General features: G+C 47.5%; 7 protein-coding genes and 1 long non-coding RNA gene across 15 annotated transcripts in view; 5 read left to right on the forward strand and 3 right to left on the reverse strand.

Moving 5' to 3' along the window:
• Positions 1-9937: 9937 nt before the first annotated feature.
• Positions 9938-15909, forward strand: LOC120109360 (auxin transporter-like protein 2). Of its 4 annotated transcripts, none has more exons than XM_039123116.2 (8): positions 9938-10156; positions 11095-11406; positions 11641-11826; positions 11980-12092; positions 12238-12421; positions 12646-12743; positions 13872-14337; positions 15373-15909. In XM_039123116.2, exons 2-8 carry the CDS (start codon positions 11221-11223, stop codon positions 15601-15603), a joined length of 1464 nt encoding a protein of 487 aa, XP_038979044.1. In that variant the 5' UTR covers positions 9938-10156; positions 11095-11220; the 3' UTR covers positions 15604-15909. The 4 variants fall into 4 exon arrangements, with proteins under 4 accessions (XP_038979044.1, XP_038979045.1, XP_088566893.1 ...); XM_039123117.2 differs by having other exon boundaries at positions 10085-10834; XM_088710767.2 differs by lacking the exon at positions 9938-10156 and adding an exon at positions 10205-10911.
• Positions 15910-16884: 975 nt separating this feature from the next.
• LOC103711173 (uncharacterized) lies at positions 16885-23173 on the reverse strand. 3 transcript variants are annotated; one of them, XR_016398350.1, is made up of 4 exons: positions 22968-23173; positions 18735-20549; positions 18274-18362; positions 16885-17294 (listed from the first exon to the last, which is right to left on the reverse strand). It is a non-coding gene; the product is annotated as an uncharacterized LOC103711173 (long non-coding RNA). The 3 variants fall into 3 exon arrangements; XR_604730.6 differs by having other exon boundaries at positions 18105-18362; positions 20422-20549; positions 22968-23156; XR_003386490.4 differs by having other exon boundaries at positions 20422-20549; positions 22968-23149.
• A 139-nt stretch (positions 23174-23312) lies between these two features.
• LOC120108836 (pleckstrin homology domain-containing protein 1-like) lies at positions 23313-24267 on the forward strand. The gene has a single exon (XM_039122565.2). It carries the CDS (start codon positions 23441-23443, stop codon positions 23915-23917), a length of 477 nt encoding a protein of 158 aa, XP_038978493.1. The 5' UTR covers positions 23313-23440; the 3' UTR covers positions 23918-24267.
• Positions 24268-28824: 4557 nt separating this feature from the next.
• LOC120108834 (LRR receptor-like serine/threonine-protein kinase EFR) lies at positions 28825-32813 on the reverse strand. Its single transcript, XM_088710766.2, has 2 exons — positions 29756-32813; positions 28825-29370 (listed from the first exon to the last, which is right to left on the reverse strand). Exons 1-2 carry the CDS (start codon positions 32457-32459, stop codon positions 28988-28990), a joined length of 3087 nt encoding a protein of 1028 aa, XP_088566892.1. The 5' UTR covers positions 32460-32813; the 3' UTR covers positions 28825-28987.
• A 28-nt stretch (positions 32814-32841) lies between these two features.
• On the forward strand, positions 32842-36628 carry OTP81 (Tetratricopeptide repeat (TPR)-like superfamily protein). The gene has a single exon (XM_008797293.6). The coding sequence runs from the start codon at positions 33563-33565 to the stop codon at positions 35795-35797; it is 2235 nt and encodes a 744-aa protein (XP_008795515.3). The 5' UTR covers positions 32842-33562; the 3' UTR covers positions 35798-36628.
• Positions 36629-51504: 14876 nt separating this feature from the next.
• On the forward strand, positions 51505-54784 carry LOC103711172 (Carbohydrate-binding-like fold). Of its 3 annotated transcripts, none has more exons than XM_008797222.6 (5): positions 51505-51966; positions 52824-52869; positions 52963-53123; positions 53236-53739; positions 54243-54784. In XM_008797222.6, exons 1-5 carry the CDS (start codon positions 51715-51717, stop codon positions 54507-54509), a joined length of 1230 nt encoding a protein of 409 aa, XP_008795444.3. In that variant the 5' UTR covers positions 51505-51714; the 3' UTR covers positions 54510-54784. The 3 variants fall into 3 exon arrangements, with proteins under 3 accessions (XP_008795444.3, XP_038978494.2, XP_088566895.1); XM_088710769.1 differs by having other exon boundaries at positions 51511-52714; XM_039122566.3 differs by lacking the exons at positions 52824-52869; positions 52963-53123 and having other exon boundaries at positions 51509-51966.
• A 2236-nt stretch (positions 54785-57020) lies between these two features.
• On the reverse strand, positions 57021-62577 carry LOC148700158 (uncharacterized). Its single transcript, XM_088710614.1, has 6 exons — positions 61979-62577; positions 61602-61809; positions 61379-61490; positions 60296-60410; positions 57840-58772; positions 57021-57687 (listed from the first exon to the last, which is right to left on the reverse strand). Exons 2-6 carry the CDS (start codon positions 61792-61794, stop codon positions 57451-57453), a joined length of 1590 nt encoding a protein of 529 aa, XP_088566740.1. The 5' UTR covers positions 61795-61809; positions 61979-62577; the 3' UTR covers positions 57021-57450.
• Positions 62578-65748: 3171 nt separating this feature from the next.
• LOH2 (LAG1 homolog 2) overlaps positions 65749-68534 on the forward strand; it is an 8631-nt gene continuing 5845 nt past the window's right edge. The window contains exons 1-2 of the mRNA XM_008797220.5: positions 65749-66435; positions 67780-67979. Of these exons, the coding sequence (XP_008795442.1) occupies positions 66325-66435; positions 67780-67979 (311 nt within the window). The 5' untranslated portion in view covers positions 65749-66324. The remainder of the gene's footprint in view (positions 66436-67779; positions 67980-68534) is intronic.

A 68534-nucleotide genomic window follows, 5' to 3' on the forward strand; every position in this document is an offset into this window, starting at 1 on the left:
CCCTGCACGGCGGCGGCCAGGGCCTGGACTTGCTGTACCAGGGCATTGAACTGTTCCAGCTGGACCTGAGGACCTGGGTCAGCTGGAGTTGGGAAATTCTGGACGGAGTGTCCAGGACTTTGCGGGGGACGCCGGGAGACGTTAGAGGCTCCCTTACTTCTCAACTTCATGACTGCTACTCGGGCCCTTCCTCTAGCGCCAACTGTTGCTGGAAATTGGACCCGGGGGCAATCTTCGGTCGAGGAGAGGGAGCGGGAGGTGGTTACTCACGGTGGGGCGGTGGTTCGTCGACGGGCGGCGTCCTCCGTCTGGGGCGATCGGCGAGAAGGAGCGGCTGATTCCCGCGGCTGGGCGACGATCCGACAGTGGGCGACGTCCTCCGTCTGGGTGCCTGCACACGAGCCGGTGGCCGGGTCTCCCGGCGCCGGCCCTCCGACGCTCAAGTCAGGGAGGGGGCAAATCGTGTAGAGTAGAGGTAAACGGTGCGTGTCCTCAGTATCGATTTTCCAACCCCCTTTTATAGACCGGGGGTCGGTTTACCTGCGATGTAACGGGGCGAAGCCGTAGTACGGCTCGGCATGTCGTTCAGGTCGGCGCTTGGTCAGGCGAATAATTGCACTGATGTCGGCGATGAGGGCGTTGTACAACCCGAACTAGCACGCTACCAGGCGAATTTATTGCATCAGTATCGGAGGTATGGCCGAGATCAGAGACTTATCACAGTTGACTAGACTCTGCTGGGCTTATTTGCCGTGGAGAGCTGGGAGTCCGTAGATGACAGAAGTCACGTGCATTAATTGTTGAGTGAGCCGGAGATCCACATTTATTGTGGAGTAAGCCGGAGATCCGCATTTATTGTGGAGTAAGCCGGAGATCCGCATTCATGCGCAATAAATGCCGGAGGGGCGTCATAGTACGGTCTCTGGCCGGACCTCGGAGACGTATAGCCGTAGTAGGTGGCTGACAAAAGTAGGCCTCGGGCATTGGGGTTTCTCTTAGGTCGGAGGTTCCGAGTTCGGGTGCCGACTTCGGCCTTCCAGGGTCGACGATTGTGCGGCTTCTTTGGGGCATTCGTGTCATTTGGGGGAAAAACCTTATTCCCCCAACAATAATTTTTTTTTTTTTTTTTCTCGAGACGAAAGGAAGATGACTCATTTACGGTTGTCGGGGTCGAGCTTCGTCGGTTTGGTCAGAAGCCACGGAGGTGATGTTGCTATTATGCTTGGATGCTGTTGTAGAAATGGTACGACGACCCTTGCACCTTCCATGCGACTACCTGCCATCAGATCTTCCATGACAGTTTCTCTTAAATTTCCGCCGGTCACGACCTACCGCATGGTCTTGGCTATTTGTGCGACTGTCGCTACATGCCCGTTCTTGCTTGCTTAGGTGCGTCATTCAGTTGGTCCTTGTTGCCGCGGTTTGAACTCAATGTCGACTTCAGCCATCTCCCATTTTAATTTAGAAACAAATTTCCGCAGGAAGGGTGACAACTCAGGTGGGATAGTGTTCTTCGCACAATAAAAACTCGTTGATTACGTACGTGCTCCTATCATGTGGGATGCCGGAATCGTATCCCTTCAATTTTTACTTCATCTCTCTACGTTTCTTCTGCTTTAGTCGATGAAATGAAGCTCCAACTCGGCTTCTCTTTCGAGCGCTGTTTGCCTTGAGAGCGTGGAGCTGACGTCGTTCTTCGCTCACACGGCCTCGGCCTGCTCTGCTTGTGGCTCCACCGTGTTTCTGGGTCGATGGCCCGAGTTGGTCCGTTCTGTTCGTTGGTTATGGTTGATGCACCACTGCTGCTCGATTCCAAGAGTGTACGATTAGCGATGTACGGTGTTACTTGATTAGGATCGATCGAACATAAGCAAATGGTGCATGCCGAGCCCGCGACCGTGACAGGTCGGTCAGGAGCCCCACATTCGTTCCCTTTTGGTTGTTAATTAGCTCCCCCCGCATCGCCATTGATCTGAACAAGCCGTGGGGGAACGCATCGCTGTTGGCAGCAGTACGGACCCCGAGGTCCACCTAATACATCCGTCCATCTACTAAACATATATATATATATATATATATATATCCTGGAAGATTTGACGATTCCAAGGACCGCCGGCCGGATCCCATGGCTCGACGGATGCAAATTTATATGCACGCTGCACCCATCAAACATCCATCGATTCAGGGACCCAACGTTGGGATGTTTTCAGCTTATAACAATACCAGATCAGCGCACTGCTGGTACGGTGCGGTTAAAGATCCGTTGGGGCACCTAATCTTGCAGGAGATTTGTACATACCGACATGTGAGATCTAGATACCGATATGTGAGGTCCAATACAGCAGGGGTGCCCGCCGTTGTCGTTGATGCCGTAGTCCACCAGTCTGACTAAAGCCATTGAGAAGGACACGTGAGCGGAGGCATCGAGTATTATTGAGTGCGCCTTCTCCTCCGTCGTCCGCCACCTCGATCCAAAAGGTATTTTCCCGTCCAGTTAGTGAGATGCCGGGCCCCCCACCATCTCCTGCCATTTGACGAGATTCTGACGGCGTCCATTGTAATTAATTGAGGCATAATCATGATAATCGCAAAACATAAAGACCATTGCACGCATTGCCCGGGTATAATATATTTTTTGCCACCATTCATCAATTAATACTTTAACACTCGGCGACGTATATCATGAAAGCACCATCCTCGGAAGAGGGGATGCCTATTTCCACCCCCTTGCGGGACGGAAAATTAAGCAACGTGGAGCTTGCATAGCAAGCACAATTCCCCCTGCCAAAGCCACATCAAAGGAATAGAGAAACTCGCCGAGTTCTCCAAAGCGGCGGTGTGAAACTATCGGCCTCTAATGTACGAGGGTTAAGTATGAGTCTGGTTGTTTAGGACACGGATCTAAGACTCGGAAGGAGGCCCATATCTCTCATACACGACAGGCATGGGGGCCACGTGTTCGTGATGGACGAGGGGAGCGTGGGCCGAACTGTTCCACATGGCATTGCGTCCAAAATCCGGCTATCAATCATTGCAGCCTCACGGTAAACCAAAATCAAAAAACCATTGCAGCTGCACCGAGCGAAGCGGGGGAAGATTCGGTAAACCAAACCGGTATTACAGCGGAGGGGCTTGGCTCCCATTCTGTCCAGAACATCCTTCATTTTGTAGGAGCCCCGGTCTTGGTTTTTTCCGGATGAACTTGGACAGCAATGTTACTGCAAGAGAGTATAGCCAAAGTGCAGAATTTATTATCAAAGATTAGAACACTAGATTAATTGCAGCAAAGAGATCGGCAGATTTTTGACACCACTGTTATTGGCGCCGAGCTTAAAACTACATAGAAAGGCATCACCTATGAGAGACTCATTGCGGATGTCAACCGTATTCTTCTTGAAAGAGACTTGGTTACGGTGATCGAGTGAATATCTGGCTAGCAACGCGGTATTGGCGGGCGGCTGCTGCTCTACGACGTCTGCTGACTCTCGAGAGAGTGTGGTTTTTTACGGGCCATTTATGTTTATTGGAAGGCAAACAGTATTGCAGACTGGGTTGCCTCTTTTGCAGTTCATCAGAGAATTCATATGGAAGAACCATCTATTTATTTGTTTTGCTTTGCACCAATTTTTCTCTAATTTTGTTGACCGCATCCATGTCTAATGTATGTGAGGCGCCGTTGCATAAAAGAAATAGAAGGTTAAATAGTTTTTTTAGAGCAGATTAAATAGTTAATGGGACGATGCAACCGCAACAAATGATGGAGAGAGATCAGGCAGCAACGGGCGAACGTGGGGCACCGTGGAGAGGTTAACGTGGCAAGCCTTCCTGGAACATGGCGTTTGAGCCTCCTCGTTGGCTGACCCCGAACGGACCTCTGCCCGTTCCTTCTAGTTTCCGGAGGTCCGCTAATCGTTCATGCTAAAATTCTATCTCATTGGGTGCGCCCATCAATCAACTATACAAAAAGAAATAAAAAATCTTGCCGCAATAGCTTCGGCCGGATCCTCCTACATTTAGAAAAAAAATTTAATATCCAAATCCAAAAAATAGCACATTTTGAAAAAAAAAAAAAAAATCGTTCCACACTGTTGCCGATCTATCTAGCCAGCAAACTTTCTTGCAGATTATCTTCGAAGGAGCCTACCACTTGACACCCTAACTAGTCTGTCCAACTCATCTCCGGCCGATCTCAGGATCGACCAACCTGCGCTCTAATCTCGGATCGGATTCAGCGGCAACATAAATCATAAAACCACAAACCAGATACTTTGTGGTAATGGAATTAGCATCTCACTTAGCACAAATGCTTGGGGTGATTGTTCGATTTCTTTTGGAGAGAATGTGATTATCCGATTTTAGCATACATTCGACTCCCGAGCTAACTCGCCATATTCTAGTAATTTCAGAAGCTCCATAATTAGGTAAGCAAGTTCATCTACTGATTTTTTTTTCTTGATTTGCCCCTCACGTCAAAACGCTGACGAAACAAGGAGAGCATGAATAAGAATGCAAAGGTTCTTTTACGAATTCTCCTGGTAATAAGGAACTCTATTTCACTAAGGTATTGCACGTGGGCCGAGACAAGAGCTGAAACTCGAAGCCAACAATTGATAATCGTCGACCTAAAAGTATTCAGTTGTTGTTGTATATTTACACGACAATCTCAGTGGGTTTTACATGATTCATCCGGACATGTCTCACATTACTTTTGAGGACCCAAGCTGGAGTCCAATTATTAGATGGGCCAGGTCCAGTGGACCAGTCCAATAGCCATTCGCCACATTATTCTCTTGTATTTTAAACAATTCAAGTTATGGGGTGCCTGTTATCCACCGCACGCATGATTCGGGATTTGGATTGGTCCACCGGATCTGGTCTGCGTAATAATTTCTCCAAACTAGATCGGTTTTTCCAAGTGAAATGATTGCTTTAAATTTCTTAGGTGCCGAGTCATCGAGGCAGCAACTTACGAAGAGATGCGAGAGACTTTTTGTTGTAAGGAAATTTGAACGATACGAATGTCGAAGCAACAATTCTGCGCCTAAAAGGAGTGGGGCAACCTTATGTATTCTACAAAAATTGTAATCAAGAGGTCCAGAATCTAGTATGAGACTATTAGAAAATGTGAGATCTGACTACAAGTTAAGCCATCTCCATAACAAACAGGAAGGCCGATGCATGCATTTTCTAAATCATCATTTTATATAATAGTTAGGTGTGATTGTTTTCATTCATTACTTTATGACAAGCGATTCCTACTTTTATGAATCGCAAACCATGCTTTCCAGCATAAGAAAAATATTGTTTATATGACGAAAAATAATACTGTTGTTACTATGCTGATTTGGAAACCCCAATTCATCCATGGATTTCATCACCTTGCAAACAAAAATAAGAGAATGCGTGCTCAATGTAGAAGTCATAAAGTATGCTTTGTAACATTGGTTACTGCTGCTTCAAGACAAGTTCAGTCAGCTTACCCTCGGATACGGTACTGAGCTTTGACCATTGACTCCAAATGGGAATAAAATGCTTTTCCGCTAAGAAATGTGATAGCCTTACTACTGGTTGGCATCAAGTTAGCTCATATCCACTCTCCCAACCATGCAATTAATAATTCCACCAATTATATGGCACAACTATCTTAATTTTTTTATTTCGTTATAGGTATCTAGCCATTGCTTAAGAGACCCCTACAAAAACAGATATCGATACCTACATCTACAAACACTAAATCAATTATGCGACTCATGTTCTTGTAATGATTATTTGTAAAAAACATTAACTAATCATCAACGGGACATCTAGCGTCACCTCATGCTTTCACGTATTGGAGTGATGCATGCTGGATCTGAGGCCCTGCTGCCAGCCCTAAAATCCATGTACTATGCATCGAGATGGGTGCTCTAATCTCTGTATCGCTTACAATGCTCCAATGCCTTTTGATTTGTGCTCGAATTGGAGAGATCCTACGCATTGTCAGTCAAAAAATTATAAAATATATAAATAAATTTATTTATTTTTATTAATTTAAGTTTTGGGGACAAGTCATAATTTTAATTTCTAATGCTGTCTTCGCACTTTTTAATTTCATTATTAAAAACTTCACATGTTGGGCTCGAAAGACAAACTAAATCAAATTAGAACTTATTGTTTGTCTATTGGGTAGATTAGATGAAGCAGGACCAAACTAGAGGGCTATGCAGGCATCTTGATTTATATTGATCATTTGCATCAGAACGAGCAGGAACTTCTAATATGTTCACCAATGATCGGTAGAGCGGTTCCTTTTGAAAGCTAAGATTTTTTTTTTTTTTTACTTGGATGAGTTGCAATGGTTTCCTTTTTATTTTCATAAGAACCCTATTAATCGAAGATTGTTTAACACTAACAAAGAGAAGTGGCGGGATGGAGGAAACACGAGCGATAGAACGTTAAAAAATAATAACTGATGTGGGGTCGGAACCCCGACACCAGCCCGCACACCGGGCGAGCAGGGAAAGCATCCGCATCCTCCCCGAGGTATTGTCCGCTCTGGGATTGCCGCTTCGGGTCTGCGGGAGGTCGCCCAGGGCCGTGGCCCAATGACAGTCCCGAGCCCTGACGGCGCAGGGGTCCGCGGAGGTTGCCCCCTACCCTCACGGTTTTGTCCCGCAAAAGGGCCCTCGGTGAAAAGAGGTGTTTGCACCTCCCATTTAAGGCACAGACCTTTCCGCTGATTACCCGATGTGGGACTAAACTGGGAACCCCATCCCACAACACAGCCCCCCGAGCGGGAAGGTCTGTGCGTGGCCGGGTTTCTTCCTCTAGCGCCATCTGATGTGGGGTCGGAACCCCGACACCAGCCCGCACACCGGGCGAGTAGGGAAAGCATCCACGTCCTCCCCGAGGTATTGTCCGCTCTGGGATTGCCGCTTCGGGTCTGCGGGAGGTCGCCCAGGGCCGTGGCCCAATGACAGTCCCGAGCCCTGACGGCGCGGGGGTCCGCGGAGGTTGCCCTCTAGCCTCACGGTTTTGTCCCGCAAAAGGGCCCTCGGTGAGAAGAGGTGTTTGCACCTCCCATTTAAGGCACAGACCTTTCCGCTGATTACCCGATGTGGGACTAAACTGGGAACCCCATCCCACAACACAGCCCCCCGAGCGGGAAGGTCTGTGCGTGGCCGGGTTCCTTCCTCTAGCGCCATCTGATGTGGGGTCGGAACCCCGACACCAGCCCGCACACCGGGCGAGCAGGGAAAGCATCCGCGTCCTCCCCGAGGTATTGTCCGCTCTGGGATTGCCGCTTCGGGTCTGCGGGAGGTCGCCCAGGGCCGTGGCCCAATGACAGTCCCGAGCCCTGACGGCGCGGGGGTCCGCGGAGGTTGCCCCCTACCCTCACGGTTTTGTCCCGCAAAAGGGCCCTCGGTGAGAAGAGGTGTTTGCACCTCCCATTTAAGGCACAGACCTTTCCGCTGATTACCCGATGTGGGACTAAACTGGGAACCCCATCCCACAACACAGCCCCCCGAGCGGGAAGGTCTGTGCGTGGCCGGGTTCCTTCCTCTAGCGCCATCTGATGTGGGGTCGGAACCCCGACACCAGCCCGCACACCGGGCGAGTAGGGAAAGCATCCGCGTCCTCCCCGAGGTATTGTCCGCTCTGGGATTGCCGCTTCGGGTCTGCGGGAGGTCGCCCAGGGCCGTGGCCCAATGACAGTCCCGAGCCCTGACGGCGCGGGGGTCCGCGGAGGTTGCCCTCTACCCTCACGGTTTTGTCCCGCAAAAGGGCCCTCGGTGAGAAGAGGTGTTTGCACCTCCCATTTAAGGCACAGACCTTTCCGCTGATTACCCGATGTGGGACTAAACTGGGAACCCCATCCCACAACACAGCCCCCCGAGCGGGAAGGTCTGTGCGTGGCCGGGTTCCTTCCTCTAGCGCCATCTGATGTGGGGTCGGAACCCCGACACCAGCCCGCACACCGGGCGAGCAGGGAAAGCATCCGCGTCCTCCCCGAGGTATTGTCCGCTCTGGGATTGCCGCTTCGGGTCTGCGGGAGGTCGCCCAGGGCCGTGGCCCAATGACAGTCCCGAGCCCTGACGGCGCGGGGGTCCGCGGAGGTTGCCCCCTACCCTCACGGTTTTGTCCCGCAAAAGGGCCCTCGGTGAGAAGAGGTGTTTGCACCTCCCATTTAAGGCACAGACCTTTCCGCTGATTACCCGATGTGGGACTAAACTGGGAACCCCATCCCACAACAATAATAATAATATTGTAGATAAAATAGCGAGAGCTGTACACTATTTATATCCAAAAGCCTCATAAAGCAAGGAATTACTAACTTCTTTAATGTGGAAGAATGATTCATTATACAAAGAATCCTGGAAAAGTAAAGGCTGAATTGTTTGGATGGGCGGGCCTTGAATATGCGCATTCTAAATGGTAAACGAGGGGAAGAGCAATGAGAGAGCGAATCTGAGGCATCTTGTTTTTTAATTTTTGGCGAAATCAGATTTATTAAATCAATTTAGAGTACATGTATTCGAGAAAATCAAGAAATAACATATGTAACGCATCAGAAAGAATGTCCCACACCACACACCAATCCATAAAGCGGCAGTAATCGCTCGGCAAACTTGGCCGCCAAGGCGGTAGCTCAGTTGGAACGGAGCTCGGCTTCTAACCAAGTGGTTCCAGGTTCGAAACGCGCGGGCGTCGATTAAATGTGGGGACCGGATGCCCCTAGCCTGGACACGGGGTCTAGAAGTGCTACTGGTCGGCTGGTAGCCTTGGTGGTGCCAGGTGTGACGTACTCACACGTGGTTCTCGAGCCGGAGCCCAGAGGGGTAACCGAGCCGGGGTTACGGGTGGGGAGGGTATGAGTAATATATGGCTGGGGTCTGGTGAGCTGGGCCTATACCAAACGGCCATTCTGCCCGAATCGAACATAGTCCTGGCGGGGGTGGGGCCCGGTTGGGGTTGCTACGCGGGGTGGGCTTGTCCCCTCCCCCCCTACCTCCTTTTTTTTTTTTTTTAAGCAAAAAAAAAAAAAAAAAAAAAGAAGGCAACTTGGTTAAACATTATAAAAAGGCCAGTTCTAGGTGCGGTTAAGCCTCTCCCCCGTAATGGAATGGCCGCGGAAAGCCATCAGGCGCTGGCTCATTTCCTGATAACTCGGCTGCCAGGGCCTGATTCCTAGCTTCTTTTCTTCCTTCGTTTTTAGTTGGGCTACTAACAAAAATCCTTTAAGAAAATCACATAGGATGCCACATCTTAAGTAGCATGCGCCTTAACATAGACATCCAAATTTTTTGCAGAAACGCAACTTCTCTGACTAATAAAATCCATCTATCTTGTAAGTTTAAATTGTTTGCATCCTCTCTTCTTCTTTGTCAAATCTCTCTTCATCCATCCATAAGACGTTCTTTCTCAACATATTTGTAGGATTTTTAAATCAAATGTAAATGGCGGGATTAACTTGAGATTGCAAAAGTTATATAAATGTAGAACTTGAAATCATATAATAGAGAATTTGATGCCAATACACACTCAGATACTAATCTAATACACACTTATAGGTAAATTGATACATATTAATCATTTAATGATTCAATAGATGCCTTCAAACATATCGATACAAAGAAGTTTAATAATAATAATAATAATAAGTGTATATGGGTGGATGGCCTCAACTTTTGACACGTGTATCTCAATTTTTTTTACAAAAAATTAAAATGGACGGCCTCGGTTGGTAAACGGGAGGTCCATCCCAACATAATTCTTGGATTTCTGTGTTAAGAGGCATGCTATAGGAGATGTGGCATTAACAAAAAAAAAAAAAAAAAGAAGTTATTTCGTACATTCCTTCCGGCGCATTAAACTCTATTATCAATAATTTCTGGGGGCAAGCTCGTTGCTGCCCCCACCCACATTGGTAAGTAGCAGTGATTGCTCGCCATAAAGTGGCAGAGAACGAGTGGGAGAAGAACCCTGGTTCCCACTCGCACGCCTTAGCAAAAAAAAAAGGAAAAAAGAAAAAAGAAAAAAAAGAAAAAGAACCACGGTTCCTCCCCTATAAAAGACCGCCTACGGGCTTTCCTCTGTTCACATCCCCGCCCGGCTAGCTACGTTTCCTTTTCTCCAAGATCCACATTTCTACGAAGGAATCCAATCCCCGGATTAGGTGCGCCTCTTCCTTCTTTCTCTGCTCCTCCTCTTAAAGTTTCAAATGAACCGACCCCTGTTTTACTTACTGAGGAAAAGCAGGGGGCTAAGATTAAGAGAGAGTGAGAGAGAGGAGGCAGCGGAAAAAAGGCAGGCAGTTAGGAGGCCAGAGAGGGGGGAAGGAAGAGGTTTCTCTCTGAATCTCTCCCCTTTACTCTCATCCCTCCGCCTGCCTGCCTGCCTGCCTGCCTGCCACATTTCAGCACGAAGGCTCTCAGTTCTTTTCGCTTCTCGTCTGGGTCTGGGGGCGCGCATTTAGGTCGAATCGGCTGGGCCCTGGAGAGAGAGAGAGAGAGAGAGAGAGAGAGAGAGAGAGAGAGAGAGAGAGAGAGTGGTTTGCTGGCCGAGGAGTTCAAACGGACCGTCCGTCGTACTCTTTTATGTCTCACCAACTTTCTATTCTGTTCACGCTTCTTTCATTTTGCATTCCGCTACTCTATTTCCCATCGCCACTTGTCGCTTGCTTCCTCTTTCCTGAAAACGGGTGAATCGAAAAACGAAGAGCGCTCTCTGGGATCCCCACTGCCCCTTCCCGTTCTCCTATCTATCGGTTCCAGAGCGAGCCACGAACGCGCCCTCGATCCCTTGCTTGCTTCCCTTTCCCCCGTGCGACATTAAACCGGTGGTGGCGGTACTAGTAATACCACCATCTGCTACTTTATTTTCTTTGATTTTTCTTTCTATTTTTTATTTTCACTCCATCACTCCTTAGAGGTAGTTTTTTATTTCCCCTCTTCTTCCTGGGTAGCTCTGGCCTGAAAGAGATCCGCAGCGTTGCGAACGGGAATTCCAGTTTTTTTTTTTAAATAAAAAATATAAAGGAAAAAAAATTCTGTTAACAACGCTTAGATATCGTTTTCGCGGCTCTGATTTGCCGTGTTGCTCTCTGGATCGTAGATCGGTGCGGATCTCGGCCTTCGCTCCGCCGGTCTCGCTCCTGCTGCTGGTGTTGTCGGAGAGGAGACGAGAAGGGGGGAAGGGATCTCAGCGTCGGCCAGGCGATAAAGCAAGGACCACGAAAAGATGCTGCCGCAGAAGCAAGCGGAGGAGGCCATCGTTGCCAGCTTCAACGAGACGGAGCAGGACGGTAACGGCAAGGAGGAGGGAGAGGAGAGGGCGGAGGAGCCGCAGCCTATGTTCAGCATGAAGAGCCTCCTCTGGCACGGCGGTTCCGTCTGGGACGCCTGGTTCAGCTGCGCCTCCAATCAAGTATATGCGTCTTCCACCATTTCTCTTTTTGTTTCCTTCACTCTCTCTCTGTTTTTTTTTCCCCTGCTTGACCTTTTGGCTTTCCCCTCTCGTAGTCAGATTGAATCGTTTTTAATTCTAATAATTTTGCGATCGAATCCCTTTCCCTATTTTTTGAGAAACAGAGTAGGGGCTAAAGTTCGTATTTGTATGAAATCTGATGGTTTCGTCCGGGTTTCCCGCATGCGCGCGCAGGTGGCCCAAGTTCTGCTGACGCTGCCATACTCGTTCTCGCAGCTGGGGATGCTGTCCGGCCTGCTGCTGCAGCTGTTCTACGGTTTCATGGGCAGCTGGACGGCCTACCTTATCAGTGTCCTCTACGTCGAGTACCGAACCCGCAAGGAGAAGGAGAACGTCAGCTTCAAGAATCACGTCATCCAGGTCCGTTTCTTCCTCTTCCTCCTCCGTCCCGCTCCCGGCCCAGGATCCTCTGGATTCTGGAATTTTAGGGGCCCTGCTAGATGTAACAAATTCGAGCACCATAATGACGGAATTATCCTTGTCTGTCTACCTTTTTCCGCTTTGTGGGAGCAGTGGTTCGAGGTGCTGGATGGGCTGCTTGGGCCTTACTGGAAAGCCGTCGGTCTGGCCTTCAACTGTACCTTCCTTCTTTTCGGCTCCGTTATCCAGCTGATTGCTTGTGCCAGGTATGGTTGTTCTTCTCCTATTTTCCAATCCAATCCGGCTCCCGGAATAAGTTCAAAACCTCAAATAGCCGAGCTACCTGGGAGCTGTACTTGTTGGCTGGAACTGATCAAAATTTTTGGATGATCAACTGTGGTGGTGGTACAGCAACATATACTACATCAACGACCGGCTGGACAAGAGGACGTGGACGTACATATTCGGCGCCTGCTGCGCGACCACCGTGTTCATCCCTTCCTTCCACAACTACCGGATGTGGTCCTTCCTGGGCCTGGCCATGACCACCTACACCGCCTGGTACCTCACCGTCGCCGCTCTCGTCAACGGCCAGGTACCCCATCCCCATCCTTTCATCCTTGTAATGAATGATTACGCGGCCGTTCGGTTCGGCTCGCTTTCTTACATTTCTTTGGGGGCCCATCGCACCTTTGCCCCCATCTCTCTATCTCGGGAGTTAATTTCTTGGAAGGAGAAGGAATGATGAAAACCAGCAGGGCAGGTGGTGGTATAATTATTTTAACCGGTGGCTATTTTTTATGCTGTTTTGCGTGCCAGGTTGAAGGCGCGACGCACTCGGCTCCCACAAAGCTGGTCCTCTACTTCACCGGCGCCACCAACATACTCTACACTTTCGGCGGCCATGCCGTCACCGTGTAAGCTGCTATTACTCGCACCAGTAGACCCGTAGCCCGCCCGCTCCCCCCGCCCTTTCAGCAGCGTAGCAATAAGTGCTTTGTTTTTTTTTTTTTTGAAGTTATAATTTCTCCCTACCTTCTCTTTCCACCTTTTTACCCAATTCTCAAGAAGCCGCCGCCTGCTGGGGATCTGTTGCCTTTCTTTTCGGCCGCCCCTTCTATCGGCAGCTTTTGCTGGCTGGTGGGCCGGACACCACCGGATCTGGAGATCATTTCCCATCTTTCCGGTCCCCACATCGTTCTCTCTTTACATTACTTAAGCATGGCCATTCCTTTTAAGACTTCTTTCTTTACATTTAGACCAGCTAATTAATCAACACCATTTGAGAGTTACTAGGATTTGTAGTGGAACCAGAACTTCTGGAGTTCAGTGGCAACAAGCTGTGGAAATCAGTGGTAACCAGATCAACCCGTTGGCATGCTGCAGGGAATCTTTTCTCGCTCAAATTTATTATTTAAAAGAATCTTTTAGAGGCGAGGAAGGGAAAGGAGTATGAATGATGGAAGGCATAAGGATTGAAGTTCGCTATATTTCTAGGTGAAGTATGGGATCGTGATTGGGAAGCGCCGTTAGCTTAGCAATGATTTGCTATTATCATCATTAGTTTATTTAGAATACATATTCCAATGTCCAGCTAATTCCCGTGCTTTCGTCATGACCATAAAAGTTAAACAGGAAGATTAGAAAAAGCTTCGGGCTTCAGTGGTTTGAGTGTTTCTGCCGCGTTTTTGGTTTTGTATTATCCTTATTCCTCTTTTATTTATATATTTAATTATTTAATCAAATTAATGTGCTGGAATATTTTGACAAGAAGCTTCCACGGCCATGGTCTCGGAGTGATGCGCACAGTAGGATGAAACTGATAGTTAATATTCTTAAATTTTTTTCAAAAAAAAGAGACAAAAAGAAAGAAGATGAGTATTCTGAACCATGCGCAGCTAGCGGCTGTTTTGTGTGATAGTCCTATCTTCTATGCATATGTATGGGCACATTTGCAGTCGGACCATATATAGCAATTTGGCATTGTGATCGATGGAGAGTCCATTCTATGGTCCTCACATTTGTGCCATGAATATTGCTTGCAGGGAGATCATGCATGCGATGTGGAAGCCCCAGAAGTTCAAGTACATTTACCTGGTGGCGACGCTGTACGTGTTCACGCTGACGCTCCCGTCGGCCGCGGCCATGTACTGGGCATTCGGGGACCAGCTGCTGACCCACGCCAACGCCTTCTCGCTTCTTCCCAAGTCGAGGTTCAGGGACGCGGCGGTGATCCTGATGCTGATCCACCAGTTCATCACGTTCGGATTTGCTTGCACGCCCCTCTACTTCGTGTGGGAGAAGGTGATCGGCATGCATGGCACGAAGAGCATCTGCCTGCGCGCGCTGGCCCGTCTCCCCGTGGTTATCCCCATCTGGTTCCTGGCCATCATCTTCCCCTTCTTCGGGCCCATCAATTCCACCGTCGGGGCCCTCCTCGTTAGCTTCACCGTCTACATCATCCCCTCCCTCGCCCACATGCTCACCTATCGCAAGGCCTCCGCCAGGCAGGTACGGACTGCTGCCATCGTCCCCTTCTATATTATCCCGAGCTATCTCTGCACATACCTCCTTCAGATTTATGTTTCTTCTTCTTCTTCTTCTTCTACCTTGCCGGTAAATGTTTGTCGACTGTGGTTAGCTGGCACTTGGAATGCTAGAGTAGAGCACCGTCTCCGCCCCTGCATTTGGTCCGATACCCCTCTCCTTCCAACTACTACCCGTCCTGACTGTGCTGTCTGACATGATCTCTCTTTTGAGCTACTTCTTTCCTGCCATATGCAGCTCAATTGCTTGAAAACGATATTCCATGCCATCCTCTCTGATGTGCATGCCGAGAGTTCGCCATCTTGGACGACGATCATTCGAGAAGCTTTAACCCTAAGCTCATAATATTACGAGCTCTTCTACTGTTTGGATTACGGAAATGCTGATGATCGATGCATGCTTAATTCTTGCGCATGGGTTTATATAACTTCTAGAACTGGGGTAGTTTATTACGTAATCTCTCATTTTCCATTCCCATCGATGGTTTTACCTGTCTGCGCCCATTTCTCTTCAAACTTGCTAGCGGTCGCAGGCTGATCATTTTTAGTCCTGGTTTTGTTTCTTGACCACCCGACCGCAGGAGTTGTGCGAGGAGAACTTTCTTTCCCGCAGGTTCTCATGAGTTTTCTTTCTCAAATCCCCCCAGCACCTCAATTATATTAGGCGGGAAGATAGTTTCGTGATTCCAGATTTCTCGACAGCCCCCATGCTTGGCGGGGGCGATTGCGTAATTTGGTGGTACGAAGATCGTACAGATGAAAAAAAATCGAATTCACGAAACAGCAGGATGATTGAATCCTTTTATCCCCTTTTGAGTGGGATGGATGGATAGATACAGGACAGCATTCCGTTTTCTCTTCTTCTTCTTCTTCTTCTTCTTCTTCTTCTTCTTGCGTTCCCAGGCTATCGTATATTGCTCTCCTGTTGATTGCTTCTTGATTGTGAACTAAAATTGCCGAGTGCGATTATGGATGGGGTGCTGTCGTCTTTTGATTGCAGAACGCCGCGGAGAAGCCGCCCTTCTTCCTACCGAGCTGGACCGCCATGTACGTGGTGAACGCCTTCGTGGTGGTGTGGGTGCTGGTGGTGGGCTTTGGGCTCGGCGGCTGGGCCAGCATGGCTAATTTCATCGAGCAGGTGGACACCTTTGGGCTCTTCGCCAAGTGCTACCAGTGCCCCAAGGCCCCTGTCGCTGCGCCCGCGCCGCAGAAGCCAGCGAAGCAGCACTGAGCGGCGGCCAAACAAGACCCATATAAACCTCCCCTTCAACTTCCTTACTTCTACCAAAAAGTTCTCTGATTACTCTTTTTGGGCTTTTGTCACCTGTAATATACAAAAGAAGGGGGAAGCAACAGAAGTCTGGGTGATCCTTTCTTCAGTTCTTCGTTATATGGTTTCTTCTTCGTCTTCTTGTTTTTTTTTTTTTTTTGCTCCTTTTTATTGGATGATATAACTTCAAGTTTGATGGTATCGTGATGCTTCCTGTTGCTATCAAAGCATAGGTATATTAATATTATTTTGGATCTAGTTTTCTGACATCTGTCTTTATATATGTTATAATCTGTGAAGTGGCAGAAATGATTTCTAGAAGGACAGAGAGGTGTGCAAATGAGACGCAAAGTTTAAGGTGGAAATACTAGATATAGTTTACCGTGGAACACGCAAGACCCCCTTGTGAATGGCTTCTCTAGGGAGTTTCTCGCTTCCCTCTTCACGTGACCCGCGCGTTGCCGGGTTGTGCTGTTGCCTTGCCCCTTTTGCTTTTAGGCGCTGCGTTAATCCAACTATCACATGCACCAACTTGCTTCATGATCAGGTTTTTATGTCTTATATATTTGGTGGCAAGATTCTTGCCTGAACACCTGTTATCGTACGCCTTCATATCCTAATCCCGCTTTCAGGTCTCTCAATACCATACGCCAACGTGCGGTCGGTTTTGTTTCATTTATCAGCAGTTCCCTGAATGGTAGTAGGCCACAAAAGATGGGGAGTGGGGCGAGCCGTGGTTATGGCCCCTGTCCAGTCTGGATGAGCATTACTCTTCATACGTATTCTTGGGACTTTCTGGACTTACTTGGCTATGGATTCCCGTTTTTAGAGAAAATAGCGCTGGCTGCCAACCAATCTCGGCCAAAACCTTTAGCAGCAGCGGGAGCCTCCGGCACTGCTACGCCCTCTTCCAGTATACCTCTCTAGGTTAAAGCAGACAAATAATTTATAAAAAGCTACCTTTCTTGCACATGTAAAATAATAATAAAAAAAGGTCTTCTGGATTAGATCATCCATAAATACAGCACAAATGGAAGATCATATGGGAACGGACAACAGTAAGTTTGCTGAGACAATCACTGGAAGGCATAACTAATGAAAGTACATTAATTACAGTTTGAGATGGATCCAGCTGTCAGGCTTGGTTGTGAAGCGTAGGGGGCGACGGTGGCACGCAGCACGAGCCAAGGGCTTGGGATTCACGCTTTATACATTGTCAACTGCTCATGCATGCCCATAATATACAGTTCTAAAATTTTCGCATACCACTAAGAACAAAAGCAACTAAGGAATTTCGAGTTATGAAAGCATACATCTTTCAAATGCATGCCTGCCTTCTACCAAAAAAATACACGTGAAAATTGGAAAAAACTACAACTTCCCGTGAGACGTTTCCAAATGTCCATGTCTTGCACATCGATTGCCACCATACAACATAAAGTGAATATTTACTGGATACTGGTTAATATTCAAAAAGAAATAGGAGGAATATCCCATGATTTTAAGCTGCAAATTAGAATGTGTCTCCGATCAATGCATGGCAACTTTATCCCTTAAGCATCCGTAGTCAATTCAACCAGAACCTTGAAGCTGTCAAATTGCCTTCCACAACAGCACCACAATTGGCCAGTCTCTGAATCGAATTCATTAGCCTGAAGGGGAAAAAACAACCTTCAAGATTCAGGATGCCATGTTTGCATTGAAAATAAGAACATACTTTTATGGCTACAGTACGCATTGAATATTTAGAGGTTAAAAATTTCGTATAATGAAAAGGGCTTCAAGCTTTATTCAGAATTAGTTTTGAGAATTAGCTTTTTAAAAGTAGAAAAGTTAGTCCCATATTCATTTTCAGCAAGGTTAATTATATTCTCAAGGTTTATTTCAAAATAAAAGCAGGATCACATCTACGAAACAGCATTTTGGAGTCACACGGAACCAAATTAGCAGGTCCATATGAAGGCAGTTTACGATATGGAGATCTTGATTCGTCACCTGATCAGGACTCTAACGTGCACACCATGAAACAAAACAGATGCATAATTCTGCTTGTGCATCAGCTGATGAATCAAGTCTGTGCAGGTTCGAGAAAAAGTTCAGTGTATGTGCAATATTATTGCATCTGAAGAAAACAAATAAAAATGCCCTTTTTTCTTCAAGCCATTGTTATCAGCAAAGTCAAATAATTTCATCAACAATCTGATGCAAGGCCAGAAAATCAGACCACCAATTCCTTGGTTCTTGCTTCTATATGATACTGAAGTTTTGTTAAAAATATGAAAAATGAAGCAATAACTGGCAAGATTTTCATAACAGAGCTGAATTACAATTTTATAAAAGAGATTGACATAGAACTATACAGACAACTTCAGCAATAAACATGTACTGCCTGCAGAGGAACAAATATGATAATGGAAATAAAAAGCTTTAGAGAAAAAACCTAATTAATCTACCATACTGACCTTTTCATCGATCCACATTAGTGAACTTAGTTGATTGTTTAATAGTCGAACGGCAACATCAATAGGAGTCATACCATCAACCACATCAAGGTCACCCAACTAAACAAAATATGCAGAGCACTGGTAGCTAAGAAGGCTATGACTAATTCGAAATCTTGTAGAGATGTACCTGACTAGAATTTACTTTTTGAATAATTGATTTTATTTGTTTGGCCATCCGTTGCATTTCCCTCTCAATAAATTCAGCTCTTTCATAACCTGACATTTCAGGAGAGATAATGAATACAGAGATGCTAACATAAGTGCTGTATGAAATCTAATATAAACATTGCGGCCCTAGAAATAACTATCAAGATGCACCCCCTTAAGGTTGCATTTGGTTCAGAATGAGGAAGGTAGAATAGCCATAGTTATACCTACTAGCATAGTTATGCCACAATTTATTCCTTTTATGTACTCTGCCTTTTTTTTTCTGGCTACAGTATTTGGAATAACTTTTGGCTAAAGGTGTTTTGCTACACGCACACATACAGAGAGAGGAGGGAGGGAGGGGCGGAGGGCATACATGATAGATTTATGTTAGAAAATGTATAAGCAAGTTTGACTGGAATAAGTATTTCATGCTCATACCTATTTCCTAAATGCTGATTGGCTGGCATGCGGCTTATTTCAAGCCTCATGCCTGCTCTGTTCTGCACCCATATGCTGCCTAAAGATCTTAAAAAAGTTCTCAAGAAGCATCCAAAAACTGCACCCGAGTATTGGCATAAACATAAAAATCCAAATAGATCTAGAATCAAAAGAGTCAATGATTGCAAGAAAATATCCAATTCATGTGCGCAATAAGTATAAACGGGAAGGATCTAATAAAGGTGCCCAGCTGGTTGAATGGACACGAATCCAACCATATTACCGATCCATATAGACCCAAGCCATAGAAGATATCCTTATTACTTGGCTAGGCAAGGTCAAAAACAATCCTAGTTTCAGCAAGGTTAGGGATGCATCAAGTAAAACTGGACATGACACATTAAACCAGAATAAGTACAATTTGGCACAACAGTAATTAATCTAAAATAATTGGCTCAGTATACACAACTTGAACCAAACCCAAGGGACCTGATCCAACTGCCCACCAAGCACATGGATCCAATCTAGCCGTCTAGGACACAATTATAACCATGACTTTATTTCGGGTCAAGTCTACGTGACTTGGAAATCTACTAGCCCATCTGCACCCTAGTTGTGACACCTTCTCTAGGATTCTTTCTAGTACAGCCACAATAGAATTTTGGAGATTGCTTCCCCTGCAGTGAAACTGATTCTAGCAGGATCTTCGGCCTCTCAAATCACATAAACAGATGCCACATCATAATGATTTAAAAAGAGAATGTGTGTGTGTCTATCATGTATGCCTATCCAATAACTTACATAAAACCTTGTCAATCAACAGAAAATCATAGTTTATTCTGTTAAGGAGTTTGCAAGGGAAAATATTGTTGTGAAACTAAGGAGTGCTAAGCAAAGATTGCAAACAAAATTCAGTATCAACAGAATTGGCTCCCATAGGCTCCTGTCACTGAATTTGAAGCAAATACCTTCAGAAAACTTTGGTAGTTTCCAAGTTACTGATAAAAAGGGTAAATAAGTTATGGAAGTAACACAAACTCCACACTGTTAAATATTAATTATCACATCGTGTACAGCAACAATATGCTGTGTCATTAAACAGACAGCCCGTCATACTGGGATAAGATACGAACAAATGGCTTGTAGTTTAAATAGATGAGAAAGAGCAGGTGGAATTCCAAAACATATTAATTACAGAAATCAGGGGATGGAGGATGAGAAGAAATCGGGGGGAGAGCTACACGAGAGGCAAGTTAATATTTGAAAGCAGAACTGGAAGTCTACTAATCCCTTTAGACAAACAGTTCTATCTACAAGTCACAATAGCCAAACTTATACTAGAAATTCCAAAAGCAGTCATAAGTAAATAAGACTCTTATAGAGGCTCAAGTTCCAGTATCTTAAAATTTAAGTGCTTCCTAAATGAAGTCCTTATCTTAAGGATTTCGTGCAGTACATAACACCTACAGGCTTTTCAAACTTGCTATTATCAAACCAATTCAAAATTAAAAGAAAATAAAGATATGTTTAACATTTCTCAGCATTCTATTATACAAGCTCTCAAAAAAATGATGCAAAGGGAAAGTTTCCATATGATCTTCCGTATAGGTTGTACACCTATATGTGAATCCAGATCTTGGTAGCAAAACCATTAGCTGCAGATGCTGACAACATTTTGATCACACACCTTATCTTTTTTTGCAATTTTGATCACACACCCTGCCCTATAATATGACCTTCCAACATCACTGAGCCCTTTCTGAAATTTTGGTCGCAAACCTTATCTTTGCACTGTATAATTGCACATCAACCTATCTGCAATGAAGCATTAAATATCATTATGTACATCTTTGCTCCTTTGAACAGCATGTGGAAAGTGATATGCGAAAGCTTACATGTGGTTAAATCACTCAAAAGAAGGAAGCAAGAAATAATGTTCAAAGATGCATGAAACACATGAGAAGCTGGTCATCAGAGATTTCCTGCAGCTATCCTTTCATTTTCCACAGTTTTAACCAAACTACATGGTAGTTTTGTCAGAAGCTTTCCATTATTTCATGAAACACTTCCCTTGAACTTCCCAATTTTCAAAATTTCCCAATTTGGAGCAGCTTGATTACATGCGACAAGCCTGTCCCAACAATTAATGGTTCTATCATCTTCAATACCTTTGACAATCATGCAATTAAAACGTGAGTTTACACAAGCACTTGTTAGGTGCTCCTAAATTTGCTAGCCTTGTAAACATTCTTCTTCAATTGGTAGCAAATCCTGATAACAAGCTATCATGGCTCCCTCAACTCAATTGACTCATTCTAGGTCCTATGTAAAATTCAAATATAGTAGAGTTACAATGACCAACAATATGAACATGGCCGGTGGCTAAGCAAACTCGATCTCCAAAGTTTTGCAAGTACTCTAGCTCCACATGTTATAAACTGAAATAATAACATGAAAAGTGCTGATCTCATCTACTCTTGATTTGACATGCAATTCAGAGAAAGCTTCTAAATATATTTTAATCAACATATTGCAATACCTAGACATGACTTTTGCAAGCAAAGGTCTGCAGATATAATAAGCATCTTACTTCAAGGGACACTTTGTAGACTTTTCCCCCGACAACAATTCATGTAATTGATTTTAATGTTAGAAAGCATAAAAACCACCAAGTAATTAAAAATTATGTGGCATAAAGCATTAGAATGTCAGCAATTTAACCGCACTTCTATACCATATCTCTATTACAACCATATTGCTTTACATCAGGACTTCAATATTCCAATTTCATGAGCTTAAAATCAAAATATTCAACAAACTGCAAATAAGAACAAATCATGGAGATTGTAAAGCAATTAAGCAAATTCACTTGCTATAGTAGGCATATCGGGAAGACATTGCCATTCAGGTTAGTCCTCGTAGTTGTGGTCTTTTGTACATTCTTTAGTTTTTTATATAAAAAAGTACAACTTATTCGCAATAATGATCTTCTTGTGGACTTCAGGTATTGCCTCATTGTGGGTCGCCTTTACAAGCAAATTCCAGGAATTTTTTTGCTTAAAATATTTTTTTCTTAAGAAGATATACTAGTTGCTTTTATACGTTTTGTGAAGCAATATGGATTCTTTTTCTTGGTACGTGAAAGAAATCAAAATCTTCAACTGGAATGAAGATCAGTAACATACCTTTTGGAAGCACGTGGTCAAATGTTTCCAGGAACTTTCTTTAGCTAGAATTATGTGCTTTAAGTTTCTTGTCGTGTTTGTGAACATCCTCTTCGTTGTTATAGCATGAATTTACTGTCGGGAATCCATTTGCAATTAAAATGGAAACTCTTTCCCACAACCTAAGAGTCTTTTGGGTTCACGGATGGCAGAGGGAGATAGGAAGGAGGCGAGAAATATTTCTCTCTATTTTCTCCCATTTTTGATCCCCTACCTGTCATCATGAAGTGGTTGGGGAAGTTGTTGGGAGTGCATGGAAGTTATGATAACTACACCAAGTAGTTATCATCATGTAATAACTCCCACATGAGTCAGGACTTGGGCATGCCCTCATGGGCGCCTAGCCTTGGTTTCCAACAGTATCGCTACTTAACTTTGACGGTATCTGGCACCCTGTTGTGATTACTTGCATCTTCTAAATTAAATAGAAAGGAGATTTTGAAACCATGCTATTGACATCATATTTTATTACTTTAGGTATTGCTGGCTCTGTTAAAACATAACGGTGGGATTAAAGAACCCTTGGTAAGTTTTTAAGCTCTTCTTGGGATCACTAAGCACATATCAGGTAGCAAGCACCTGAAGATGCCTGAAACCAATCAACAACAATCATAGTGTGGTATAACCAGAAGTCCTTGCATGGAGGTTAGTCTTATGGTCGATCAGTTAATCACGTAACGACAGATAAAAAAAGAGAGTTTAAACTGGAGATATTAACAAAAAATATCTAACTCATTCAAAACAAACCCTAGGAGATATATCTTCCTACTTTCTCATGCTTACTGACCCTGTATTTCAACAAGTAAACTAGATTCTAAGGTTCACCAGCTGATAACATAAAACCTAGGGGAAGAATATGGATAAAACAAATCGTACAATCTCTTATTTAATTTATAGGGACAATTCATCGAACGCATAGCATTGGAACTTAGATGCCTCAAGGAAACGCTAATCTTTCCAGATTTTTATGAAGTCCAGAGCAGCAGAGAGATTTTTTGAGAATACATACCAGCTGAGAGATGGAGAAGAGAGAGTGTGCCTGGTAGCGATGACGCCAGAGAAGCAGAGATGAGGAGAAGGATCTCTTGAATCGGCGTTCCTTCTATTTAATTGCCTGTCCCCCCCCCCCCCGGAATCGCCGTCCCTATTTGCCGGTCCCCGCACCATTCGTTTCCTTCGCCCTGCTCCGATATTTACAAAGAGTTACGGCCTTGCCTACATATTAATTAATTAATTAATTAATTAGGAAAAAACAAGGTGATAAGTCGGCAACGGCGGTGACGATTTTAAGGCTGAGCGGCAGCTCCGGAGCGACATTTTTTCCCACCCTCGGATCAGATCATACCTCTTCCCTTATTCTGTTCGTCGAGTCATGGGAATAATTCCTTAACCCAAAGCGGGCATCAGACACCATTCATTCCATCCGGGCGAGGGCGAGGGCGAGGGCGAGGAAGAGGGAACGATCGGCGGCGCGCGCGAGAGATGGCGAGCCTGTGGAGGGCGGCGTGGGGGGCGTCGCGTGGGGCGGAGGACATGGGCGGGGGCGTGGAGTTCTGGTCGGACCCGGAGCGGGCGGGGTGGCTAACCAAGCAAGGGGAGTACATCAAGACGTGGCGGCGCCGGTGGTTCGTGCTGAAGCAAGGGAAGCTGTTCTGGTTCAAGGAACCGGTGGTGACCCGGGCGTCGGTCCCGCGGGGTGTGATCCCCGTGGCTTCCTGCCTCACGGTGAAGGGCGCCGAGGACGTGCTCAACCGGCAGTTCGCCTTCGAGCTGTCGACCAGCCGCGAGACCATGTACTTCATCGCCGACTCCGAGAAGGAGAAGGAGGAGTGGATCAACTCCATCGGCCGCTCCATCGTTCAGCACTCCCGCTCCGTCACCGACTCCGAGGTCGTAGACTACGACAGCACTCGCCACCACGCATCCGCCGATCAGCGCCAGATGGAAGGATCCTCCTGAATTAGGTGCGGCGCATCTCTCCAGGGCCCCTCATCTGCATCCGGACTGCTATTGCGCAATCTAGGGTTTCTTCTCCTTTCTTTCTTCCTTTCTTGGGTGTGCTTCTCTTGATCGTGTTGTACGGACTGTCTGCTTTTATTAATCGCGCTGTCTATATGTACATCTCTGACTGCTGTTGTAATTTGGCAGTGCTGGGAATCGATGTATAGGATCTATTCTTGTTGGTTGTGTCTCGATCCTTAAAAATTATCACATGCTTCATCTCCCTGCTTTGCCTTCTTCTTGTTATGTATTCCTACGATTTATGTGTACGACATCCGTTCCTTTGTTATACTATGTTCAATTCTTCAGATTTTCTTGTTATTATTAGCAAGTACTTATATTGCATGATCGTTGATGAGATGTGCGAACCCCTCTGACTCTTTCATTGAACTTCTGTGCAGCTTTTTTTTCTTTTTGATTTAAATAATTCTAGTTATCCTGTCTATGGATGTTATTTGTTGGTTTCCAGATCTGTTCTCCTTGCAGTATATAATTTGATTGGTCAGAGAGCTCTTAGAAACTGAATTGGATATCATGTAGTTGTCATATTCTGTTCGAATGCCAAGCACGTTGTCGAACATCCTTGTTACTGGTTTACAGAATCTTATTTTTTACTTGTCTTAATAACATCAGATTATGGCTATCTTTCTTATGGGGCTTTTATCACCTCTCGGATGTCCATTTTACTGCACAAGAGTCATGACATGCTCTTGCATTCATTGAGCTTATATCCTGGGAACCATTCATCTGGTGATTTTTTTTTTTTTTTTTACAGAAATTCTATGCAGAATTTGTTTCTACTAAATAGAAAGTGCTTAGTTATTATTGACTGGAAGTTATGTGTAGTTGTTCCCTCTATATCCTCTATGTTTGGAATCAAATATAAAGTGCCTATCCGATCCCAGCAACCTTCACCAATGTTTTTTTCCTCTCTATCTCCCTCACCTGATTCCTTTTCCAATAGTAGAACCTTTCCTTATCATCTTCATATCTCATGGTTTCAAGGTTATAAGGAGCACATAAAATCAGATTCTACTGTTTCTTCTTAAGGGGAGATAGTCCAATGCTCCTGCTGAATTTTTGGCTATGATGAGACGTCAAAGTTGTAGCAAAACCAATATGCATCTCACAAAAATACTACACATGAACCTCCTATGTATATGAAAGCTCAGAGAAATGATTCTGGGCGTTCTAAGTAGAAATCCATGCTCTTTCAAGACCTTTCATAGCTAGCATAGCTGAAATTACTACATGATATCCCAAGGCATTTCAACAAATGTCCTGCAATATAGCCATGAGATCTTCTTGTTCTTCTTTTAGTACTGCATCCTGATCATTGGCTTATAATCATGTTCATCTATAGTAAGGGCTTGTTTGGAGCTATGTATGCCAACTTAACCTTGCCTTGAGTTGCATGCAGATTGAGATGTAGGTGGGTCGAGCTGCATCATGCCAATGAGGTTGTTTGGATGGTGGGTTGAGCTCACAAGTGGGAGGCACCATGCTATCGAGGATCGGAGGTAGGAGATGCAGCAGAGTGAGTCCTCTCTCTCTATGGATTGACAACGAGAACTCCTCTCTTCCTGTTGCAATGAGTCGCCAAGTGGTGTGGATGCCATCCTTGACCTTGCACTCGAAGCAGCTGAGGGCGGCCTCGTCGAGTAGGGTGGATCAGGTTTGCACACTCTTGGAGGGGGTCGAATCAGATTGCAAGGACCAAATGCCAGAGGAAAGACATTACAATGAAGTACGGATCTTGGGAGATCTGCGGAGGGGGTAATGGTGGAGAGGAGGAAGAGGAGGGCGGGGACGGGTGCGGTGGAGGAGTTGGGTGGAGGTGTTGAGAAATCGAGGGGGTGGGGAGGGGGTATAGAGGAGTCAGGATGGGTGGGGAGATAGGGGGTTGTTGCATGGATGAGCTTACAGCTTGTCTTGCATCCAATTTGGCTGCAAGTGGAGCTTTGGTATGGAGGGGTTTCATTTGTAGGGCCACTGGAAGTTGTCCTGCTTTGCAAGTCCAACTACAAGACACCAGCAACTGGGATGGCCTGCCGTGGACTGGACTTATAGGGCAGGCCAACTTGTAGCACACCAAACAGCTCCCAACATCAATTGAAGGACGAGGGACAAAACTTAGAAGCAGCCATGGTGTGACAAGTGAATTTTCAGGCATGATGGGCTTAAACTGTTCACTAAGCTTACATCTCTTTAAACTATCCTGGAGAGCTTGCTGTGATATTCATACAAGTGAAGATACCAATGTTAGTAGTGTTTAGTGATGATATGAAGTCTAGGTTAAATGTTAGCTAGAATTCCAGAAGAAAGCTTTCGGCACTGAAGCAGAGGAATGAGATGTAGTTTTAGTAGAACCAAAAGTCAGTAAAAGGAGACGATCAATATTGATGGCCAGGAGATATTGCAGGATGATCATATTCCTTATTTTGCATCAATTCAAAAAAAGGGATTGAATGAACAAATGGATGGAGGCAGAATTTCCATCCCAGTGGACTGAAAAGTAAACTGATTGATATATACGGTTGCCTTTGTATGAAATGGTTCTGCTGTTAGACTGAGCATGTTGGAAGATGAGTTGTGAGTAGGCAGTAGTCTTTTCCCTCCCCTCTTTCAATTTGCTTCACTTCTTACATAATTTCATTCTTTTAGGTAATAGTATTCGATAAAAATGGCAACCAACTAAGTTGAAGCTTGGGTGGTGCCTCTATTGAAGATCAGGGGTGCTTTGTGGAACATTTTTGTAAATCTGTTGAATGCTTTGTTTCTGCTTTATGATAAATAATATGTGGGAAGAATGTTATATTATTCTGCTGGCTGTTGAACCTTTCCCGTGGTACATTTCCAAGTGAGCAGAAAGGAAACATTTGAACTGCCGACAGCCAATTTCTAAAATTACAATACTTATCAAAACTGGCCACTAATGTACAGATCAGCTACAGTGAAAATTAATTGGAACATGTAACATTCTTCATCTTGCTGTAAGTTGGGTCCCATCACAGATTTAAATTTCAAAGAGCCAAAGGTTTATGTGTAGCAACTTTTTGCAACCCTTATAAGCACATCCCATTTTGCATGCATTTTCATGACAACATCTATCATAATTTAACAAATTTAATCAACCTCTTCTCTGCTTCTTGTAATGTTTCCATCCTTGCTATCCTTGCATTTCTTGATTAATATGTCATTGCAATCTATAATCTGTCACTTTCTCAGGCAAAGCTTTTTAGAAAATATGTAGAGATGTAAAGTACCATTTGATTCTTCATTTGTTGGCCTCTTTCCTACCAACATTTCCAGTGAGACGATTTTATAGCCGTTAACAACTCCTTGTATTCACATGATGCCTCCTGTACTCTAATCTGCACATAAACACAGAAGAAGATGGAGCATTCAGTGAATAAGAAATGGAAACTTATCCTAAATACATGAAGCATCAAAAGATAAATAGGGGATAAGATTACCTAAGGACGTAAGTGACTTGGATATGAACATATAATGAAATTTGGGCACTTATCATTATTGTTTTGATGGTTGATTTCATAAAAATTGTGGATTTTGTACAGGAGCTCACTGACTTGGTGAATACCAAATCCTCATCTGTTTTATGAGATTAATGGATTTTGTTGGGAACTTGTTGTGCTTGTTGTTTCAATGGTTGATTCCATTGTAGTTATGGATTTTGTATTTGTTAAACTCTATGAATTTTTTTAGCCTATCCAGTATAGGTTTGACCGTTTTCCTCTTAAGATTTTTAGATATTTGTTAAAAAATTTCCTTGTTAATTAGCAATTCAGTTATCTCTTCTCTGGCTGTGCCCCAATGGTCTTGATATTTCAAGCCAGTCACTGAACTAATTGTTTAAGTTAATGATTTCCTATTAATTATCAAATATTGAGACATATGTCGGTACAATATTTTTGATTTTTGTAAAAAAAATCTTATTATATGATTCATTAGAATACCGGGTCCCAAAATTAAACGGAAACTAACAGTTCTGGATTTTATACCTGTAGCAATGCATCATCTTTGCTAGAATTATAGGATGTTTCGGACTGGATGGTTGCCGGTCCAAAATCACCAAACTGCTTTGAATTTGCATCCTCCTGAATAAATTAGAGGATGGCTCAGACTGGAACCTTGCCGGTCCAAATATGTCAAATGAGCGCATCTATCATGTTAAAGCAGGATACTGTATGGTTTCATATCACAGTGAATAATGGTGTTGGGCAATGATGGTGAAGATGATCCGTTGCAGAAGCAAACATCCCATGCTGTAGTAATTCTTCAAACAAGGTTCAAATTTCAAGGCATGCTTCCCATCAACTTTTGGAAGAGCAAATCCTAAAGATCTCCTCTTGGCATGAAGTTGAAAACTATGGTTTTAAATTCATTGCTTCGGAGGTCCTAGGCCGAGGAAGATTTTGACAAGGTTCCATCGATCCGAGGTTTTGCATTTTGCGGTTCCTCTTCTATGAAAAACTAAATTGCAGGTTTTGTTTTATCAGGACCCAGATTTCCTTTCTATCAGGACCAAGAACGGGGAGGATGCCGTTTTCTTTGTTTTGTGCTAGGGGCACGCGGGTACTCGAAATTCTGGAATACCCCACAGCTTGCCATTTCTGATGACAAACTGAACCCGTGGGCGGGGCGGGGTTCAAAGACATTCCTTTTATTTGGCATTTTCAGCTTGGATATCATTTCACCTGGAAGAAGCTGCAGGGAGACTTGACGCTGTCCATGCATTGAATCCTGGCCATCCATAAACTGCTACCGGACTCAAGACTTGCTATGGCGTTGATGATAACACTTGGTGAAAGATTTTTCTCTGTTTACTTTTATGTAATCTGAAGAGACAAAGCTATAGTGATTCATCGTATAAAGTGAAATCCGTGGAGGAGGATTTTGTTGTACATAATGCTCTCAAGATAACATGTCTCTTGTACCATGTCTGTCATCTCCTTCATTCACATTTCTCTGCTGTGGCCGTCAAAGATGTGTCCGCCGCTATTTGTCTCAGGTATCGCCTCTAAGAAGCCTGGCTCTGATAGCATGCAATTTCATGGCAACATCTCTCATCTCCAACCGTGCGTTTGGTTGTGCTACAGAGCAGGATAGGCCGATGCCAATTACTGAAACCAAGCATTGCTCCATTCTGCTGCTCATGATACTACGTTGCCTCCCATCAGACACCATTTCTTCGTCTCCTATTAGTAATGATCGTGGATCAATAATTTCCATTGTTCGTTCAGGATATACCATTCTTGCAAGATCGTGGAGGCATGATCCATCGTTGAATGCTTCATCAGTTGGTCTCCTCCCTGTAAACATCTCCAGTAGAAGAATCCCATAGCTGTACACATCACCTCTCGTGGAGACATCACCGCCCATTCCGTACTCTGCAGTTCACGCATATCATTCTTACAAACAGTGGAAAGAAATACTGCTGGTCCATCAAATGGAAAAAAAATAATCCATGCTCTATCCCTTCTACCTATGAGGTATTAGATCAATGTTTTGGCAGAACATTGAAAGGGAGCTTTTTAGCAAAAAAGGTACCATCGAAACTAATCCAAGAAAGAAATCCCGTTCATTTATCAATAAGAAGACTTGTTCTTTGTTATATAGTCTAGATAGTGGTTGAGTTCGAGATCAACTTTACAAATAGCTATTCAATCATTTGATGATAACCATAATTCTCAGCTAATTGTTAAAAACCCATCATTCATCATGCAAAATATAACGATTTGAAGGTGGATACAGGAAGGCGCAAGCCATTATTACCTGGAGGAACGTATCCTACGGACCCTTTGATCGCAACGGAGCTGGTTTGAATTTTAGAATTCCTGTCCTCGAGCAGTACCTTGGCTAACCCAAAATCACCCACATGGGCAGTCAACTCATGATCTAGAAGGACGTTGCTTGGCTTAAGATCACAATGAGCTACCGGTGCCTGGCATTGGTGATGGAGATAGTCCAATGCGGAAGCTACATCAATGCTTATGTCTAACCTCTGAAGAATGTTGAGAACTTTGGAAGGATGCTGCTCCCCTGGATCTGGATGCAGCCACTCCTCTAGACTCCCGTTGGGCATAAACTCGTAAACTAGAGCTTTGAAATCATTGCCGGCAGAGTCCACGCTTGAACAACAAGTCAGGATCTTGATGAGGTTGCGATGCCTGATATGACTGAGGGCTTCGCACTCAGCCATGAAGGTGGCGGAAGCTCCATGGTTTCGGAGTTTGAGGACCTTTATAGCGACCACGGATCCGCTAGCGTCCAGAGTTCCTCTGTAGACAAGGCCGAACCTTCCTTCACCAATCAAATTTTTTGAGGAAAATCCATCAGTGGCTTTACGTAGCTCTCTGTAAGAGATCTTCATGTAGGGTTCCTCCAACAAAGAAGGGGCTGGTAGGGGAGTCTTTCTGGGCCTTCTCAAACCATAGGATATGAAGCACATACATGATAGTAAAGCTAGAGCTGCTAGCGTACAAACGATTGGGATTACTATTTTGGTTACCCGGTTGCTCGGCTTTGTCTTAGAAGTCGTAACAGGGCATTCAGGCAGTCGCAGCTCTGGAACACCTCCACAAAGCTTGGCATTTCCCCCGGCAGAAATAGCAGTAACATTTCTAAATACCCCCTCTTGTGGTACTGCACCCTCCAAATTGTTGAACGACAGATTCAAGTGCCACAGAGAATGCAGGCTGCCCCCTAGATATTCTGGGATCTGTCCTGACAGATTATTTCTTGAAAGATCGAGATACTGGATACCTTTCAACTTCTGCAAAGATGAAGGAATGGCTCCTTCAAACTTGTTGTTCTGCATGTGCAGATATTCCATGCTCTCACAATCACCCAATGCCTCCGGAATTTCACCTGAAAGTCTGTTCCCAGAGATATCCAGCTCCCCAAGATTCTTCAACTTACCAACCTCCGCCGGTAGGTGTCCAAGAAGCGAGTTGCGAGCGAAACTAAGAAATACCGATAGGGAGGGGATTCCGATGACTCGTGCAGGGATCGCACCATCGAGTTTGTTGTCGGAAAGGTCTAGAAATTGCAAATTGATGCATCGCCCAAGGCTCGAAGGAATGCCTCCTTCGATATCATTTTTTCCTAGATGGAGATCGTTCAACCGGGAGAGATTGCCGAGGGAGAATGGGATTGATCCCGAGAGTTGGTTTCCGGACAAACTCAGCAGTTGCAAATCCTGAAGCCGCCCAACGGACTCCGTAATGCTACCGGCAAGAAAGTTGTTTTCCATTCGCAGAACGGTTAAGCTAGCCAGGTTCCCGATCCCGTCAGGGACGGTTCCACGTATGTGGTTCCCACCCAGGATCAGCATGGAGAGCTGGGTGGAGAGGTTGGCGATGGAATTGGGCAGCTCACCTTCAAAACTATTGCTGTCGAAGTCCAATACCTGCAACTTCGTGCAATTGCTCAATGAAGTGAGGAAATCCAAACCGCTGGCATCCCCTGCTCCCAGCTGATTGCCCTCAAAATTCAGCCAAAGGAGACCGCCTAATCTGCCCAGGTCCGTCGGCACCGATCCGCCGAAGTTGTTGTAGCCAAAATCAAGGTTCGCTAGGCCGGAAGCATTCGACAGTGAAGCTGGAATTGGTCCAGCGAGCCGGTTGCCGCCCACATAAAACGTCTCGAGCCTCGGAAGAGCTCGGCCTAAATTTGATGGGAGGCTTCCGTGCAGTTGGTTGGTTGCAATGGCGACAAAAGTGAGGGCTGAGAGATTGTAGAGGGATCGAGGTATCATACCGGATAGCTGATTTTCGGCAATCTGGAGGAACTCCAGCCCTGCGATCAAGCCGATTCCGTCGGGGATGCTCCCCACAAGGTTGTTTCTTCCCATCGCTAGCCTGGTGAGGGACGAGAGGTTTCCGATGGACGGTGGGATGCTGCCGGTGAGATTATTGACAAGAAGGTACAGCACTCGCAGCTTCGGCAGCGAGGTGAGCTCGGCGGGTATCTCTCCCACGAGCATGTTGTCGCCCAAGTCTAAGTGCCTCAGTTCCCTGCAGCTGGACAGATTGCCCGAGATCCGGCCGTCGAAAGAATTGGAAGTCAGGTTGAGGATTCTCATACCAGTAAGTTTCCCGAGCTCTGGAGGAATGTCGCCGTACAGATCGTTGCCCCCGAGGTTGAGTTCTTGGAGTAAGCTGAGGTTTCCAAGGGATGGAGATAGTGATCCGGCCAACCTCTTGGACTGCAGGTTGATGATTGTCACCCTTTGGTTGCTGGCGCTGCATTTTATCCCTTCCCATTGGCAGAAATGGATGGTGTCGTTCCAGGAGCTCAAGGCTCCGGCGGGACCATCGGCCATCTGACCTTTAAATGCGAGCAGGGCAAACCTGTCGGTTTCGTTTCCGGCAAGGGGTTTGGCTTCTCCTTGCTGGAGATCGGTGGCAGCAAGATACAAAATCCCGTATACGCATAGACAAGCTGCAGAGATGAGGAACATTCGGGGACGCTCCATTTGGTTTAGAGAAGCGAACTTTTGTAGGTAGCAAATTTGATGTTTCCTCCACTGTCACCGTCTCCTAGAAATATATCTCCTCCTCAACAATAAGTCTTTCTTGTTCTCACGACACCTCCAAGCCAGGTAATCTTCAATAATGTTAGACTCAACGCATATGAGAACAGAATTCGTGAGGTAGTGGCCGGGTAATCTTCAATAGTTTTAGACTCAACGCATATGAGGACAGCAGTATTCGTGAGGTAGTTGGGAGCTTTCTGATAAGCTCCTCAACGAGAAGTCTTCTTGTTCGCACCACACCTCCAGGCCCAGGCAATCTTCAATAATTTAATACTCGGCACATATAAAACAGAAGTCCTGGGGTAGTTGGGGAGTTTTTCAAAAAGGCTCCATCAGCATGGCCGAAGGGGTTACAAATTTGACGGTGCTCGTCTATATGCGGAGCAAATATGTTTCAGTCAATATTTTATGCTGTTTCTCTCGCGGCCCCCGTCTTTCAAAAAAATATACTTGCTCCGGCGTGTAATCTCCTCGATGGTAAGTCCTCTTGTTCACGCATGCAACACCCCCAGACCCAGGCAATCTTCAATAATTTAACGCTCAAAAAGGCTCCATCATCATTCGAGAAGGGGGGTTTGATATTTGATAGTGATTAACTTTCTCGCTTTGATCGATTTGAAACGCAAGGCGGGAGCAAAGAGCGAGCGGGTGGAGGCGGCAGCCACGGAAAGGCCCATGTAGAATGCCTGGCAGATGAAGGGAAGTGATGTTAAATTACTGTTGGATTCATCAGCGGTCAACCTTGTTTTCTTGGATACGTGCTTGGATATTTCCGGGACAAGTTGGCGAACGTTTCTCTCTTCCGATGATTGGGTACGTGTCACTTCCTCTCACCCACCCATCCCCAGGGCCCCCGTGGAAAAATCGTCGTCTTTTGACTCACCCTCATAAGCTCAGGGGAGACGAGGAGGGCGCCACGTACGTACCTCGGAGGGTGGTGTAGGTTGGCGCTCCGAGTAAGCATCCTCGGTCGCGCCGCGCCCTCGTCTTCCTTTTCACCTTTCAAGCAAACAACCGCGGGCGACGCAGACTTGAATTCCTTCATGACGACTCGCATGCTCTCACCTCCTCTCTCCGTTATTCCTCCTCGCAACCTCGGACCCTCGCACGACTACAACGACAACGAGGACCGCCGCCGCTCTGGAGACCATCCCGTGCTCGCGTTTCTTGACGGCTACAAGAGCCTCGACGCCGCACAGCTCAGGCAAACCCACGCCCGCATGCTCCGCCTCGGCCTCTTCTCCCACCCCTACTCCGCCAGCCGGCTCCTCACCGCCTGCTCCCTGTCTCCCTCCCCTGACCTCCGTTACGCCCTCCGGATGTTCGACCAAATTCCCCACCCGAACCTCTACGCCTGGAACACCCTCATCCGCGCCCACGCTTCCAGCCCCAACCCCGATTCCGGTCTCCGCCTCTTCTCCCGCATGCTCCGAGACAGCCCTCACTCGCCCGACAAGTTCACCTACCCCTTCGCCATCAAAGCTGCAGCAGAGCTCTCCGCCCTGGGAGAAGGCGCCGCCCTCCACGGGATGGTCGTCAAATCCCCCTTCCGTTCTGACATCTTCATCCTCAACTCTCTTATCCACTTCTATGCGGCCTGCGGGCATTTGGATCTTTCCTACCGGGTGTTTCAGAAGATTCCTGCGAGAGATGTCGTTTCTTGGAATTCCATGATCAGTGCTTTCGCTCAAGCAGGTCAGTGCGATGGGGCGTTGCAACTGTTTCAAGAGATGTTGGGTGAGAATGTGAATCCTAATGATGTCACTGTGGTCAGCGTTCTCTCTGCTTGTGGCAAGAAAGGGGACTTGGAACTTGGGAAGTGGATCCATTCTTATATCAGGAGAAATGCTATCGACGAAAGCTTGGTACTGAGCAATGCGTTGCTCGATATGTACATCAAGTGTGGCAGCTTGGAGGATGCAAAGTTGCTGTTCGACCAGATGAGCGTGAGGGATTCCATCTCATGGACCACCATGCTTGTTGGTTGTGCAAGGTCAGGGGAATTTGATGCTGCCCGGCACATTTTTGATGCCATGCCTAGTCATGACATTGCATCTTGGAATGCTTTAATCTCAGGCTATGAACAGAGCTGCCAACCGAAAAAAGCATTAGCACTTTTTCATGAATTGCTGCAGGCTGATGCAAAACCCGATCAGATCACCCTCGTTGCCGCACTGTCAGCTTGCTCCCAGTTGGGTGCATTGGAATTAGGCTGTTGGATCCATGCACACATGAAGAAGAATAGATTCAACTTGAATTCTCATCTGACGACCTCACTTGTTGACATGTACTCAAAGTGTGGAGACCTGGATAAGGCACTTGAATTGTTCAGGTCTGCAGAACAGAGAGATGTTTTTGTGTGGAGTGCGATGATTGCAGGTCTGGCAATGCATGGGAAGGGAAAAGCTTCTCTGGATCTCTTCATGCAAATGCAAGAGGCTAAGGTTAAGCCCAACAAGGTCACTTTTACGAATATACTTTGTGCTTGTAGCCATGCTGGATTGGTCAATGAGGGTGTGTTGTATTTCAGCCAAATGCTTCCGGTCTATGGCATTGCACCAAATGTGGAGCACTTTGGGTGCATGATCGACATCCTCGGCCGTGCTGGGCTGTTAGAAGAAGCCAAGGAGTTGATAGAAGATATGCCAATGCCACCTTCTGCATCGGTATGGGGAGCATTGCTTGGAGCTTGTGCGATTCATAAGAATATCGAACTGGGAGAATATGCATTTAGACATCTCAACGAGTTGGAGCCTAGAAATCATGGAGCTTATATTCTATTATCTAATTTGTATGCCAAGTCCAGGAAATGGGATGGTGTCGCAAGGTTGAGGAAACTGATGAAGGATACTGGGTTGAAAAAAGAACCAGGTTATAGCTCAATAGAGGTTCATGGTGTAGTTCATGACTTTCTTGTGGGGGATGTATCTCACCGACTTACAGGGAGAATATATTGCCAGTTGGATGAAATTACATCCAGACTGAAAGAAGTAGGTTATGTACCAAACAAGACACAGCTCCTGCAGGATATAGAAGAAGAGGATGTCAAAGAGAAAGCGCTGAATTTACATAGTGAGAAGTTGGCGATTGCTTATGGACTGATTAGTACAGGTTCACCTGCACCAATTCGGATTACAAAGAATCTCCGTATCTGTGATGACTGCCACTCATTTGCCAAGCTAATATCTAGGGCTTACAAAAGGGAGATAATTTTGAGAGATCGATATAGATTTCATCATTTTAAAGAAGGATATTGCTCATGCATGGATTATTGGTGAACCTTGTGGAGTTAGAGTTTACTCTTTGCATATGGAAGGTCCATTATATGATCAGCAGGACCAGTTTCAGCTGATCTTCTATCATAAACAATCGCCGTTGGGCTTACATAGTTAAAGGTTCACCTAAATTAAAAACTTTGGCCGCCAAGAGTCCCCAAACCTTTGGTTACTGCCACACAGCTGCCTAGCTTATATCCATTGTTTACAAGTCTGAGCGACCAGTACTGGCATCATCACTTGGAAGCAAGTTATGTTCATTTGTCGATCAATGCTAAATATTTTTGGATGCTTGGCAGTTCATAAATATTATTAGCAGACAGACGATCAGTGTCACTGCCCATTTTCTGTCAGTAATCTGCATTTCTACTGGAGACAGGCCTAGTTGCCAAAAAACATATCAGTTCAATTTTCAGAAGATGCATGATCTAGCAAATGCAAATAGTCGAAGCCTGTCTTACATCTGGAAGCAACTGTCAACAGGTCAGAGAAAGATGCATAAAGTTAATTTCTTTGTTAAAACTGAAGAATCATGTGAGAAACAAGGCCCCATGAACACTCATAACACCAAATACAAATTGATTGGAGTAGAGGAACTAGATAGGCTGGCTAGAGCCAGTTATTTTGAATTGTTGCGGAACATCCTAAGATGCACACAAGTAGTGCAAGCGAACTCTGAAAATGCTTGAGAAATCTTTTGATATGTTGTTTCGAAGTCATTCTCAATCCAACCCAGAGATCCATTTATGGTATAGCTTCTAGAGCAGCTCCTTGTATACTCTGACATTGCTCAAGGTTTGATAAAGCATTTTATTTTGTGTTTTATCACTTGCATAATTATATGTTTGGATATCCTTGCTGCTTGCTTATGATTTGGTTGACCTCATCATCCCGCTGCATGAGCTGTTTGCATTGCCAAGGGCCTCAGAGAATTTGTATTAAGATAAAAGGTCCCATTGTTTTCAATAGAAATATATTAGGTGTTTCTGAACCATCTCTATTTTGTGCCAATGCTCGGCGCTAACCAAACATCAAATAAATCTAATCCATACCCATGAATTGGGGTTGAATACTTGCATATTGAAGAGCTAGCCATCACAAGGAAACAATTGGTGGAATTTTTTCATGCTTGAAATCTAGAAGTGGCAAGTGAGTCGTTCAATGTAACTGTTGCTGGTGGTCCAAACCGAGAACGATTGGCACAGCGGTGTGAACGGGGTTCCGTTTGAGTTGCCTTGGTTGGTGTTGATTGCGCTCCACCTTCCACCGGGAAACCTGCAAGCAAGCCTCGCACCACCACTGGGGTAGTGGGGGCCCTCCGACGATCAAGTCAGAGGAGATTGGAGGAGAAGGAGAGATAATAGTAGCAAGTAAGAGAATGCTCTGGAAGTTCTTGCTTACCCCCCCTCCTCCTCCCAGCCGCATATATACCAGGCTGGGGGGTCTTTCAGGGGGGTTCGTCATCGTGGGGCACGATGGAGCTGCCACTGACATGGCCGTTACAGGGCGTCGTGGGGCAGCGCTGGGTACGGCCATGACAGGGCGTAGTGGAGCTCCGCCTTGTACGGCTGTTACAGGGGATCGTGGAGCAACGCCAGATACAACCGTTGCAGGGAGTAGTGGAGCAGGAGGCTGCGGCGTGCCTCTGGGGAATAGCCTGTCGTTGTCGAGGGATGTCCGACTCGGGGTCGGGCTGCGGAGACGAAGATGTCCGACTTGGGGTCGGATTGTTGGATCAAGGGGCAGCCGACTCGGGGTCGGGCTGCGGAGCCGAAGATGTCCGACTCGGGGTCGGATTGCTGGATCAAGGGGCAGCCGACTCGGGGTCAGGCTGCGGAGCCGAAGATGTCCGACTCGGGGTCGGATTGCTGGATCAAGGGGCTGCCGACTCGGGGTCGGGCTGCGGAGCCGAAGATGTCCGACTCGGGGTCGGATTGCTGGATCAAGGGGCTGCCGTAGTCTTCCTGGGCGCGCGTGCCGGTCACGTGGGGCATGGTGGCTAAGTTCCCCCGTAACAGTAGCCCCCCACTTCCGAGCCTGGAACCAGAAGGGGAACGGGTGAAGGGAGTGATGCTTCGAGATTGCCGCCATCCCTCGGAGAGGCGCGCGCGCTTCGAGCTCCTCGCCTTCTTTATGGCGTATGGCGGTTGTTGCTGACCTGGCAGTCTGAGGATTTCGGCGGACATCCTTCCTTAATGGCGTCGATTCGCCTTTGGGGCGCGAGCGACCCTTCGGCAGCCAGGCGTCCTCTGGCGTCACCGAGGCGTCACCCACCTTTCCGCCTATTTAACCGGGGGCCCTCCTCCGTCCGCCTTTCTCTTTACAGACATCTTCGAGTTTCTCCTTTGCGCTGCCGTCATTGCCGTCGGACTGTTCGCTTGCTCCTCCTTTGAGGCTCTCGGAGCCGTTCTTCCTTCTCTTCCGGTGAGTTGCCCCATTCTTCAATTTAAGGCTCTCCATACTTTCTCCTTTTGTATTAGTGTACTCCAGTCGTTCCGGTCCTTTCCCCCTTCTTGACCCCGTCCTGACCGTAGATTCACTGGCCATTAGGGATGGGCGAAGTGAGAGCAGACCGCATTAAGTCGGAGCTGGTCGCCGAAGACCTAGATAGGTTCGTGGCTCGATACCACCTTCCCGAGGCCTGCAATGTTACGCTCCCGGGGCCTGAGGAGAGGATGTCCCATCCTCCTCCAGGGAAGGTTGCCATCAATGAGGGCATTCTTCAGGCCGGGTTCCGCTTTCCCCCCTCGGACTTAGTCGTTCAGGTGCTTCGGGGTTTAAGAGTGGCGCCAACGCAACTGGTGCCGAACTCATGGCGCGCCCTGACGGCCTTTCAGGTTCTCTGCCGCATGCACGAGGTTCCCGCCACCCTGAATGTCTTTTGGGAATGCTACGGCCTGAGCGGCCACCCCCAGGACAAAGGGTGGTGGTGCTTTGCGGCGCGGCGAGGGTGCGGCCTCGTCAAGGAGGCTCCTACCTCCATTCACGGCTGGAAGGGGCGCTTCCTTTTCGTTGACGCAGATCCCTCTTGGGAAATCAGGGCAACCTGGGAGACGCCGATGAAGTCCCCGATTGGCCTATCGAGGTTGTCGAGGGAGGAATCCGATGGCGTCGCCGTCTTGAAGGGGTTGGTTGCCGAGGGCCGGCTTCCCCCGGTGGCTCGCCTTATTTCCGAGGATACCTTGGTGAACGTCGGTCTGAGCTCGGTCCCCGCTGACCGTGAGCCCGCCACCATTTCTTTTTTAGCTCTTTTCTCCTCTTTCGTCTCGTTCTTTCCTTCAGTTTCTCAACCTCCGACCACCTCGTCCTTTTTGCAGAGATCGACGACGTCATGCGGTCGGACAAGGCAACGGCTGTTGGTAGGACGTCCCTACTGGAAGCAGTCCGGAGGAAGAAACGAGCTCCTCCGAGCGGGGCCCCACCGGCGAAGAAGTCCCGCCGGCAGGCGACTCCGACGCCGACAGACGGGTCCGGACCCACCGATCAGGGGGACGCCGCGGGCGCGGACCGGCAGTTGACGCTGTATCAGCCCTCCGATGCCGAGACTACCGTTTTTCCGGAGGCATCACCCGGGCGCGCCCGAGATGGACGGGTCGGACGTGATCGGTCCCCAGCCCAGCCTTCGACTCGGTCGGCTCCGGATGATACGAGGAGGGACGCGCCGAGGCCCCGGCCGAGCGGGACCCTGTCAATTCCAGGGGCGGTCCCCGCCCCGAGCATGGTCAGCATGACTCTTCCCCAAGCGATGGGTAAGGGTAAGGCTGCAGAACCACCGTCCGACTCCGGGGAGAAGTCGGGGTCGGCCTTCACTTTCGCCGGCGCCCGAAACCTCATCGAGACGGTGCTGCTGGAGAAGGACCGCAGGCAGGTCCGGGAGATGAGGGTCCCTGACGTTGGGGCTGCCAGCTGCGTCTGTCTCATGTCGGTGAGTGTTCTTTTGGTCGCTTTCATCATTTATAGGCTCTGTTGATCCCCGCCTGACGCCCTCGTTTTTCCTATCTCTTAGCTCGCCCAGTACATGATCCGCCTGGAGGAGTGCTACGAGGAACAGGCGAGGCTTCTGGCGAGGGCCGAGAGCCAACTGAAGGCAGTAGAGGAGGGAGGTCAGGCTGCGGCGGGGAGGACGACCAGGGACCTCGAGATGAGGCTCCAGGTGGCCGAAGAGCGGGCACTCGGCTTCGTCACCCTCGAGAAGCAACTGTTGGAGGCTCAGGAGCAACTCAAGGTTGCCTCGGGTCTCGAGGGCGAGATCAAGAAGGCGGAGGAGCGGGCCGAGAAGCAGTCCCGAAAGGCTGCCGACTACCGGGAGAGGTGGGAGAAGGCCCAGCGGTCAGCCGACAACGCCCGCAACCGAACCCGGTCTCTTGAAGCCAAGCTGGGCGAATTGGAGTCGGCCTTGGAGAAGTCCCGCGCGAGCGACCAGGAGCTTCATTCGCGCCTGGAGGAGGCTGAGGCTGCTCGCATTGCTGCTGAGGCGAAGCACAAGGAGGCTCAGGCTGATCTGCTGAGGGTCTCCTCCGAAGCGGACGACCGGATTGTGGCGAAGGTCTTGGAGGCGAAAGCTCAGATTATGGAGCGGGCAGAGGCGGCGCTGGCCGAGAAGAGTGCGGAAATCGGGCGTCAGGCGGTACAGGCTTATCGTCAGTCCGCCGAGTTCACCCGTGATATGTCGGAGGCGGTACAGGCCTATCGTCAGTCTGACGAGTTCGTCCGTGACATGTCGGACGCGGGGTCCGACTCCTTTATCTTAGGCTTCGAGGAAGGCCTGACAAGGGTGTCGGCTAAGTACCCCGAAATTGACCTGAGTGGGATCTCTCTTCTAGACTCCTCTCCGGCGCCATTGCCTGCTGATTCTCCAACCGCCTCCCTACCCCCTGCGGACGTGCTCGGCGTTCCCGACCCGGGGGTTCCTCCAAGCTGACCTTCTGTATTTTTGTTCTTTTCTTTGTGTGTTGGCGTTTTGCCAAGTTGTATGGGTCTCGGCCCTGAAACAATGAAAGTTAATGCAAATAGAGTTTCTTCATTTCACTTTCGTCCTTCTTCTTTTTAACTCTTGGTAGCATCTCGCTGACTCCCGACTCTTGAAATTCTTCTGGCGCTAGGCCAGGTATCTGAGGGTTAGGCCTCAGGGAATTCTTCCGGCGCTAAGCCAGGCATCCGAGGGTTAGGCCTCAGAAACTTCTTCCGGCGCTAAGCCGGGCATCCGAGGGTTAGGCCTCAGAAAATTCTTCCGGCACTAAGCCAGGCATCCGAGGGTTAGGCCTCAGGAAATTCTTCCGGCGCTAGGCCAGGCATCCGAGGGTTAGGCCTCAGGAACTTCTTCCGGCGCTAAGCCAGGCATCCGAGGGTTAGGCCTCAGGAAATTCCGCTCGTTGGTCGGCCAAGGCTGGCGCAAGCCGAGGCGACCGGTCGGGGCTTCAGGCTAGTTTGCTCCCGGGATGATCATCGGGTTAGCCTGGCATCCGAGGGCCAAGCCTCGGGAGATTCCGCTCGTTGGTCGGCCAAGGCTGGCGCAAGCCGAGGCGACCGGTCGGGGCTTCAAGCTAGTCTGCTCCCGGGATGATCATCGGGTTAGCCTGGCATCCGAGGGTTAGGCCTCAGGAACTTCTTCCGGCGCTAAGCCGGGCATCCGAGGGTTAGGCCTCAGGAAATTCTTCCGGCACTAAGCCAGGCATCCGAGGGTTAGGCCTCGGGAAATTCTTCCGGCGCTAGGCCAGGCATCCGAGGGTTAGGCCTCAGGAACTTCTTCCGGCGCTACGCCAGGCATCCGAGGGTTAGGCCTCAGGAACTTCTTCCGGCGCTAAGCCAGGCATCCGAGGGTTAGGCCTCAGGAAATTCCGCTCGTTGGTCGGCCAAGGCTGGCGCAAGCCGAGGCGACCGGTCGGGGCTTCAGGCTAGTTTGCTCCCGGGATGATCATCGGGTTAGCCTGGCATCCGAGGGTCAAGCCTCGGGAGATTCCGCTCGTTGGTCAGCCAAGGCTGGCGCAAGCCGAGGCGACCGGTCGGGGCTTCAGGCTAGTCTGCTCCCGGGATGATCATCGGGTTAGCCTGGCATCTGAGGGTTGTCAAGCCTCAGGAAATTCCGCTCGTTGGTCGGCCAAGGCTGGCGCAAGCCGAGGCGACCGGTCGGGGCTTCAGGCTAGTCTGCTCCCGGGATGATCATCGGGTTAGCCTGGCATCCGAGGGCCGAGCCTCGGGAAATTCCGCTCGTTGGTCGGCCAAGGCTGGCGCAAGCCGAGGCGACCGGTCGGGGCTTCAGGCTAGTCTGCTCCCGGGATGATCATCGGGTTAGCCTGGCATCCGAGGGCCGAGCCTCGGGAAATTCCGCTCGTTAGTCGGCCAAGGCTGGCGCAAGCCGAGGCGACCGGTTGGGGCTTCAGGCTAGTCTGCTCCCGGGATGATCATCGGGTTAGCCTGGCATCCGAGGGCCGAGCCTCGGGAAATTTCGCTCGTTGGTCGGCCAAGGCTGGCGCAAGCCGAGGCGACCGGTCGGGGCTTCAGGCTAGTCTGCTCCCGGGATGATCATCGGGTTAGCCTGGCATCCGAGGGCCGAGCCTCGGAAAATTCCGCTCGTTGGTCGGCCAAGGCTGGCGCAAGCCGAGGCGACCGGTCGGGGCTTCAGGCTAGTCTGCTCCCGGGATGATCATCGGGTTAGCCTGGCATCCGAGGGCCGAGCCTCGGAAAATTCCGCTCGTTGGTCGGCCAAGGCTGGCGCAAGCCGAGGCGACCGGTCGGGGCTTCAGGCTAGTCTGCTCACGGGATGATCATCGGGTTAGCCTGGCATCCGAGGGCCGAGCCTCGGGAAATTCCGCTCGCTGGTCGTGCGCCTGTCGCTTGCCGCCCGACGGGATTTCTCCGTGGCCAGCTGCGATCGTGTTTCTCCTCCTCTCCAAGCGTCGCCTGGGGAACACCAGATGGGCATTAAATGCTAATTGAGGGGTTACCTGGGAAATCGGATCACCAGTTGCTGCTTGCGAGGAGTGTCAGTTAAGCGGCCGCGATACGCGCGTTCTTCGAGGCGGATGCGGCCTGGGCGCGAGCGGAGATATGTGGACCTAGGGGTACAGGCCACCCGGAGTGTCCTGCACAAAGAATGCGATTAAGGAGAATAACGCTTAGGAAATCGCGGGAAGATACGCCTCGAGAGCCGGATCGGCTCCGGATTCAATGCGTCCGCATTTATTGGAGCCACCCGCATCGGAACGACCGGGGGGCCGCAGTTTGGCTATAAATATAGGTGCAGGTGCGATGGAGCCTGCCAAGCCGGAGCTGTTCAGGTTGCCATGGATCGTGGGCCTCCTCTCCGGCGCATGGTTGAGAGACCCCTACCGAAGGAACGGGAGGCGCGCCCTTCGCGACTTCCGCCAACTAGCCGTTTCATCTGGGATCAACAAGGAGGTTCTCCCCGGCGGAACTCCGCTCTAGGCGTTTCATCCGGGATCACGTCTCCCCTCCTTGAAGTTCAGCCTCCCGATTGAGCTCCGCGCCAGACGCTTGATCCGGGACCGCGCCTCCATATGCTCTTCTCCCTTGTATCCCTTTTCTCCCCTAACACTGGGGAGGACCGGAATATCCCTTGGAGGTGGCGTTCCCCTGGAGGCAGCGGGAGCTTCTTCTGCGGCGGCTCCTCGTCTTTTTCGTGAGGCGTGGATGGCGCCTCTGGGTAGGAGCAGTGTGGACTTCTCCTTCGTCCACTTCTTCTTCATCCGCGCCGGCTCTTCGTCTTTTTCGTGAGACGTCGATGGCGCCTCCGGTTGGAAGCACCCACTTCCGGTGGGATTGCAGCCGCTTCGGATGGAGGTTTCGGGATCCCAGATCTTCAGCTCCTCGGAGTCTCCACCTCTTCTTTACTTTCTTTACACCCTAATTCCCCTCTGGGAATTCCTTGTAATCACACGAGCACGCCATTGTAACCAGAAATTATTGAAATGAAAAGTGTTATACATTTTTGAACTGTCTTTCTGGCATTGTTGTTCTACTGGTAATACATCCGCAGGTTAGCGGAATTCCAGCTCCTTGGAATTTCTCGACCATCTAGGGCCTCCAACTGGTAGGAGCCAGGTCGGTTTACCCAGCGAACCCTATACGGGCCTTCCCAATTTGGCGCTAGCTTCCCACCTTCCGCAGGTTGAGATGCTTTAGCTCGCCTTAGCACCAGATCTCCGATTCTGAAAAGCTTCGGTCGGACCTTGGAGTTGTAATATCGGGCCACCCTCCGCTGATACATCGCCATCCGAACCTGTGCCATTTCCCTCGCTTCTTCCAAGAGATCCAGGTTCCCTCGGAGTTGCTCCGAATTGGCCTCGGGTCGGTGCGCGGCCACCCGAGGTGAGGGGAGTCCGAGCTCCACGGGGACAACGGCTTCCGTGCCATAGGTTAGGCTGAAAGGCGTTTCCCCGGTAGGGGTCCGATGCGTGGTCCGATACGCCCAAAGGACATTCTCGAGTTCTTCGACCCAAGCTTGCCCCGTCCGACCGATTCGCGCTTTGATTCCTTGGAGGATTGTCCGATTTGTGACCTCGGCCTCGCCGTTGGTTTGGGGATGCGACACAGATGTGAACCGATGCTCGATCCCGAACTCCTCGCAGAAGTCACGGAAATGCTTGTTGTCGAACTGTCGACCATTATCCGAGATGAGGACCCGAGGTACCCCAAATCGGACAATGATGTTCTTCTTCACGAACTTCCGGACTTGCGCCTCCGTGATAGTGGCCAGCGGCTCTGCCTCCACCCACTTGGTGAAGTAGTCGATTGCAACAATCAAAAATTTCCGCTGAGCTGAAGCGACGGGGAATGGTCCGAGGATATCCATTCCCCACTGGGCGAAGGGCCAGGGTGCAGTGATTGGTACCAAGGGGACAGAAGGGACTCTCTGGACGTTGGCGTGGCGCTGGCAGGCGTCGCATTTCCGTACATGATCCTTTGAGTCCTCCAACAAGGTAGGCCAATAATAGCCTTGCCTCATGATCTTGTGCGCCAAGGACCTAGCCCCCAAGTGTGATCCGCAAACGCCTTTGTGGACTTCGCCGAGGACGTAGGCCACTTCCGAGGGGCGGAGGCACTTTAAGAGGGGGGCGGTGAACGAGGTCCGATACAGCCTCCCTTCATAGAGTACGTAGTGGGCGGACTTCATAACAAGTCGCCGAGCTTGATCTTCGTCTTCAGGAAGGATCCCTTCGGCGAGGTAGGCGACAAGCGGGTCCATCCAAGACGGTTCCGGATCAATCGCCATCACCGCTCCAGCCTCGCCGATGCTCGGGGCATCCAGGGTCTCCAGGTAGATCGCCCTTGACAAGTTGTGCGCGTCTGCGCCCACTAAGCGGGACAACCTGTCGGCCCTGGCATTTTCACTTCTTGGGACCTGCTGGATGTCGATACTGCCGAGGTCGGGAATGAGTGCTTGCACCTTCCGGACGTAATTCTGCATGGTCGGGTTTCGGGCCTCGAACTCCCCACGGACCTGCCCGACCACCAGCTGGGAGTCGGTGAAGACCTTCAGGCGCCGGATGCCGAGCTCCTTGGTGAGTTTGAGTCCCGTGACTAGGGCCTCGTACTCCGCCTCGTTGTTGGTCACTGGAAATCCGAACCTCAAGGCGTACTCGGCTATCACTCCATCAGGACTGGTAAGGACCAGCCCGGCCCCTCCACCTTCGGGGTTCGACGACCCATCGATGTGAAGCGTCCAAATCGGGAGGTCGAGGCTGGGTGTTTCCGGCGACCTAGGTTCCGCCTCCTGCACCGTGCACTCAGCGAGGAAATCCGCGAGCGCCTGGGCCTTGATGGCGGGTCGGGGCTGGTAGCGGATGTCGAACTCACCAAGTTCTACTGCCCACTTCACCAGCCGTCCCGCATTCTCAGGATTGCTGAGGATCTGCCGCAGCGGTTGATCGGTCAAGAGGGTGACAGAATGGGCCTGGAAATAGGGGCGAAGCCTCCTGGTCGCGGTCAGCAGCGCGAAGGCGATCTTTTCAGCCTTCGTATACCGCGTCTCGGCATCCCGTAGGACCCGGCTGATGTAGTACACAGGCTTCTGGAGCTTTGCCTCTTCCCGAACCAGTACCGCACTGACTGCGGTTGGGGAGACCGCCAGATAGAGGTAGAGCATCTCCCCTTCTTGCGGCTTGGACAGCAGGGGAGGAGACGCCAAGTATTCCTTGAGCTGGTCGAATGCTGCTTGACATTCGGCCGTCCAGAGGAAGTCTTTCGGGCATTTCAACACCTTGAAGAAAGGTTGGCAGCGTTCGGCCGATTTTGCCACAAATCGTCCGAGCGCGGCGACCCTCCCAGCGAGCTCCTGAACCTCCTTCACTTTGGTCGGAGGGGACATATCTTGGATGGCCTTGATTTTGTCCGGGTTGGCTTCAATCCCCCGCTGGTTGACAATGAAACCGAGGAACCTCCCGGCCGAAGCGCCAAAGGCGCACTTCGCTGGGTTCAGCTTCATGCGAAACTTCCGCAAGGTGGCGAAAGTCTCCTCCAGATCCGCGATGTGCTGGTCTGCATGGCGGCTCTTCACCAGCATATCGTCCACGTACACCTCCATGTTCCGGCCGATTTGCTCTTTGAAGATTTTGTTGACGAGGCGCTGGTAAGTGGCGCCAGCATTCTTCAGACCGAAGGGCATTACCTTGTAACAGTACAGCCCCCGGTCTGTTATAAAGGCAGTTTTCTCCTCGTCCTGTGGAGCCATCATTATCTGGTTGTAGCCGGAGAAGGCTTCCATGAAAGACAGCAGCTGATATCCGGAAGTCGCGTCGACCAGTTGGTCTATCCGCGGAAGCGGAAAGCTATCCTTGGGGCATGCCTTGTTCAGGTCGGTGTAGTCGACGCACATCCTCCACTTTCCGCTCGCCTTCCGGACAAGTACGACATTTGCCAGCCATTCGGGGTAGCTGACCTCCCTTATGAATCCTGCCTCCAAGAGCTTGTCTACCTCCTGGTCGACCACTCGGATCCGATCCGGGGCACAGTGTCTCTTCTTCTGTTTTACCGGTCGGTGGGTCGGGTCGACGTTGAGGGCGTGAGAAATGACCTCCGGGTCGATCCCAGGTACATCGGCCGCCGACCAGGCAAACACATCGACATTGGCTCGGAGGAATTCCACCAACCGGGCCCGAGCTCCCGGGTCGAGATTGGCGCCGACCCGGATCGTCCTGTCCGGGCGACCTTCCTCGAGGGGAACTTCGATCACACCCTCGGCCGGCTCCCCGTGCCGCAAGGCCACCTCGTCTCTGGCGTCGAGGGACTCGACGCTTAAGGCTTCTACGGGCTTCTTCCCTTTGAGAGTTGCTAGGAAACATTGCCTTGCGGTCGGTTGGTCACCTCGGACCTCTCCAATCCCGGCCGCCGTGGGGAACCGCATGAGCAAGTGGTACGTAGAGACCACCGCGCGAAGGGCGTTCAGTCCGGGTCGTCCGAGGATAGCGTTGTAGGCCGAGGGAACACGGACGACCAAGAACCCGAGCCGCACCGTGGCTTCTGCGGGTGCAACGCCCGCAGTCACAGGCAGCTCAACGACACCTTCGGCCGAGATAGCGTCACCAGTAAATCCTATGAGGGGGGTGGATGTTTTGTGCAACAATTGTCTGGACAAGCTCATCTTTTGGAAGGCCTCATAAAACAAAATATCAGCTGAGCTTCCACTATCCACAAGAACACGCCTTACATCATAGTTTGCCATAGTGAGGGAGATCACCATGGCGTCATCGTGGGGGGTCTGAACCCCCTTTACATCTTCATCACAAAAAGTGATTACATTACCGACCCTCTGCCTCTTTGCGACGGCTGCCCCTGACGCTTCAGTCGAGCCCCCTGCGTTCCTCTCGGGCCGGGGGCAGCCCCCAGTGATAGTGTGGATCACGCCCGCGACGGGTCGATTTTGCTCCCGAGGCTCCTGAGGAGCCGGGTCGGCCGGACGCGGGTCTGCGGGGGGACGTCGGTCGTTCACATATCGACCGAGACGCCCTCGGCGGATGAGAGCCTCGATCTCGTCCCGAAGCTGGAAGCAGTCTTCGGTGTCGTGGCCGTGGTCCCGGTGGTACTCACAGTACGCCCGAGAGGGCCTCCTCCCAGGAATCTTCTTCATCTGTCTCGGGACCGGGAGGTCCTCCCGCCCCTTGATTTCCATGAGGATCTGGGCCCGGGGAGTCAGGAGAGGAGTGTACCGGTTGAAACGTCGGGGCGGAGAACGAGGGCGTAGGGCGCCGTGGTTCCTCGCCGGCGACAGGCTTCTGCGCCGACGTTGAGGCGTCGGGCTCCTCCTCTGGCGTGCCTCTTTTCGCCTTTTCTTCCCGAGCTTTGGAGGGATCTCGGCGGCCTCCTTGCTCCGGTGGGCGGCCGCCTCCTCGGCGTCCGCATACTGGTTCGCCCGGGACAACAGCTCCGGGAAGCTCCGCGGCAGGCGTTTGTCCAGGGAGAAGGTGAGTCTGCCCTTTCGGAAGCCACGCTTCAGGGCTGAAAGAGCCACCTCCTGGCTCAGGTTCCGGACTTCCAGCGTAGCCTTGTTGAAGCGGGTAAGATAATCCCGCAAGCTTTCTCCCTCGTTTTGCCGGACATCAAAGAGGGAGTCGGAGACCAGTCGCCGCCGGCTACTGACGGCGAAATGGGTGATGAAGAGGCGAGTAAACTGGTCGAAGGACTGGATTGAGTTAGCCTCCAAGCCGGCGAACCACGCCCTTGCCGGGCCACGGAGGGTCGCCGGGAAGGCCTTGCAGAGGAGAGGATCTGATGCTCCGTGGAGGAGCATAAGGGTCCTGAAACTCTCGACGTGATCCCGCGGGTCCGCCGCCCCGTCATAGGGCTCGATCGCCGGCATTTTAAACCCCGGCGGATTCGGGGTCCGCAGGATCCTCGAGGCAAGCGCCGACTGGGAGGAGATCTCCAAGTCGGCGAAGGGATCTTTGGAGTGGCCCTTCAGGACCTGGAGTTGTCGGTGGAGATCGTCCACCCGCCGGTCCAGGGAGCGCGACCGATGGGTGGGAGACAAGGAGCACCGAGAGGGGGACCGACTGGAGCGCGGGTTCCTTGAGGACTGGGGGGTCTGGGAACGCGCCCGGGCCCGCCTCTCGTACCCCGCGCAGCTCCGATGGGAAGGTCCCGGCAGAATGGACCGTGCTCGAGAATCTTCCTCGCGCCGGCGCTCCTCCCCATGGGAGAGGAAGGAGCGCGGGTTGAGGAGGACAGGTGAGCGCTCAGGGAGCAGCGGCTCCTGGGCCCGCTGCGGCGCCCGAGACATCACACCCTGCAGGTTCTGCACTGCCTCCGCGAGGGTGCGAACCTGCTGGGCTAACTGGTCGAACTGAGCGGCTTCGACCATCTGAATGGGAGGTGGAGCGGTGGAGTGTTGCTGAGAATGTGTTGGAGACGCAGCGGCCTCCCGGCCGGAGGCGCGAGAGGCCCCGCGACCGGAGGCATTGGAAGCTCCACGACCACCTCGCCGTGCCATTACGATCGCTCTGAGATTCGGCCCTTCCTCTAGCGCCAACTGTTGCTGGTGGTCCAAACCGAGAACGATTGGCACAGCGGTGTGAACGGGGTTCCGTTTGAGTTGCCTTGGTTGGTGTTGATTGCGCTCCACCTTCCACCGGGAAACCTGCAAGCAAGCCTCGCACCACCACTGGGGTAGTGGGGGCCCTCCGACGATCAAGTCAGAGGAGATTGGAGGAGAAGGAGAGATAATAGTAGCAAGTAAGAGAATGCTCTGGAAGTTCTTGCTTACCCCCCCTCCTCCTCCCAGCCGCATATATACCAGGCTGGGGGGTCTTTCAGGGGGGTTCGTCATCGTGGGGCACGATGGAGCTGCCACTGACACGGCCGTTACAGGGCGTCGTGGGGCAGCGCTGGGTACGGCCATGACAGGGCGTAGTAGAGCTCCGCCTTGTACGGCTGTTACAGGGGATCGTGGAGCAGCGCCAGATACAACCGTTGCAGGGAGTAGTGGAGCAGGAGGCTGCGGCGTGCCTCTGGGGAATAGCCTGTCGTTGTCGAGGGATGTCCGACTCGGGGTCGGGCTGCGGAGACGAAGATGTCCGACTCGGGGTCGGATTGCTGGATCAAGGGGCAGCCGACTCGGGGTCGGGCTGCGGAGCCGAAGATGTCCGAAACAAGTGTCTTTGAGGATCTTGCTTCAGTATTTTGGAGCAAGTTTTGAACGTATTAGATCTCAGCCTTCAAAGTCCTGAAGGGTAAAGTGGGTATTCACAAAATCAACTAGTTTATTCTGTCAGCAATTCTCAAGAGGATGTGTACGTGGAACCCGATCGCGTATCTCCTCTCTCTTTTTCTTCTTCTCTCTCTTTAGGATTCATCGCTAGATATTCTCTCATCTCTCTCATTTCATCAGTCCTTCTTTCCTTTCTCTTGGACTTGTTTAGTTTGCTGGAAGATTTTTTACTTACTAAAATATTTTTTTTGGAAAGCTGGTGCCTATGCTTGTATATATAATCTGGGAAAGTAGTTTTGCATGTTTAGTTGATTCTGAAAAAGTGACATATTTATTTGGTTGGACATCCATTTTTTTAAAAAAATTATGCAAAAATATCTACTATATCCTTAAAAAGGAAAAAGATCTTATCTCATTCTGTCTAAGAATATTTTTAGAAAAAAAATTCCTCACATTCCTAATTAGTCAGATTTGCACCTTCTTATGTCTTATATGAATTTTTTTTCATAAAATATAAAATATTTTTTCTTTTTTTTTTGTTAGCTATACTCTTTTTTTTTTTTTTTTGTCTCTCCTCTTTCACGAACCAAATGAGTTATTGCCACCTACTCTCTGTTCCGTTGCTCCCGTGTATCGGGTAAATGCCGCTTGCCATGGATAGCCCGGTGGAGATCTCTGCCATTATCTTATCTCTTAAAAGACGGATGGCTAAGGAAAAAAGACGCAGCAAAGCAAGACTCTGTTTTTCATTTTAATACCAGCAACGGAATGCACATTTTTAGGGAAATGATTGAGACAATAGAGAAGAGAAAGCGAGTGATAGAATCCAATCTATATTTTAGGAGTCGAATTGGAGTAAGACAGAGTGCAATCTATTTGGGGAGTTTTATGAAAGAAATCCCAACGGTGGATAATTAGGGGGGCTGGGTGGCCGCATTTTGACGGCATTAGGTGATGGCACATTGGGAACCGTAGGGTGGAGAAGGCGGCCTTGGAACATTTTTATTTGTTTCCCTTGGCGCAGCGCCTCAGGCGTCCCAAGTTTATCTCCCGAGGCCTTAATTTTGTAAAGTTGTTTGAAAGGAGGGTGCCGGCCATTAGATTTAAATCAATGGGCTCGAGATTTTTGCTTGCTATATTCTGCGTGGTTTAGGGGTTCGCCTGCGCAGCATCTAACGGTGTAACGTGCGTGCCCAGCGTTTGGGGATGTAAGCCGGAGCTGGCAACCGGCCAGAGCACTCGTTATACACATGATGCGCCATCTCGCAGGAGGACCATGCATCACCATTCACCTTCCGCCCTTTGGAGAGCGTCCTGCCACATGGCACGGGATCCGCGTCCGCTGCAGTCCGGATCTGCGGCTGTTACGATCCGGGCGTTTTAAAAGTTGTAACCGTAGCACCTCGTGGCAGCTAACGCGAGCACCCACATCGCGACCGCCCCTTCCTCCACGCGGCGGTATCCCGCGCCCTATAAGGGATGGCCCTGCCTTGCGGTATTTAAAGTCACGGCCCCGGGACACCATCGATCAGATGAACCAGCCCAAGTTTAAAAGGAAAAAAAAAAAGGAAAGAAAGAAAACGAAAGAGACCCGGCCCCATCCGCACCGAATCGTAAGTGGAGCTCGTGGGGAGGAGAGAAACCGAGAAAGAGCGAGAGAGATCGAGAGAGAGAGAGCCCAGTCCCCAGTCCCCACCACCCTGCCGGGCCACAGGATAAAGAGAGGGAGGGAGGCAGGTGGAGGTGCGATTCGATCGAAATGGAAGCTGCTCTGAAGAGCCTTTGCCCCTCCAACGGCGGCAGGAGTATATACCCTACTGATCTTTGCAGCGGCAGGAGAAGGGCTGCGTGTGCTTTCTCTTCCAACGCCTCCTGGATCCGAGCCGTCCAGCCTCCGAGGAAGCCCGCCTCCAGCCTCCTCATCTTTCTCGACAAGAAATCGCTCCGATCGGCTCCTGTCTCCTCCTCTTCTTCTTCTTCTTCCCTCTCCGCATCCGCAGCTGCACCCGAGGTATGATCCCTCTCTCCCCGCTCTGTTCTCAAGCTGTCCGCTTTCTTCTTCCACCTAGGGTTTCCATTTCCCCACTCCCATCTTCTGCTACTCCTTCTTCCACCCAGGGTTTCCATTTTCCAGTTTCGTACTCGATGCCGTTTATCAATCTATCGATCATTTTCATCCCCGTGCTTCAGTCCTCCTCGTCCATTTGATTCGCCTCGTGCATTTCATTTTGTTCCGCTCTGTTTGACGATGCTGGGGTTCTTCGGAGTACCATGCTGCTGCTTCTTCTTCTTTTCTAGGTTTCGGCGTTGCAGCATCGCTCTGCGATTCTTTAATGCTTGACTTCTAGGGCTTTCTGGGTGCTGTTGCAACCATTTTGTAAGCTTTATTTTGTGAGTTGTTCCTTGATTTCAGTATCTACTTTTATCGCCGGGTCCCTCTTTTCTCTTTCCATCTTTTCGCATTTTCTAGATTAAGCAATATTCTTGTAGGATCCTTTCCCCACTTTCCAATACCAGTCTTGTTCCTCTGCGGTTCAGGAAGCTTATGCTGCGGTTTCGAGTAATTCTAGTCTCTGAACTTCTTTTCTTTTCTTTTCTTTTCTTTTTTTCTTTCTTTAGATCGAACGCTGCACTACGTATTTCTTCGTTGTTTTTTTTCTTTATTTGTGCATATATCCGTTACTTTCTATCCATTATTTTCATCTTCGACTGGGATGTGCGTCTTGCCCTGTTGTATCTCTGATGTGATGTCTTCATTCGTAAGTATGAACTACCATTAGTACAATCCTATCGCTCGCTCGCTCGCTCGCTTGGAGGGTCGTATATTTGAGATCCAATTAATGAAAAAAAGAGGATTACTGAATGCAGGCAGAGGAGGAAGAAGCTGCTGCTGATGCTCAGATTCAGACTGGAAGTGAGCTTAACAGATCAACTCTGGATTTCTAATTCTTTGAGCTTTTTCTTTGTCTTTTAACGATAACATCTGCGTATGCCTGCTGCTTCTTAGTCCATCCAAAGACCGCACGCGTGAAATTCCTTCTGCAGAAGGAATGCCTGTTCGGCGAGCAATTCCTCCTCGTCGGCGACGATCCCATATTTGGTCTGTGGGAGCCGTCCAGGGCGATTCCTCTGGAATGGTCCGATGGCCATGTCTGGGGAGCTCAGCTGGTGCGCGCGCTGCATCTCTCACCTGCACACGCGGGCGGGCAATTTTAAACATTGGTGATGTATGTAAATCGCGCACTGATGGTCGTCGGCCCTCATATTTTTTGTGAAGCAGGATGTACCTGTTGGGAAGCCAATTCGGTTCAAGTTTATTCTGCGAGGCTTCGCGGGGGAGATCACCTGGCAGCCTGGCCCTGACAGAATCTTGGAGATATGGGAAACTGCGAAGACTGTCGTTGTTTCGCAGGACTGGGACGATGCAGAGGATCGGAAGATCTCCGAGGAGGAACCTCTAGCCATTCCCACAGAGGAAACGATCATCGCCGAGAGCAAGCCAGGCAGCGACGGTGGAGCTGCAACCGATGACGCCCATCTGCCGAATGGTGATACCGCAGAGGTCCAAGGACACGCGACCGACGAGGAGCTTTCACGAGCCACGGGTGATGAGAAGAAGCTGGCCAGCTATGGAGCAGCAGCAGATCGGATTCTGGTCCCGGGCTTGGCGCCTCTTCCTGAGTCGGAGACGGCTTCAGTATTTCCTCCGAATGATGTAACGACCGGGAAGGTTGCCGATGCGTTGCTTGCATCCGATGAAGCTGAGGAGTGCAACCCATCGAAGGTAAATGTCTGATAAGGTGTGGATCTCCATTTTCTTTGCTATGACCAACGCCGAGTTCTTGTTGGCTTCTTTTTTTTTTTTTTTTAAGTACCAAAAAAAAAAAAAAAAAAAAATGGAGAGCCTTGTACTCCGCTTCCTTCGTCCTGCTAATAAATCGGATGCATCCATTTCCTTTGATCGCCCGAGGTAATCATTTTTGTCTTGTCTGCAATGCACGATTCTGATCGATGGTGGAGGATGGTGTGGGTATTAATGCCATCCGGTACGATAAATAAGCAGCCATCTGCGGTATTATCACAGGAAAGCAATGATTTGGGGAATTGTTTATTATATGTATGACCATAACAGGGAATAATCTGGCAATTATAAGAAATATGCCTATGATGACGGACGATCATTTTAACTTCTGTCGATGACAATGGACACAAATTTAGCAAATAATTCTTCCCGTGTCTCATTTTTTCCCCCTGTTAATTCTTAATTCATATTTGTTGTTGGTTTAGTTATCTGGTGAGGAGCGGAAGCCAGACGTACCCGAAGGAAACCTGCTTGACGAAGAATCATCGACACTGCCAGAAACCGTTAGTGGTGATGATTCTAAAAAAACTCAGTGTTATGGTGGTGATTTCTCGGAGGAAAAGCATCTAGAAGGATCGAACTATCAATCAACAGCTGGCGTCATAAAGAACGACATCCAGCAGGGCAGGAGTGCCCTGCACCAGCTTCTTCTGAATCTGGGTTTCGATATGAATCCAACTGAAGGTGCATGACATCCAAGCATGGAAATCAATTGCATCTTTCTCCACATTTCTCAGAATGCCTTCGTGCAGATAAAAACGGGAGCTTTTCGATCCTGTGCTTTCATCACGTACTCCTTTCAGCTGCCTGTTACTTCCTTCATTTTCCTCTCATGGCTTGCTTGCAGATTTTTGTAGCATGCAGCTGATGTGTAATATGGCTGTGGATTTGTGTATGAACTGTTGTATGGTAGTTCTTTTACCGGCTTGTAATGATATTTTTTATTGATGTGAGCAAACTTTATATCCTTCGTTTGGCCATTTGAAGCGAAGGGCAGTATCGGTGGTGCTGTCTTATCCTCAGATATGTCAAATGCTAGACCTCAAACGTGCTCCTTTCCATACATTTCATGAGCTCACATTTGTTGTAATGCATATCACTGCACCAGTCTGGCTGAAGAGATTATTGGCTCGGCAAGCAGTATGAGATGTCTCATATGTGCTTGTATGATTACAACCAAGTCTGGTGCAACCTAATACACAGGGCCATTTTGCCTAGCCAATTTGGCTTGGTCATAACCTATCAACCTGGTTAAAATTGTGTTTCATATTAGCCTGCTTTTTTGGCATGAACTCTGTGTCATCTGACAGGAATCAAGGCGCATGTTCTGGTAAATTTGACTGGAAGCAACCGCATGAGGCTACCATTTATGTACGGTATCATGTCACTGGCCAAGGGACATGGCACAATTTGTAAGCTAGATATTCTGTAGGTGCAAATCCTAAAATACCACACTTCGCTGCAAATCACAGCACACAAATAACTAGACAAACATCTAGTAATATATATATATATATATATATATATATATATATATATATATATATATATATATATATATATATATATATATATATATAATCCTCATTTATTAACACCATCACCATCTTACAGAAGTCATTTTTCAGGCTCAACATCAAGACAGAAAGTGCTTCACACGATAGTTGCACCAAGTACCCCCTTCACCAAGCACATTTTTAATAAAAAAAGTGAAAAAAATAAAAAGGAGCTTCTATGGTCACCAGGGTCCTTGGGAGAAAATAATTTCTCTATTTGAGTGGTAGAAGGCATAAAATGGTGTCTGCCTGACCCGTGAAATTGTTAGATCTTATGGATAATCTGTGCAGGAAATACCAAACATCGAGATGCACATCCATCACAACTGAGTATGCTTCCAGATAAACCGTGTTGCAGATTGTTCGGCCAATCAAGAAAACAAAAATATTGAACTCCCAAGGAAAAGTTCCCTGTTGAATTTAGAATGCTTCGAAGAAAGGCAAGATGCTCGAGCTATGATAGTTATCAAATCCTTGGAAGTTCCCTGGGAACTCCTCTCTCATCTGCTAGTTAGAAGATTGAATTTACGTGGCTATCAGATTGAGAATATGGTAGTTTCTGTGACCCTTGCATTATCTCTTCCTTGGAAAACTATTGGAAGAGCTGGTGGCAGCCTGAGCAGAAGAGATCAACTGTTGTATCTGAAAGCAAAATAGGCACAATGCATGTTCGACCAAAATTTATGAAATAGTAAATATGGAGTCATTTTATAACATCAATTTGTTGTGCACAAGAACTTAAAAACAGCATAATGAAATAGTATAATAATAATAATAATACCCTAGTGTAATGAAATTTGAGAACGGGGTAGATTTTGTATGGTAAAAAGAACTAAAAAGGAGATATATTTAGAACTTAGAATATACTAGATTTTTAGAGACAAGATTATTCAAGCTATCCAAGTCTATAATACCTCTGATGATGCTTTGCTCTATCTAGAGCTTCAGGTAGAAGAGTTCCTTTCGTATCTTTCGATCTACTTTAGTCGATGCCTCAAGTTTTCTTGCCATCAAGCCTAAGTTTGGAGTTGTATTGCTCAAGCATAGGTGGCTCATCAACAATCTGAGATATTTTGTTACAGCTAATAGAAAAGGGAAAACCTAAGTAATCAAACTTAGCACCATGATCTAGAACCCGCATGATCTAGCATGCCCAGCACCCCCACATAAACTACCTAAAAGAACTCGAATGAGAGCCGATGCACGCAGGGGCCCCATACCAAAAGCAACAAGCATGCTAGCCTTTTTTTTTTTTTTTTACCGGTAACAAAAGCATCCTAACAATTGAAGTCCAGCAAAAGATCCCCATCTGTTCATATCTTATCCTGGAAGAACAGTTTATATTGTGACCAAAAATAATATGCCTAAAATTCTTAGATTTGGCCACTTACATAGGTACGCTAGCTGAAAAACCTAATAGATCAAACTGTACTAGACGATACTTTATAAGGTAATCCCATTTCCTGACTAAAACATTAAACGCAACCTGTGGACTGTTGACAACTCACTAGACAGGGTAACAACAGTCAGCAGAGATTACCGCCATAGTATTAATCAATATCAGCTTGATAGTGAAAAGGAGTGCAAAAGAATAAAACAAATTGAATAACCTTGGCAGTAGCCGACTAACAAGACAGACAAGTACAATGGATGAAAAAAACAAGATTTTCATTGAAGAAGACCTGCACTAATTCAGCAACTAGCTTTAGCCAGTTTTCTCCAAAAAAGCACAGATCAGGTGCATTGGAATAGAAAGCCCTCCTACGTGGTTAATATTTGAAAATTAAAATTACACGTTGTATAGACAAGGCGGAACGAAGAAGCAAATATTAAACTATTGAACAATTCTCCACATACATAATAAGGCCTTGATATCATTTGGAAAAAGGTCAACAAGATGGAAGCAGACAGCCAAACTGATACAAAACAAATAGGAAGTCAATCTGGTGATCCTAAATTGGTGGCCTTTCTCTCAGCTCCTCGTGCTGCCAATCTGACGGAGAAATGGGAAAAGGGCGTGAAACATCCTAGATTGCAAATACTCATCAACAGCAAGAGGCTTAATTCTTCCATTTGATCATCTGGAAGTCCGTTTCTCACTGCTGAGATCATCTTCAAGTTCACTTCCATCCACACAGATCGTATTGTTATTGACACTTTGTTCAGAACTAGCATTGCTGCTTGTGGCAAGAGGAGAGTCAGAAACACTAACTGGTCTGCTTCTCGTGGGTCCAGACCTCATGCTATACATAGAGGATGCTGGAACCTTGGTCATTAATGGCCTTAAACTGTTTGGAATGCTCCGCCTTATATCCTGCATGAACAGAAGTTCAGATATAAAAATGTCATACCAGAGACGTTTAACCACTAAAGAAGATGGGAATGACACATGGACAACAAACTCAGAATAACAAACATCCAGTAAATAACCAACTTAAAAAAATAAAAAAGGGGATAATATAATACCATATGCCTCAGAGCCATATCTAGTGATTTTTTTGATAGTGTTCTTCCAAAGCCAGTGCTATCTGGTAACAGTGATGGCTTTCCAGGAAGGTTGTGAAGCGATCGTTGGTCATCTTGCTTTGGGGGCGCAAGTCTTCTCATGTTTACTACCCGTTCAACCATCTTATTTCCAATTAGAACAGGGCTTAAGCTGTCGCCACCATTTAAATGTGATCTGCTTATTGCTGGAACAGAACCCCCTTTATGGACAATACCATTTGGAGCCCTGCCTCTGGATGGAGAGCAAGACTGCTGTCTTGGTCTAACACAAGGTCCAACCTCAATAGAAGATGATCTTGAGCTGGGTGCTCCAGGTCTACCCCGAGAAGCTGAAGAGGGCCTATCAGGCAATGATGTCCTCAAATTTGGTGGTGCATCAAGGGAAAAGCCAGGCATGTCTGAAGGTTTCCATGGCCTGGATTTTACTGTTGGAGAGCTGCCACGTGATGGTGCTGAACTTTTCGATGCCATGGGGCCTGACTTTATGACTGAAGAAGATCGACCTGGCGGAGCAGAACTGGCTGGCAGACTAGATGGTGTAGAAGGCCGCCTTGTTGGAGTAGCTGACCTTGATGCAGGCCTGCTAGGGACAAGAGAAGAAGGCCTGGATGTGGGTGTAGAAGATCTAGCAGGTGTTGATGATCTCGGTGGGGGAACCACCGACTTTGAAGATAATGTGGCCCGGGAAGTGGGAGTGGAAGGTCTGGAAGATTTAGAAGTAGCAGTTAATGTAGGGCGTCCAGCTGGAGTTGCAGGTCTTGAAGATGTCCGAATAAGACCTCCAGATGATGATGGCCGCCTTGTTTCCAAAGCAGATGAATTCAAGCCAGTGGATGATGCTGCCTGTCTTGATGGCAAGCTACTCCTTGAAGAAGTGTCTGAGGGATTAGCTAGCTGAGAACACAGCATGCACATGTGCAGATTAACTCAAAGAAAAGAGGTAAAATGACTATTTGTTAAGAAAAATGACAATTTGCCATAATTTTTCTTCATTACCACGAACCAATCGATAACTGTAACTGAACTCACATGATAGGCAGAACAAAAGTATTAAAATAGGAGCATGACCTGTATATTACTATGATAGGAAACTTATGTATGCCAAACTAGATTATAAAACTTATACTATCAAAATGAACCAGAAAATAAAGTAACATCTTGATAGTGAAGTAATCCTTTACATCTGCATACACTGTCAGCATCAAATGCGGGGAGCTGACAGATGGGCGAAATCCGCAACATACGCTCAGACACATTCAGTTTCATACAAATTGCAGTAAAGATGTGGCAGTACTTGTAGCATATTCCAAATTATGAAAGAGCACAACAAAATGAGAGCCATTTTAAGAAGATATGACAGTAAGTTGAAAACAAAGCATAACCAAGATATAATTGATTACTTCAAAAATTTACAAGCCTTCCAAGCATAGAATAAACAAACAAATAAGAAATCACAGGGGCACGAAATTGCATTCTAGAAAGTTGCTGAAACAAATCTGAGTGACAGCAAATAGGAAATAAGTAGGAAACTCAGAATCACGCAGATTAACAGGAAACATCTAACATCGACGAAAAACCAGCTATTGATTCAGCAGCAATTTGAACCTCCAAAAAACCTTCAAGTAACTGGAGAGAGTGCAAGTCCAAAAAGATTGCAAGCTGGGGCTAAATCTGCCAATGCAGGTCAATGAAATCTCCCATATGCATATTGACTTCGCACATGGACTGACCTAATTTTGACAATTTTCATACTAGGAACATATCTTAGGTATAAAGAGAATAAAAAAATATTATATATTCAAGCAAATTGAATAGTGCTAAGCAACTAAAAAATGCTTGATGTGTCACCTTGGAAAAGCAAGGCCGTGCTTTCTAAAAATATATATTCCATTTTTCACAAACATGCCACACCCCCCCCCCCCTTCCTAAAAAAAAAATGTACTCATTCAACTCTTCAGAATCCTATATGTCTGTAACTTTTTAATAATAGAGGTCTTCAAGAAACTTATGTAACTGCTCAAGTAACAGCTCTAAATTAGACAAATCCACAAAAATATTAACAGAAAACCTATTTAACATTTTGGGGGTCAGCTTTAGAAATCTTTCTTTTGTTCCATTTTGTCTCATGAAGAGCAGCATCCTCTTGGTCCGGTTACAACAATAATTAACCAAATAAAATGTTAACTAAGCCATGAGAGAGTGATTGGAAACTGCACTTTGTTCAATCACAAGTACTCAGCATCAATGACAATACACTTTCACACATTAAATCAGAAGAATGGTACATATGTACCTATGTGGAGCATGAGTTAGACATGCCTAATGTTCCCATGTGGGCCCCATGAGAAGATAAAGGTGGAATAAGAAAAATAAGTGCATAGCATGAATGCAAATTTAACACTAAGTAGAGTGCTCACCCTAGATTTCAGCACAGCGGGACGAGCTTTCGGTGTCCCAATACTGCCTCCTGGAGATCTACTGGACTCCTTATCCAAAGATGGAAAAAGTGGCGTGCCCGGCGGTGTAAGAAGCCTGGAAAAAGGAGGACACCTTCAAAGTTCCATCATAGGAAAGTATGCAGTATCAATTTCAGTAAGATTGAAAATCAGCCAACTACCAGAGCTGCTATACTTGGAAAGTGAACTGGAGATATGGACTTGAGCATACATCATATACACATCAGACATTTCATTCATGACAGCTATTTTTACATGATAAGTTCTAGAGGCTGCTAACTGTCATTGATCATGGTTAAAACATAAAAAAAGAAAAATCCATCCATAATTTACTCAATGTTAGGCATTCAGATTTAATCTTTGACTTGCGTGAGAAGTTAACCCCCAGATTCAAGTTCACATAATGATCATACAACTAGTTTGCACAAATATGAATGCATTGTATGTTACGTAATTATATAGGATAAGAAAACTCAATTTAAAAAGAGAACCAGCTGTAATAGTAATTTTTGCCTATGGAGAAGCGAGAAAAATTAACTCAAGCGTGCAGACAGAAAAGAAAAGGAGAGACAACTACCATATGGGCTACATTTCCGGCTCAACTGCACTTAACAGGTTAATTTTCTAAAATCTTCACAATATTAAGATCAGATACAGATTGACAGAGATGAAGACATAAGAAATTAGTACTATTAGCCAAAGCAAGCACATTGACAGATGAAGTGCATAAAAGATACTTAGAGTCAGCATCAGTAGGAATGTAAAACCGTAAAATGTGCACCCTTTTTTCTAGCCATGTCCAGATTAACAAGATCAGAGTCATCGCCAGAACATGGGCCAGACCAATGCAAGTCACGGTGCAAATGGTAAAGTTGATGGTCTATTAAACCATTTAGAAAAACGTGAGGAAAAGAAAAAGGAAAAAGAAGTTGAATTTTCGATTTTATAAGCAAAGAATCGTTTGCTTGAAACCCAAATAAGCAACAATGCAGTCGATGGCAAGTAAGACGTAATCGGTCCGAAGGTCTGGTTTTATCAACATACCAGTCGTAGTCGTTCTTGTCGCTGTCGGAGTTGAGGAAGTCATCCACACCAGCCTTGCGTGCAGGTGCCGATGGCACGATCTTGAAGATGGGAGCGCTCCCAGGTTTAGACCCTACGGAAAAAAAAAGATCAGACCGTGACGGGGAGCAAGAAAATATGACGAAGATTCAGGGATGCGCAGGGAGAACTGCTGGAGAATATGGGGGGAGCGGAGCTACGGTACCTAAGGGGAGATCGAGTTCTTCGGAGTTGTGGAGGAGGAGGAGGTCGTTCCGCTCCTTCTCGCGCTTGCGCATCTCGAGGAAGAGGGCGAGGTCCTCGTCCTTGTCCTTCATGACGGCGCCCAGGGTCCTCCCCCGCGTCGTCCTCGCCGCTTTAGGTTGAGGGGCCTCCGGAGCCCTAAAGCTTCGATTCATCTCCGGCTTACCTACCTAGCGCCCCCAGTCCCCCGAGCCGGAAAAATAAGTAAATAAGTAGACAGAAGAAAAGGAAAGGAAAAAAAAAACGCAGTTGCTCGCCGACGAGCCCAAAAGATAGGAAAAAAAGATAGAAGAGTTAAAATAAAAGCAATGGGAAAGAAAAATGTGATGAGATCTCAACCTGAACCGCCTTAATAGCGAGGGCCTTCGAATAGCTTCCCGGGGCTCCACCGAAAGAAGTGGATGATCAGATCTTTAACCAGCTAGCGTTGCGCTACCGTAATTAGTGGAATCAGAACGCACAAAGGCGGAGAGGAAGCAGCATTGGGCGTTCCCGCTCGGATCGAAGCGGGAAGGAGACCGAGACGGAGAGGCGAGAACGAAAGAGGAAGGCAGTTAGTGGGTCAGGCAATCTAAGACCACCGGAACGGCGGTCGTCGTTCCCTTTCCCCAGACACACACAGGATAGAACTACAAGAGCGGGTTGATTGATCGATCGATCCGCCTATCTATCCGGAGCCGGCTGGAGAACAGAATCAGGAACAATCGGGAAAGGGGGCGGAGAAGGGGAGAGACAGAGAGCGAAGGAGAAAAATGTTGGTGGGCGCCCCCCGGGGGGTGGGAGGAGGGAAGGGCACAGCCGCGCTTCTCTTTGGAAGAGCTGAGAACCTCCTCTCACTCACTCTCTCTCTCTCCCTCTCTCCCTCTCTCCGTGTGTGAGGTCTATGAGCTTGAGATTTGACGAGGGCGCCACCCACGACGCATCTCCACCTCGCCCCCTCGTAAAGGCTAGGGTGGTTCTATATACACCCCCCCTATTGCTCAGGACACCCCCCAAAAATTAAAAAAAAATTAAATACTCTCTACACCCCCCCATTTGCTAAGGACACCCCTAAAAAATTAAAAATTCCTAAATTACCCCCCACCCTCCCCACCCCCTCACCTAAATTGCTCTCTACACCCCCCAAACCCCCCCCACCCCGCTCTTCCCCTCCAAAACACCTCGCCAACGCCCAAAACCCCCCCGTTCCCCCTTCTCCCTCTCGTCGCCGGCATTCTCCCGATCTCCGACCACCTCGCCGGCTTCTCCCGGAACCACCTCGCCGGCTTCTCCCGAAATTTTTTTTTTCACGGTTCGTGCTCCGTTCGGCACTGGATCGCCGAACAAAAGGCTTCTGTTCGGCTGAACAGTGCCTGACAGAAGCCTTCTGTTCGGCACTGTGCAGCCGAACAGATCTGTTCGGTTGAGGGTTGCCGAACAGAAGGCTTCTGTTCGGCACTGTTCAGCCGAACAGAAGCCTTTTGTTCGGCGATCCAGTGCCGAACGGAGCACGAACCGTGAAAAAAAAAAAATTTCGAAACAAGGTGGAACACGTACCTTTGCGGCCGATTCTTCGTCCCAAATCACTAGTTGCTTGTCCATGCTTCGAATGGGGCTTAAATCTCCTTCAAAGATCGCCTAAACGATGTAAATGGATCGAGGGGTTTAAGGGGGGTTTGAGGGGTGTTTTTTTTTTTCCTTTTCAAAACGAAACGGAGGAGGAAGAAGGGGGGGTATGAGAAAATTTCAAGGGCAATATGGTAATTACACTAAAGGTTAGTTTGGGTATTTTTTTTTTGGTTTTTGGGGGGTGTCCTGAGCAATAGGGGGGGTGTATATAGAACTACCCTAAAGGCTACGTTTTCCGGATCAGTTCGGAACATAACAGGTCCTGTTTTCCAAAGTAAATTACTACAATGCCACTGGGTGTAGGTCCATCCGCGTGGTTTCAAATCTCGGCTGGTTCAAAATGGTTTGATTTTGGGGGGCCGTATTTCCATCCCACGAATAGAGGTGAAAATGGGTCGGACCGGATTTTGATTCGACCGAATTTTTTTTGTTCAGATTTTCATTTTGGATCTAAACCGGACCCAATAATTTTTTCCAACAAATTCAACCTCAAACAATATCTTCCCTCTTTCAAATAATTTGTTTACGTGGGCATGCCAGGCCAAATAATTGTTTTGCTCTAATAAACCACGTGGCATTTGCCCCCCCCCCCCCCCCTCTTGTTTTAGATGGAGAATTCCCGTTAGCGTTCGGTATATATTATAAACGTTTGCCCGCCGCATGCCATGCGTATGCCATCTTTTGCTGCTTCTGGTACCAGGAAGTGAAATGCAAGTGAGAGGAAACTTAATTGACTTAGATTTCTTTGGAATTCTATGTGAAACCAAGACTGTTGGATTTAGCATGAAAATCGATAGGAATATGCTTCCAAATTGATGATGCGGGCTTGTTAATTAGATACAGTGGAAGATAAAAGGGTGGATTAGAGTCGAGGGATGTATTTGATGTGAGATGAAGCAGATCATGGGATGCGCGCGAGATCTCATCATTATATGAGTCTGTCCTCATCAATTTGCATCTGAATCATGAACCTGCAACCTGACAATTGATATTGTTACCTCAACGAACCAAGAACATCATTTTTCATTTACCGTCGAAGTCTCGTTTCATTCGATTAATATTTCGAATCCCCAACGAACTTTCATGATGAGTGCAAATAACAGTACTTTGGTCCAACAATATTGGAACTTATGTCAAGCAAAGATCGCTATGCTAAATATTGCACGACTCAATATGCTGCAATGCCATCTCATGCTGGCCCATACCGATACAGGGAGAAAGAAAGAGAGAGGGAGAGCAAGGAAGAAAGATGGAGAAGACCGACAAAAGACATTGGAGAGGGCAGGGGAGAGAAAGAATGAGAGAGAATTGAGAGAGAGGAGAGAGAAAGAGAGGAAGAGAGGAAGGAAGGGATGGAGAAAGAAGGAGAGTGGCGGATGTCTGATGGAGGCCGTCGAAAGATGAAGGAGCCATGCGGAGGGGTGGAGGAGGAGCTCTATCTTAGGTTCCCCTATTTCGTTCAAAAGAGGGATCCTAAATGGAGTTATTTTTTATTTTTGAAACTTTTAAATGGAGCCAACAAATTTTTTATTTTTTGTATTTTGAAAAAATTAAGTGAAGTTGGTAGGAGAAGAACTAAAGACAAAGCTTCTCCTTCGGCCCTCTGTACGACTTCTCGGCCCTTTGCCAGCCTCCGTCAGCCTGCCATTCTTTCACTCTTTCTTTCTCTTCCTCTCTCCCTCCCTTTCTCTCTTTTTTATTTCTTTTCTTTTCCCTTTCTCCTCCATCGCTAGTTTCTTATTTTTCTTGTCGAAACTATATAGGGCCCGTTTGGTTCGCAGGAAAAGAAGGAAAAAAAGTGTGGTCCACGGAAAAGTAATGAGATGGCTTTTGTTTGGTTAAGTTTTCAAAGGAGAGAGACGGAAAAGTTGTATTCCCATAAGAATATGATTTCCACATTTCATGGGAAAGTCTTTCCCATAAGGCGGAAATCACTCCATTTTTATTTTTTCCCAAAAAGACCCTTCAACATTAAAGAAGTATTAAAGAGGCATTATAGACCTAATTTTTATTAAGGATATAATAGGAATTATACATAATTTTTCCAGAAAAGTGGATGGTCAACCAAACATAAATATTTTGAAAATTTGTCACTTTTCCATGGTCAACCAAAAATGCTAAAAGTACTTTTCTAGGCATCCTTTTCTTAGGAATCTGTTTCTCAGGAATTATATTCTTAGGAGGAAAAAATCCTTCCCGCGAACCAAACGAGCCCATAAATCAATCGCCGGCCCGCTACATCCTGAATGGTTTGGAACAGTTCCGTCATCTTTGATCTTGAGATAGAGAATGCAGATGGTATAGAGTTTTTTTTTAAAAAAAAAAAATTGGGAAAGAGAGGGTAATATAGGGATATATTGGAAAATTAGAAATAGCCATGCCACATTTTCCCTATCCCAGTGGAAAATGCGGATAAATCATAAATGTGACAAGTTGGACTTTTTATTTTTTTCTTGTTTTTGTTGCCTATTGCCTTCAACAACGGGTCAGACCTTCCGCCTGGTTGTGGATTAATCAACGGTTTCCCCTTTTAAAAGGCGCGGATTTCGCCCACGGGGCAAGGGCCTGATTACCTATAATAGTTTTTTTCTTTGAACCCACGGTCGATGTTTCAAAACTTCTGAAATAGACGAACCAAGATGCGGTCCTCCAATGGGAAGCCCGCTCACTAATGCGCCGCGATCTCTCCGCTGGTCTCCGATTTGTCGGAACAAGCGTTAATTGCCCGGGCGGATGTATGCAGAGGAAACACGGGATGGCGTTCCACATCACTATTATTTCGGAGAGATGAAACAGAGGGAAAGAGTGGAAGACCGGACCTCCCTACCCACCCAACATTCTCTCCTCTGCGATCCCATCCCTTGAGGATCCATTTTCTTTATTATCATTATTATTATCATCAGAAGTAGTATTATTTTTTGTTTCTCTCTCTTTCCTTCTCTACTCCAGGGTCTCCTTCCCTTCTGTGCGTATGCGATGCTGATTCGGAGGAGATCCTCTTCGTGATCCGCCGCCGCCTTCGCCTTTAGCGGTCTGACGTTGCTCCCCTGGGTTGATCGATCTCTTCTCCGGGTGCCATGGGACCGATCTGGGGCCTCACGGGCGCTGGCCTGGATCTCTTGATCGTGCTCTATTTCGCGGTCTGGTTCTTGGGTGCCAGGTTCTTGCTCGACCGCCTCGTCTACAAGGTACCAAGTGCGCCGATCCCCCTCCCCTTCCTTCTCCTGTTATTTATTCCTTTCTTCCTCCGTCCGTTTTATTATATTTCTATTCCGTTGCTGTTGATGCTTCGGTTCTTTGGCGTGTTTGGTATTCGAATCTTGGATTCTTTCTTTGGGGTATCCGGAGACCGGGAATGACAGTATTCCATGTAAAATTCGTCTGGGAATGGTTCCTGTATAACAACAACCAGAGTTGGTTCCACGAAGAGATGGTGGGCTATTTGAAATTCTAAGTCTTAGATCTTGGTAACCTGGCGAAGCTGTTAGATTGATTTTCTCGAGGGAAGAAAGAACTCCTTGGGTTTTCAACCACTTGAACCATCTGTCGCAGGAAGCAATTTACGATGCTTATCAGGTCGAGTCGCGGTTATCTGTTCTTCTTAGCCAAGCAAGGTAGATGAGACAACGCGAAAGATACACGCCTAAATTTTGTAATGGGTTATCAGGATCATCCAACATGACATCTCAAGATCACGCAGAAAAGAGGGAAGGCTGGCAGTAGGTTGATTTTATTATTGTAATTTCTAGCATGATCTGACTTCTGATTGACCTCATCTTATGGAACTTTGAAGGGAGGAAAATAATGATAAAAAAAGAAAATCAAAGGCCATGTATGATTCTATCTATGGAATTGTATACTACCCATTTCGGGTAATAACTCATGATTGCGGTTATTCAGGGCACCAAAATAATAATCATTCCACAGAATCCAATAAATTCCTCATATATGGTCCTCAGAAATATGCCATGTATGCACACCACTTATTTGCTGCACATAAGGAGCCCTGAATCTGTTAGAGTACTTCTTCATTTATCTGACGATGCAATTATAGGGGTGCCTATTGTTAGCCTCGTCTTGGAATCAAAATATCTGCAGAAAGTTTTCTAACGCTGGATCTTGAAATTTTTCAAGAATAGTCAGTTGGTGTTAATTTAATAATCAAATATATTCTGGTAGTTAAGTTCGGTTCATTAGGAAAGTCAGGTCTGGGCTTGCAAAAGCTTGATTACTCAAGAAATATGCGTATTTTATATTCCTTACAATCTGATATTTCATGACAATCAAATATTTTTCTGGCTTCATAAAATTACTATATCTACCAATGTAGGTCATTCATGACCCATGTAACCACTTGCATGATATTCAAAAATTTACATCAAGCAATTGCTACTAGGAGTAATGGTCTGTGCTGTGTCGGAATGCTCAACTTGGTTGTTAGTCAATTTTATATGCTGAAGCAAATTTGCAATTTGCAAGTAGTCTTCAACTTTATGTTTTGAAACTTGTATACATGTATGGTTCATTTTCAGCCATTGGCTGTAAGATTATTGAGAGCTCTACGGATAAATGATGAGGCGAGATGCTCAAAGATTGCAAAGTGTTCTGAGTCAATGTGGAAGCTGACGTATTATGCTGGTGTTCAACTGTGGGTTCTTTTGATAATCAAACAGGAGCCTTGGTCGTTGGATACAAAGCAATACATTGAAGGGTGGCCTAATCAAGAATTGAAGTGAGTCAAGAATTTTTTATTGTTTATTGCAGGATTACATGCAATTCTAGAAGCTCATGACTATACCGATTACGATAGTAGATAAAGCTACAACATTGCACATATTGTACAAGTTCTTTTGGCTGCATACCGACTCATATGCCTTGTATGTTTTTGAACATCTTCTTAATATGTGCAATAAGGCCTAAAAGTTAAAAAAGATGGTTCTGTAGCCTTCCATCCAAAAAGTTAAGTGTATTGAGAAATTATGCTACAAATATTTGAGGACCAATATGATAATGTTATCTGTACGACAAATGATTACTCGGTATTAGTGTCTATGCCTGAGCACTTCTCTCTCCTCAAGATCAATCCACCTACTAGGCAAGCTAGGTTTGCTAGGTATAAAAGAAAGTTGGCTGTTTGATTGTTTGCATATATTTACTTGGACGAGAAGCTTTACTCTTCATTATTTGTTATACCTTTCATAACTACAGCATTTAATTGTTTTACTAGCCATTCTTTATTCAGTGAAGTTTTAAAATACACAATTAACTTACAGGGAGGGAGAGAAGA

Source organism: Phoenix dactylifera, chromosome 14 (genome assembly GCF_051530095.1).
Source record: "Phoenix dactylifera cultivar Ajwa chromosome 14, Ajwa_hap1_PhDact_Kaust_v1.1, whole genome shotgun sequence".
NCBI lineage: Eukaryota > Viridiplantae > Streptophyta > Magnoliopsida > Arecales > Arecaceae > Phoenix > Phoenix dactylifera.

Excerpts from the sequence above, each read along its gene's own strand:
- LOC120109360 (XM_039123116.2), top strand. The coding sequence starts at position 11,221 with ATGCTGCCGCAGAAGCAAGCGGAGGAGGCCATCGTTGCCAGCTTCAAC. Across the intron at positions 12,093-12,237 it reads CAGCTGATTGCTTGTGCCAG|CAACATATACTACATCAACG; the intron begins GTATGGTTGTTC and ends GTGGTGGTACAG. Across the intron at positions 14,338-15,372 it reads GCAAGGCCTCCGCCAGGCAG|AACGCCGCGGAGAAGCCGCC; the intron begins GTACGGACTGCT and ends TTTTGATTGCAG.
- LOC120108836 (XM_039122565.2), top strand. The coding sequence starts at position 23,441 with ATGGCGAGCCTGTGGAGGGCGGCGTGGGGGGCGTCGCGTGGGGCGGAG.
- LOC120108834 (XM_088710766.2), bottom strand. The coding sequence starts at position 32,459 with ATGGAGCGTCCCCGAATGTTCCTCATCTCTGCAGCTTGTCTATGCGTA. Across the intron at positions 29,371-29,755 it reads CGTAGGATACGTTCCTCCAG|AGTACGGAATGGGCGGTGAT; the intron begins GTAATAATGGCT and ends CGTGAACTGCAG.
- OTP81 (XM_008797293.6), top strand. The coding sequence starts at position 33,563 with ATGACGACTCGCATGCTCTCACCTCCTCTCTCCGTTATTCCTCCTCGC.
- LOC103711172 (XM_008797222.6), top strand. The coding sequence starts at position 51,715 with ATGGAAGCTGCTCTGAAGAGCCTTTGCCCCTCCAACGGCGGCAGGAGT. Across the intron at positions 51,967-52,823 it reads CATCCGCAGCTGCACCCGAG|GCAGAGGAGGAAGAAGCTGC; the intron begins GTATGATCCCTC and ends TACTGAATGCAG. Across the intron at positions 52,870-52,962 it reads TGCTCAGATTCAGACTGGAA|TCCATCCAAAGACCGCACGC; the intron begins GTGAGCTTAACA and ends GCTGCTTCTTAG.
- LOC148700158 (XM_088710614.1), bottom strand. The coding sequence starts at position 61,794 with ATGAATCGAAGCTTTAGGGCTCCGGAGGCCCCTCAACCTAAAGCGGCG. Across the intron at positions 61,491-61,601 it reads AGAACTCGATCTCCCCTTAG|GGTCTAAACCTGGGAGCGCT; the intron begins GTACCGTAGCTC and ends TTTTTTCCGTAG. Across the intron at positions 58,773-60,295 it reads CCGCTGTGCTGAAATCTAGG|CTAGCTAATCCCTCAGACAC; the intron begins GTGAGCACTCTA and ends CTGTGTTCTCAG.